Consider the following 71,203-nt stretch of genomic DNA (forward strand, 5'->3'; position numbering starts at 1 on the left):
GTCCGGGTACGCGCAAAACTCTGACGTGGCCACATGCCAAAACGCCAGCCTCCTCCTTGGTTATACCAAGAAACCAGGGGATGTGTATTAACAAGAGACAGTAAAAAAGGTTTACGCAGGGTCTTAATCTGAAAAGAATCCTTGGAACGGGTCCCTGCTGCATGTCTGCGCCTGTGTCTCCGTTGTGTCGTATCCTGGACGGGCGTAGCACGGTGTTCATATGTAAAAGAGAGGAACTTAGTTAAAGAAAGATCATGCCGAACATGAGTTATACTAAATAAACAAAGTATAAATTGAAATGGGTAAAATTGAGCTTTATTGTCTCTTGTTTTATATGCGCGGGGCCCCTAGTACAGGGGTATACGGCTATTAAGCCTTTATCAATTGTATGTTTATGCCGGACTCGTCTAGCCGTGTCCGTGGTCTTGACGACCTGTTTAGGTGCTTTGGCTGGTGAAGCCGCTTTATTGTGGGGTTGTCGAGGCAGTCGCACTGTCTTCCACACGGGAGGAACACTCAATGTTTTCCCTTTAATGAGATGATGCCTCGTGGACCGGGCATCTTAATCGTAAGAGATGCATAATGCGGTATTGCGTTAAAGCGGGCGAAAGCTTCGCGCCCCAGCAGTGCTTGATAGCTACTTGAGAATGGGGCGATGTGGAAAGTTAGCTGTTCGCGACGGAAGTTATCGGGGGAGCCGAACATAACCTCTAGCCGGAGAGAACCCATACAATGGGCATCCGGGCCTGGCGTTACCCCTTGAAAGGAGGTTTTGCTATGGCGAATTTTTGTTGGGTCTATCCCCATGTTGCGGATTGTGTCCTGGTATAACAGGTCTAGACCATTGCCGTCGTCCATCAGGACATTTGTAAAGTGGAGTCCGCCGATTATTGGATCTAATACCAAGGCAGTCCAGCCTGCGTTCCGGATACTTCTAGAGTAATCCTGATGGTCGAAGGTGATCGGTTTTAACAACCATTGGCGAGATTCCTTTGGGATAGGCCGTATGGCGCGTATCTCTGTTGGCGCCATTATGTTCGTCACGTGAAGTAAGTTTACTGTTTTGACTTCTTGTGGGAAATCCTTTTATTTCCTGGTGCTCTGCTTGTGGGGTTAGTCATCGTCCTCACTTGGTGTGTCGAGCCCCTTGTGTTCGGCGTTAAGTTTGCCGGACTGCTTGAAAACCCAACAGCCTCTGTGGGTATGGTTCGCAGGCTTCCCGGGAGTACTGTGTATTTGACATATCTTGTCCAAGATTTTGTTTAAGTTGGATAGCTCGTCTCTGTTATCCTTGGTGGGCGGCTTTTTCTGATTCTGCTGCGAGCTTTTGAATCCGGCGTTGACCGCCGTGCTCTTTGGGCTGTTTCTCTTATTTTGGCGCTGGTCCTTGCTGCGTCGGGGTTTTCCGTTTCCATCCCTAACTTCGGATGTACTTGGGTCACTGGTGCTACATCTTGCCAACCAGCTGTCCTCTCCTGCGCAAAAGCGGGTCATGAGGCTTGTTAATGCGGCCATTGTTCTTGGCTTTTCTTGACCGAGGTGTCTGGCGAGCCATTCGTCTCAAACGTTATGCTTAAAAGCTGCTAGGGCTTCAGCGTCCGGACAGTCGACTATCTGATTCTTTTTAGTAAGAAATCTGTTCCAGAATTTCCGGGCTGACTCTCCGGGCTGCTGAGTTATGTGACTGAGATCGTCTGCATCCGGAGGGCGGACATAGGTCCCTTGAAAATTTGCCCAGAAAGCATCCTCAAGCTCTTCCCAACTTCCAATGGTGTTTTCGGGAAGGCTTTTGAGCCAATGCCGGGCTGGCCCTTTAAACTTGAGGGGTAAGTATTTTATGGCGTGGAGGTCATCTCCTCTGGCCATGTGTATGTGGAGGATATAATCCTCGATCCAGACCCCAGGGTCTGTTGTTCCATCGTACGCCTCTATGTTTACGGGCTTGAACCCTGCTGGAAATTCATGGTCCAGCACCACATCGGTGAAACATAGGGGGTGTGCGGCACCCCTGTATTTGGGTGTGCCGTGATGTTCGGATATTTGTTGTGTTGCATTGCTTACTAGAGTTTGCTTTCTTGGCCCGTAGATAGATCTGGCTGGGCCATCTTTTTGATGCGGATCCTTTAGTGGATCGCGTGTCGGCTTGTGTGCGGCGCCGCTTGCCGCTCCATGCTGGCCATGCGGTCGTCTATCCGACTGGGTGGCTTTCCTACTTTTTGACTGCGGGGGCTCTAAGGCCTCCTTGCCAAATTCAGGCAGTAGCTTTCGCTTTGGATAGCTTTTTGTGCGGCGGCTGCCGCCATATTTGTCTGCGGTGTTGTGTATTTTGCTCCATCTGATTCTGAGTGCATCTTCTGCAGTTTTGAGCTTCCGCTTCTGCTTTTTCAGGCTACGCGCAGTGGCGACGAGCCTTTTATGGAGGTTCTTCTGCTCCATAAGATTATCTGGCGTAAGGTCGTCCGGACTGTCATTTTCGCCGGGGACGGGGTGTTCGGTTTGTTTATCCAAGTTGCCCTGTTCGGATGGTTGCTCGAAGGCATGTTCGTTGTCCGCCGGCTCGTCCCGCTCTATGGCTGGGGTTGTATGGCTGATGTCTCTGTCGAGGCGGGGCTTGGAGCGGTGCTTACGTTGCTGCTTTGATTGCTTTTCGGGTGAACGATCCCTCATTGCATCCCCGTGTTCCTCGTCGTCGCTTCCTTTGGGTGTGTCCACCATGTATACATCATGAGATGAGGTGGCTGTCCAGTGCCTTATAGGCGTTGGTTCATGTTCATCTCCTACATCGTCGTCCATACCGTCGATGTCTTCGGAGTTGAAGTCGAGCACGTCGTTTAAATTATCGACAGTGGCTACGAAGTGGGTGGTGGGTGGGCTTTGAATTTCTTCATCATCCGCATCCCAACCTTGCTGACCATAATCCGGCCAGGGCTCTCCTGATAAAGAGAGAGACTTTAGTGAATTCAGAATATCGCCGAAGGGCGAGTGCTGAAAGATGTCCGCGGCGGTGAACTCCATGATCTGCGCCCAATCGGGTTCGATCGGTAGGGGTGCGGAGGGCTCGGAGTTTGGAGAGGAGTCCGGCTCCTTGGAGTCACAGGCTTCGCAGAGAATAGGGCTGGTGTTCGGCTCGATCGCCGTAGAGATTGCAGCCCCCGAGGCGGTGTCCAATCACCCATCCTCGATTGGCGCAGTTGGCTTCGAATTAAGGGTCGGAGCTGGTGCGGGTGCAGCCTCCAGGGCACTGTTCGGCGGCAGAGCTAGATCATGCCCATCATGACAGTGCGGCGCGCTCGGCTGTGGCTCGAATCCGTCGAAGATCAAGTCTCTGCGGATGTCGGCCGTGTAGTTAAAACTTCCAAATCTGACCTGATGGCCAGGGGCGTAGCTTTCGATCTGCTCCAGATGACCAAGCGAATTGGCCCGCAGTGCACAGCCGCCGAATACGAAGATCTGTCCGGGGAGAAAAGTCTCACCCTGGATCGCATCGCTGTTGATGATCGGAGAAGCCATCGGGCCTAAAAGTGACGACACAGAGGAACTCTCAATGAAAGCACCAATGTCGGTGTCAAAACCGGCGGATCTCGGATAGGGGGTCCCGAACTATGCGTCTAGGCGGATGGTAACAGGAGGCAGGGGACACGATGTTTTACCCAGGTTCGGGCCCTCTTGATGGAGGTAAAACCCTACGTCCTGCTTGATTAATATTGATGATATGGGTAGTACAAGAGTAGATCTACCACGAGATCAGAGAGGCTAAACCCTAGAAGCTATCCTATGGTATGATTGTTGTTCGTCCTACGGACTAAAACCCTCCGGTTTATATAGACACCGGAGAGGGCTAGGGTTACACAGAGTCGGTTACAATGGTAGGAGATCTACATATCCGTATCACCAAGCTTGCCTTCCACGCCAAGGAAAGTCCCTTCTGGATACGGGACGAAGTCTTCAATCTTGTATCTTCATAGTCCAGGAGTCCGGCCGAAGGCATAGTCTGGCTATCCAGACACCCCCTAATCCAAGACTCCCTCACATCTACTCCAATGGGTTGTATGCAATCTATCCAATAGATGGTGAAAAAATAAATGTGGTTGCTCTCTACTTCACCTTGGAGCTTGTGCAAAGGTTGTTGGTTAATCTACATACAACTTTGCTCTCTTTTCATATTTAATACATGCCACATAATCACTATGTCTTATGTGGCAAATTTACCAACACCTATCTTACAACTGTTGGAGATGCCCTAATAGGTTGTATCTAGTTTGGCCAATAGAATATGAGATAATGAATAAGGTGCTCTCTCATTCTATATTGGAGCTTGTGCAAGGGGTGTTGATTCATGTACATACAACCTTCCTCTCTTTCCTCATTTATTATATGACACATCATCAAAAATCCAATGCGGCAAAGTCTACCAACAACTATCTTAGACTAGCCACAATGAGTAGTAACGTAGACTAGTAATATGCATATGTTACTAGTCTATATTACTACCTCTATAGTGGCGAGTAACATACTCCCTCCGTCCGGTAAAGAGTGTACATCTAGAAATTTTAGGACAAATTATGGAGTTGAGTAAAAAATGTATTGGAAAGGTGCAAGCCACCAGCTATCTCCTCTTTAATTACCCAACCCGCAGTGACCTAAGTGCATGCAGAAATTAAGAAGACCATGTATAGATTGCTATTGGTCTTGATTACCGTGTGACGAGAGAAAAGTATTTTTTTCTACTTTAAAGTGCATTGGGAAGATAGAAGTACACTCTTTCGTGGACAAATATTGAAGCTAGATGTACACTCTTCACCGGACGGAGGGAGTATGTGTGGTAACATGCAACACTTCATTTATTAGGTTATAGACTCATATTGCCTTGATACGTGCAATGTTACTCATACTATTAGTAACTAGCTATGTTATCACTTTCTTCTCTTTCTTCATTTATTGATTGCCACATCATCTATTTTATCTAGATATGCGTGATATTACTATCTATATTACTCCCATTATGGGTAGTCTTACAACCATTGGAGATGTCCTGCATGAGCACATCGTTCAAGGCATGCAACTCATTCATTCACCCATCCCATACATGCACCATCTATCTCAGTTTTTAGTATTTTAAAGCAACACACTTTCTGAAGCATCGCAACGCAGCTTTAGCGGCCGCGGGCTTTGACATTTTATTAGGACCCTACCGCCAAGCACCCTGGCGGTAGGGTATAATGGGCTACTGCCAAGAACTCTGATGGTAAGGTATTTTTCACGTTAGGTGTTCGTTACGGCGCAGTCAAAGCCTAACGTCAGAGATTCTGGTGGTAGACAGTTAAACCTTACCGTCAGAGACAATGACGATAGGAAAAGGGGTCAGATCTCGATTAGCTTTCAGAAAAAGGTCAAAACACGAAATTTGGACACCTAGCGACGACTATAAGCACTAGAGCGATCCGAATGTGCGTCGCCCTCATTACCCCTCCCTCACTGGATTTGCTCTTGCTTTTTTTTCAAAAAAAACTTCCGATCTATTCATCTTTCATCATCTGTCAAGGCAGTACAAAGAACACTAGAAATTAAAATTATATCCAGATCCATAGACCACCTAGCGACGACTACAAGCACTGGAGCGGGCCGAAGACGCGCCGCCGTTATTGCCCCTCCCTCACTGAAGCCGAGCAAATCTTGTTGCAGTATACAATCGGGAAGTCGTTGTGCTAAGGCTCAATAGAACCAGCGCACCAGAACAACAACCGTCGCAGATGAAGAGAAACGTTCCTTACTAGACATGCTTATGATTTAAATCTGATGTACGAGTGCGATGATGATCCACCTAGTTTTCTTCTTCCTCAAGTCTCTCATATCTTGAAGGATGTAACTATTTTGAATTGAACCAGCAATAAAAGTGCCAATTGGCTTTCCCTCAGAAAGAAAAAAGGCACTCGTTTGCTGAAGAAACTCTTCTCAAACGCCCGGGCAGCGGCCCGTGCTCTCCACGCGCGGTTGACCCCCACAGGCCACCAGTAAAGGAACTCCCCACCATCCTCCTCGCTGTTCGCCGCCGCCGCCGCCTCCCTCCGCTAAATCCCCACCATCCCTCCTCGCACCGCCTCGGCCCCCCTCCGCAGCTCCCCACTCCGCCCTCCCGGCGCGCCACCCACCGTCGACTCGCGCCCGGAACCCTAGGCAAGCAACGGCGATCGCCGGCCAGCAGGCCATGGACGGCGGCGCGGCGGAGCTGCGCGAGACACACCGCCTGACGGGCCACGCCGACCGCGCCTGGTCGCTCGCCTGGAACCCCAACCCGGGCCCCGGCGCGGGCCCCGTCCTCGCCTCCTGCGGCGGCGACAAGACCGTGCGCATCTGGAAGCGCGCCCCCGACGGCGTCTGGGACTGCTCGGTAAGACCAATCTACTACTTCAGTTCGCTCCAGAGGCCCACGTTGCATTGCGGTGGTTCGTTTCCTCACTTGCGTCCCGTCCGCCTCGCTTGTTCAGGACGTGCTCGACGGCGTGCACGAGCGCACGGTGAGGTCCTGCGCCTGGTCCCCCGACGGGAAGCTGCTGGCGACCGCGAGTTTCGATGGCACCACCGCGATTTGGGAGTACTCCGGCGGGGACTTCGAGTGCGTCGCCACATTGGAGGTGAAAACTTTTGCTGAATTTGGTTTTTGGGTTCAGTGTTGCCGCTTTTTGTTGTGGAGATTGCTGGTTGGTTACCTGTGGATGTTAACTCTGTGCTGTCGATGGGCAGGGGCATGATAATGAGGTGAAGAGCGTGTCGTGGAGCCAGTCCGGTTCGCTGCTCGCGACGTGCAGCCGGGACAAGGCAGTGTGGATATGGGAGGTGCAGCCAGGGAACGAGCACGAGTGTGTAGCCGTGCTGCAGGGGCACACTCAGGACGTGAAGATGGTCCAGTGGCACCCAGTCCTTAGTGTTCTGGTTTCTGTCAGCTATGACAATACCATCAGGGTACGGACTCTATCAATTTAATTTGTAATGCACTAGTTTGGCCTGCGTCACTTTGCTGCCTGGCGATTTTAGGCTGTGGATAGGCTGCTCTTGCTCTGTTAGGTTTGCAGAGTTTAAGTGACATTAATATTAAGATGGAAGCTTCGATGTAGGTCTGGGCTGATGACGGCGATGATGACTGGCATTGCGTACAGACATTAACTGAAGCCGATAACGGGTAATGAGGCTCTTTGGTCCAGCCCTTTTTGCCTTTCTATGGTTGATAAAACTTGTACTGCTTGTGGTGTAATATGTTTTGACTTTATTTACTCCCAGTAATGGGTACATTGTCTTATCACGCGAATGTCCAGCTTATGTTTCTGTAGAAGATCAATCCCAGCTTATTTGATGCTGATGATTGTGAAAAAGATGTGATGCATGAAAACCCATTTTATGACTCATTTGGCTGTTGATTTTATGACCATATCGTCTTTTCATATGCTTGGATCTTGCACATTTTACTTTCTATACTAGCAACCATGTACATGCATGCACGATTCTACCATTGTTCTTTTTGTTTTTGTATAAATATCCCTTAATTATTTAACTTGTATTTTTTCACAGTTCCCACTTTGCTAAAACATAATCTGGGATTACATGTCAATCATTGTAATGTGTTTGTGTTATGTTACTATTAACTATTAAGATTACCCTGACACTGTTCCATCTTGTTTGGATGATATGATACACTTTCTGCTATTCATCTTTAAAAATAATAGAGCATATATTTATCTCCTTTTGAAGTTTTGATTGTTCATTTCAATTGTTGATGGACACTGTTCTCTCATTAGTAGCACAAAGCTACTGTATTGATTATTCTTTCTGGTGTTAGAGCTTAACTGATTATTGCTTCTTGCCCTGCTATATAGTTGATCTCCTTTTTCTTGTTTACAGTGGTCATTCCTCAACAGTATGGTCAGTATCTTTTAACCAGAAAGGAGATAGGATGGTCACATGCAGGTTCGCTCTATCATGCTGGATTAATATCCCTCTTTATTTTGTAGGCTCTTTTTGCGGTATTTTCCCAGATTCTCTAGCACTGCTGAATTCCTGTGTTCCAGACAGGCCCTAGCAAAAGTTACTAATGTCATATGTTTCTTATCCAGTGATGACTGTACTTTGAAGATTTGGGATACGAGTGTTGATTTGTCGCAGCCAACAACCGGAGAAGGTCATGAATCTTGGTAAGAGTTTTCTTATCGATACCATTTTTTGACTTATATTTGTCGTACAAGGTTCGATAACACTGAAATAGCACAGCTGTTCCTAAAAGATATGGCTGCAGAAGTAGACAAGATGTGTGGTAGTTCACGTTTAGTCCCCACCCAAAAATTAGACCATGCCAGTGATGAAATCAAGCATGTTAGTGTTCTTGTGCTTTCTATTGCTATTAGTCTGGCATATCTCTATATTTTCATATTATCTGCCACTTTACTCCCTGGGACAGTTGCAAACTAATAATTGGCGATGTGCCTGACTGCCTGTTCACGGAGAAGTGGTTGTTTGGTATAGTATTACCAGTGTGTATTTTTCTTTGTACCAGAACTTGTATAAGTTAGATGTACTCATCATTGTTGGTATTAAGATCAAATATCAACGCTTACATTGAGTAAAATTTTGATTTGCTTTCACCGGAGTGCAAATCTAGTACAACCCAGCCCTTTCCAGGCAATGGTGGCTTTAGTGTATTGTTAAGAAGATTAGTTGAGACATACTTGTTAGTTCTGACCATTCCCTCACTTAAGGACTATGAGTCGACTTTAGTGTTTGTGTGTAACTGTTCTAGTTCTGCTGATATTGTTGTTATCACATCACTGCAGTGAATCTTTCCACCCACCCCTCTTTAACAGGATGATTATTGTTTAATTTCAGGCGACATCTTTCCACTTTATCTGGACATCATGGTCGAACTATTTTTTCAGCCCATTGGTCAAGGTTAGTTGAGCTCCAATGACTAACACATATTTACTGCTTCTGAATTTTATTCAGAGGGAGCAAACAAATTACTCTTTATCAGATAGAGCACAAGCTTTTTTATGAATTCAATCAACAATATAGATTTTATAAAACTACTTTCGGACTTCTGGTTGAGAGCATTATATGTCTGCAAAAAGGAGGCTCATTCTATTTACGCAAGTAAACTTTTAATTATGTACATCAATATTCCTGTTGGACCGATGGCCAGAATCCTGCAGAAAAAGCCGATCCAAGTCCTTAACTGTCGGTTCTACATGTTTACGGAAGATATATCACTGACCATTTATGTATATGTTTCCAAAATACAGATGTTGTATATTTATGTTGAACAAATGTTGATAATTGACCATTCTTATCTACCGAAGTCTTTACATAAGTCAATGTGGATTGACATGCTGGATTAAAATAGAATAGTCTTTCACTCTTTTGTACTATTCTTTGACATTTTTCATGCTCCTCTGTGCATGCAGCGAGGATGTTATTGCCAGTGGGGCAGGTGATGATGCTATCTGCTTATATGCCGAGGAGAAGAGTACTATGGTATCTTATCCTTCCGCTGAACATTCAAATTCTCACCACTCTTGGTTTATCTCTTATACGATCTGCTTAGCTGACTAGTTTGTCCAAGTTACATTTGCGGTAGATAGTGGAGTGCGATGTTTCAACATGGAGTGCATACTTCATTAGTGAACATACTTTTCTAGGGATAAATGCTTGAGGGTTGTTCATATATTTTTCTAAATGCAGTGACCACCATTTGATTTAAGTATTAACAGCTACCTTGGACGGTGCAGGTTGAGGGGCCTTTGTACAGATTAATATTGAAGAAAGAGAAAGCGCATGACATGGATGTAAATTGTGTCAGATGGTGTCCTCAGGTAATCTCAGAAAATTAGCAACAAAATAGTCTCAATGTGTTAAGCTGGTAAAGGATTTCAATTGTCTAGCAATTCAATCCAGTATGAGACCATCACAATCTATAATGGTTCAAGTATCTTTTACTTTGGTTATTAGAGGTGCCTAATTCTTTTCTAATAAACTCGTAGGACCCGAGGGTGTTGGCTTCCGCGAGCGATGATGGCACAGTGAAATTGTGGGAGCTGCGGGGCAATGTACTGGAGTGAATTGTACTCTATGATAATAGTTCTAGTTGTGTACCTTAAGATCACAGATCAGTGTAGGGATCGCCATTTGGTTTCTGTTTTCCAAAACAATGCTCCGTTAGGTTAGCTAATACTTTTTGGACCTGCAAGAGCTTGGATGGTGGTGATCTTGTAACAGATTTGCCATCCAAGCCACGAGTTCTGGCATCGATATGGAATTGTTGGCGTATACAATATGAAACAATAGACGTGCTATCTTTTTTTTAAACGAGCTTTGAAACATCAAATTAAGTTCCTGTACAGACAAGTGCTGCACACAGTTTTTTGCAATCTCGTATTCTCTTCGCCATTGGAAAGTGGAAACACCATATTGTTTGTCGCACTGATTTATCTGCCAAACGATTATGTTCACCGTTGCTGCGCGGAGTTCATAGTGGAAAACTTCGGGAGCAGAATATATTGGCTTGCCATGGAAACAGATGTTAAAATTTGAAGCAGACTAGATGTTTGGAATTCCTGATGACCATTTCGTTGGTCCTTACCTGAAGGTTAGTACTATCTACAGACCGAAGTGTCCTGGAAGGAAGGACAAGAGATGCTCTTCGGACAGCATTCACTAATTAGAACGCAGACAATGATAGGTTATGGTTCATGCTATGAAGTTATCCATCTTTGCTGCAAGGCGGAGATGACGGTGCGGCAAGGGGCAGACGGTGGTGCTGCATGCCAGGTCGTCGCTCGCTGCACGCGGTTGCTGCAAAGGAACTAGAGTACATGTGAATTATAGGGGAAAAGATAACCAAAAAAACACCGACACAAACCTGTAGGCACCCAAAGAAAACACACACACACACGCACATGCAACATCGAGGACACCCCAACCAAAGGTTGTGTCGTGGCGCACCGTCGCTTCACCTTTGATGGGAAATGCATAGCTCTATTGCCCTATAGTGGTTTTTGATGATCTATTCCAGCTTGATTAAAGGGACTAATGTTTACTCTATAAAGTGTTGACCAGCTTAGACCCCAAAAGATACAAGTTAGTCCCCTCTTTTCTTCAAAGACGAGTGTTATCAGGATCAACGACATTTTCATAGCCTTTAGTGATCCAAAATCACCGAGTCCTTAGGTATGCTGATGCTATCAAAAAGGATATTGGTTTTGTTAAGTGAAGTGTCTTTTGCAAAGTGTTTAGAGACCAAACTCCAAAAACCCTCAAAAGCCCCATTCTTCCTTTGCCCAATTTCCTACTTTTCAACTTGTTCGAACCCTCCAACAACTCCGGGGCCTCCGACTCTCTTCAGAGAGTTAGTAATTTGTCTGTGTGCCATTCGGACCCTCCGACTGCTCTTCCCTCGGATAATTTGTTTGTGTTTTCGTCCGACTTTCACACATCGCCACGGTCCAAACAACAAGCAACATGACCAAATTTACCAACCAATTGATCTTTTAGTGGTACTAGATGACTCGTTGCGCCAATGGCGCAAAGGCCGAGAGGGAGCCAAGTATTGTGAGAATATTTAGACACCCAAGTCGAAAACCAAATGTGGCCAACACTCCCCCATCCTCTGCTTGGAAGCCGCCTTTTCTCACCGGATCTAACATAGATACATGATTCTTCAAGACCAAATTTCAGAGAAAATATAAAGCATGCAAGGCTTTAAGTTGTACTATTGAGACCATACCACCATATCTTCATTTAGTTTTTTTGGAAATCTAAAGGTCTAAGAAGATGGTACATGTGAGAAGATGTGAATCCACAACAAAAAACTAAACTAACTTCCAAACAAAAATTTCAAGTTTGGAAGCCGCAAAGAAGCAGCCCAGATCTCTCGTTGTAGTGCAGGTACATGTCCTTAATCCTGCATCCACATCCCATAATTTTTCAACACCTAAATCCACGAAAACCAACCGAAGGAAATCATGGCAGAAACATGCGCCGTGGCTTACGTCTCCAAGAAGGACTTCTTGGCATTATTGTGCAGGTTGGACACAGCAATCCTCGCTGCGAGCTGCAGAAGAACCACACAGGCACCTTTCTTCACCTTGCCCTTGGGGAGGAGGGGGGCAACACTTGCAGCGCGGTGACAAGGCTTTGCGAACGCCGCCGGTGAGAGCGCGCAGTGGAGGGCGTCGAGAGTGGCAGCTGCCTCCGCCTCGGCGCGAGCGTAGTGGCCGCGTGACTCGAGGCAGCACACGAAGCGGTCATGCTGGAGCATTACACTATGCACAAATGTGTAGGAAAGTAACAAAGATTGGTCAAAGGGAAACAAATTATCCAAAAGAAGAACGGTTTTATATATTTTCAGCGTACCCAGCCATAAAATCAGATGCTTCTTGATTAACAAAATGAACACACAATTAAGCGGGCATAGGAGGTGTACAATCATGTACTGACAAAAATCAGAGGGGTTAGATTATGTTCAAATGAGATAAATCATCAAGGTTCCAATGATAGAAAATGTTGGGCCCGATGCACTGATTAATGTTATAGCACACAAGCAAGCTAGACATCTTCGTCTGGAGCGAATACTTTCTTCTTCCTATATTATCAAAGGTGTCTGAAAGTATGAAGACTGGAATCAAAAAATAACAGGAGACAAAACATAAGTAAGCACTCATTGCAATGTACCTGATCAATCAGTATTAGGTTGTGAAACAAGGGCAGGCAAAAAGAAATGAAAAATAATATGATAATTGATGTAGCCTTACTATACCGGCCATTGAAACGAATCACCAACCAAGATCTTTAATTTTTGATGAATGCTTGTTGGGTTCTAAAGAAGGGTGAAAGGAACCTTAGCAGAAGACGATGCCTATCCATTGGTTTTACAACTTCCGTCAAACTACATTAGCATGATATCTATGTGAGGTTCACGCATTCAAAAATATGGCCAGCTATAATTCTATGGTCTGTAATTCTACAGAACCAGATAAATGTTTTGGAATGGCTAAAGATAACAAGAAAAACAAAATTAGTAAATTTCGGCCAAGAAAGCAGAAGTCCGGGATTACTGATTTGGTGTCAGCCTATTTCTTAAATCACAAAGTAGCATGGCTAGACAACTTTTCTTTGAGCAAAGTGAGCATAACAGCCACCATTAAATGCAGTTATGAAGGAAAATTGGCAACCTAACTATAATTGCATAACAACTTATTTTCCAGCAGAAACTACATCATTTCATAGGCCAACCTGGAAGCAAGGATTCACCTTAAATGAAGAAGGAAGCCGAACACACCCACATTATAGCAGCAACAAGAGAACTTCCAAGAATTTATAGACTATAAAAACTCACAAAAACTCCACTATGTGGGACAAACTCACAATTGGTGAGGTCGGTGAGCAATTGCACAGGGACACGGTTAAGCAAGCAAACTCAAGAACTTGATTCTAAAAATTGGCAAGCATGAGATATTACAATTGGCGAGTGTGAAATATTAGATGCTAAGCAGGCAAATTCAAGAAGATGATTCTAACAACTACCTCTAGGAAAGTAGTCTAGAATTCATGTAAGATGTGGTGTTCTCTGAATAACTGAGAAAAACAGAGGAAACAATAGAAGACGATAAGAAATAATTTTATATTGCATAATAAGAATACTTAATGAAGCATTGGGGCATAAGAATACATAAATGACTCCATGGTCAACTCTTTAGCAAGATCTGCATTTCAATCCAAAAGTAAGAGATGCCTATTGCTGATCACTTGCTAAACGATGAAACATTCATACGGACATTATCACTCACTAACTGGTAAACTGGCACACAAAATACACATGCACGAGGTAATGGCTCTATGGGCGTCAAAAACATCACCAATCCATACCTGCACACGAATTGATGAACAAAGATGAGGACACACGCGGCTGGCAAGGCAGGAGGAAGCATTGGCAGCTAAGGAGGGAACTGCAACCAAGGGAACCATAGAGAACATCAGTGGCGGGCACAACAATGGAAGAAATTGAATAAGCTAATTCTTTTAGTGTTCATAAGTACTGTACAAAATAACCAAATGCCACCACTAATTCTTTAGCATGTACCATAATCAAGCGTCATTGGAAATTTCATTTAGCAGGGAATCTAAAAGGAGAGAGATAAATATACCAATTGACATGGAAGATCCTATTGTGCTTGTTTGCATTCTCAAATCACCGTGTTGATGCTAAATTTATTCCTGAAGATAGAACTAAGGCATCACAAAATATTTGAATGACTGGAGCGTAGAGGAATCTGGGAAGCTACATCAGTGTTCAGGTTCACCCATGAACGAAATGATATCACCCCCTATCAAATCCAGCAATCAGTTCAGTGCGGATGCACTAAACGCCAGAATCCGAACCTAGCCAAGCATAAATTTGCCATTCAACAAGAGAAAATTGAAATTATGGGCTGGAGAAAGTACGCACTGGGATGGTACTTCTCGACCAGCAGCATCACCATGCCATCCCCAGCTTATGCATTTTTTACAACGCCATCTTCAAACAGTAGCTAGCATGTGCAGTTTGGCAAGGAATGAATAGTCTGCATGTGGTGATCTGCACATATTATAAACATACATACTAAGGCTTTAGTTCAAATAAATTAGTCCTATTGAATTAGTAAGGTTGTGTTGATTATTAGTCCGACCATGCAAGTACAAGAAAATCAATACAGTAGTGCAAGGTCATACAAGAAAACTGGTCCTACAAAACTAATTCTTTTAGTGTTCAGAATTTATCACCTCAAATTTGTTAGAACCGTACAGGCCAAAAACATTTTTTGCAAATACAATATATGCAGAACTTGGTTCTATTTATAGTACACATGCCTACAAGCTTAGCTGCTTCAGTTCGCTGGGAATTACCTGGTCAGTCAGGCTCCTTTAGTTCTACAAAATTAACATATACTGAGATCTATTCAAGCTCCTTCTTAAAAAATAGCTATATTAGACGGTTCCCAAATTCAACAAAAGGTGGGTTCAGCCATGCGTACTATCAAAGACCTGACCACTTGAATTTAAAGCAAGATGACGGTTTTATGTACGACCAAACAAGGGCGCAGGTGACAAGATCTCTGCAAAAATCAAGCCATTCAAATGCATTTGAGATGAAAATACATCATGCAGGGACAAATGGTATTAGCTACGCTGTCGTTATTCTACTTTGTTTCTTGAGCAGTGACTCAATTAATATTCTCACTGATCCAGTTTACTCAAGAACTTCTGAACCAGTTCCAGGACTCCTATGGACTAAGGTACTCTAGCTGCTTGCATCTTTCAGAGGATCTAATTAGAACCAATTCTATGGGTGGTTTATCTTTTTAAAATTATTAGCATTCACTCAGTGGAGAAGTGCAAGCAGGAGCTGACTTCAGTTGGAATAAGTGTGCTAGAAAATGTGGCCAATAGATTGTACGTCGGCAAAGTACGAACTGAAACACTTGAGGAACCCAGTGTTAAAAATGGATGTTAAATTCAGACCTTATCAATGCAGGGTGTGAATCCCAAGCACTAAACACGATCTGCAAGCATAAAAAGAAACAAATAATCTTTAGATTCTCCCCAGCAGAATAGTAAAATAATAACATTTTGATTCCTGGACAACTCCTTCCTCCAAATCACATTCAGATGATCCTTCTCCACTCTCAAATCCTCCTTCTGGGGCCTAAGATTTGGAGGGCCGCATCTCAGATTCTCAAATAGATAATAGAGCAAGTAGAAACCAATCCAATCCAATCCTCCTGCAGTAGCAGAGAGGGAGCTGCACGAGCGCGAACACGAACAGAGGACAACAACCATCCGCTTGTGTGAGAAATCTGAATCAGAGGACCAAATCGAATAGAGATAGACGCATGAGGAGGTGAAGAGGGACGAGAGGGCACCTTGACGAGCTCCGTGGCGTCGACGTCCCGAGAAGAAGCACACGGACGGGGGACGGCCGGTGGGCGGAGCGATCGTTCACGGACGGGAAGCTCGGGCGTGGGCTCAGCGGCCTCGCGGCGCCGACGAGGGGAGGAAGTGGTAGCTGACGCCGGCCATCGTCGTGGCTCTCCCTATCGACTGCCGCTCGCTTCTCCCCACCGCTTCCCGCTGTCCACCCCGTCGTGGCTCTCCACCTCTCCCTGCCGGCTGCCGCTCGCTTCTCCCCACCGCTTCCAGCTATTCACCCCTCCAGATGGCAACGGGGACGAAACCAATCGGGTTTTGCCTTCCCAAACCCATCCCCACGAGAAAATCGTAAACCCGTCCCCGTCCCCATCACCGTGCGCGGGGCTAGTTTTCTGCCTGTCCCCTAAACCCATCGGGTTTCGGGGAACCCACGAGAAAATCAAAATATTTAAACAAACATAATGGCGACAAAGAATAACATTTCAGCAGCAAAACAAGCACATTTCAGCAGGATAACTTGAGCAAATTTCAACAAAAAAAACAATAGTAGATGGTTCAACAGCTATATAGAGTGTATTTCAGCAGATTTAAACAACATACATAGTCTTTAACTTCTTGCGGACGTTGAAGTTGGATGGAGGCTCGGGAATCGGATTTGAAAGCCGTCTGCCTCCTCTTCCACGAAGGCCACGACCTGCTGCCCTTCCACCACCACCGCGTGTAGTTGTAGTAGAGAGAGGAATGCGGCAAGTGGCTGCAGACTTCGCCGGCGGCACCGGCGGCGGCGCCCTTTCACCTGACTTGGGACGTGAAGAGGCTACCATGGGGTTCGTCACTGGTGGCGGCGCCCTTTCTCCAGATCAGACCGGCGGTGGTGGAGAAGACGTGGGGCTCGCCGGCACAGATCGTGGTCGGCGGATCTTGCGAGATGGGATCGAGCCAGGCGGCGGCTGGGGTCCTAGGTTTAGGGTTAGGTATTATGTGGGAGAGAGAGAGAGATGAGGGCTCGAGCGAGGGGGAAAGGAGCGAGCGATACTGGCCACCCAGCTAGGGGTTGGTTTGGCCTTCGACGCGGGGGGGGGGGGGCTCGGTCGCTCAGGCTCGGTAGTTTTGGGTTGGGCCGCGCCGGAGCTGTGCTTGGTACAAAAAATGTATTTTGCCGGGTTTGCCGGGTTTCGGGTTCGGGGACTACGGAAACGGGTGCAAACCCACGAAACGTGTCGGGTTGTATAATGTGCCCAACAACAGCCCCGCGGGGATGAAAAGACGCCCATCCCTGTCCCCTAATAGGGTAAAAACCCGCGGGGACGCGGGTTTCGGGGCCCCGTTGCCATCTTGATTCACCCCTCCTCTCAATGGAGACGACCTGAGCCCGATCTGGACCAGGCGACGACCTGAGCCCGATCTGGACCAGGCGCCGTCGAAGGAGGAGGGAGGTGGAGGGGCTACGCCGAGGGAGAGGAAGAGGAAGAGAAGGAGGCGGCGGGAGGAAGCGAGCGCTCGGGAATAAAAGGAGACGTGGCCACGGCCGCTAGTTGGGCGCACTGGCTCATCCTTTATATGTTCAATTTATCTGCTCAAAAGGACACATAGAACTAAAATTCGCATAAAGATTATATGGATTTGCCTGAAAATATTGCATCAATTCTTGTTGAAGAAATTAAACTGCTCGTAACCTGCAGTTCATACATTAATAATCAAAGTAGTGCGGTATTTGTTTCGGTCAATCTATCCTAGAGGAATAAGTAGGGCGTTAATCTTTAGACCCTGTTCGGTATCGCTCCGCTTCACAACTCTGCCCCGGAGTTGCAGTTGAAAATGACGGAGCTGCAGTTTCCCCGCTCCGAAGATTCCATGAGTTTGTCGATTACTGAACAGGGTCTTAATCAATCACAATTCACGATTGTTTCCATCGCCGACGACCCACGAGGTGGTCTCCTTAGCTCCGGATGCACCTCCGGGTGCCTGAGGTCTCGTCGACAGAACTGGCACAGCTCGTCGTCGTCGGCAGCCGCCCCTCGGCAGCAGTCACCGTCGTCGTCCAACGAAATCATGCAGGCGAGGGCATGGTTCGGCGGGCGAACCTCGGCGAAGAAGGTCCGATCCCGCCCGCCGCCGGCGGCGACAGGCCTGGCGGTGAAGACGACGTGGCCGAGGATCTCGGCGCAGTCGAGCAGGATGCTGTTGCTACTGGCGCTGCCCTCGACCAGCTCGTACTTGACGCCGTTGCCGGGGTCGGCGTTGTAGCCCCGCAGCGCGTGCACGGCGTACCTCTTGCTCTGGAACTCGTGGCTCCGGCGCACGCACTCGGGGTCGTCGGGGTCTTTGAGGCAGAAGTACAGATCCGGGTCTTCCTCCTCCGGGCGCCGCGCGGGCGGTTCTTCCGGCGGCGGTGGCGGCGGCTCGTCGTGGGTGGCGGGGAGGTGGCGCTCGAACGCCGTCCGGCGGGACAGCCAGGAGGGGGAGGGGGAGGGGTTGGGGAACACCAGCGGCGGCACGTCGTCGCCGACCTGGCTCGGGGACTGCGGCGAGTCTGGGTCGTGGACGGGGTCCTCCTCCCGCTTTATCTCCCAGACGTCCCGCACGTAGTACCGCACCGGCAGCAGCCTAGCCGGAGCGGCGGCGCGGTCGCTCGGCGACGGCGAGATCCCCATGGAAGGAGGTTCGATTAGGTCGAGCCCGTACCGGAGATGTGACCTATAATACCTGGCCATCCGTCGGGCCGGGCCGGGCTTCAGGCTGCGCCTACCCAAAGCCCGACGCACAAAACCTAGGCCCGAGCACAGCCCGGCCAACGGGCTTAAATCTAGGCCCAGGATTTACGGAGATTAGTCCGTAGCGAGATTATTCACGGATTCATCAAATTTCCATCGTGTCTAAAGAAAAAATCAATTTTTTTATCAAAGGGGTTTCCCCCCGCCCCATTAAAACCATTAAGCTACGCGTGAAGGGCGGCCAACCAGCTATGCCATGTGGCGTAAGCTGGTTGGCCGCGGTGGGAAATCTTTTGCAAATTTTTTTAGATGAAGCTGTGGATTATTTTTAAATATATTCTTTTTTAGATGGAGATGGAGACCTCTGCTATTTTTTAAATGCAGGGTTATGCAAAGTGGCACTTGCTGATAGGCTGGTTTGGTAAATTTTTATTTTTTACTTCTTTTTTAGACGAAGGTGGGAATTTTTTTAGACGGAGGCGAGGACTCTATGTATTTTTTAATGGAAACATGCACACAGCTTTCTCTCAAGCGGCGCCACAGGATGACGCCCCAAGCACTAGTTTTTATTGAAAACGGAGCAAAACGCAAGTCAACAAAGACTATTACAAGCAATCGAGCCTACCCGAGGTGGCAAACCAGAGCAAAAAGAAAGCAGGAGAACCTACGGCCTAAGAGAGTTGTAAGTTTGCAGAGGCAACTAAAAGCAAAAACAGCCGAAATGGAAAAGCGTCTACTGTCCAACAGACAGACTCTAGTCCTCGCGCTGAGCCATGAACAGAGGCAACAAAGATACATAGTGAAACGTTTTGTGTGTTGTACAGCATTTTTCCCTTCACTCTGAATGAGTCTTCAGCGCCTCGCCTCGGGACCTCTTCACGCATGCTCTCAGACCCAGACCCACACAATCCTGAGTAGCTCGCCTCTTCGCCGATCCAGTAGTTGAAGGCATTTTCTCAGCAGCACCGATTGGTCGCCCACACAGAGGATCTTCCATTGATGTAGCGATGCGCTGATCTTTGACAAGATTGCACGGGTGCTTGTCCATGGTACGCCCTGAAAACACATGTCATTACGCATAGTCCAAATGCCCCAAATGGTAGCAACACAAGCAATATTAACAACACATCTCTTGTTATTTAAATTATATAAGGAAGATAATTCAGTCATATTATTAGGTATATTAAACTCAAAGGAGTCAGTCGCATCACTCCAAATCTGTTTGGCAACTACACATTCAAAGAATAGATGATAAACTGTCTCATCTTCATCACAATACAAACATTTTAAGTTTTCTACCACCCTCCTTTTATTTAGGTTATCTCTGATAAGAATTTTATTCTTGAAGGCTAACCACAGAAAAACTAGATATATGTGAGGCACAACAATCTTCCAAAAAAATTCCACACGGGGGTACAAACCCCACCCCAATTAATCATGTTGTAGAAGGACTTGACCGAATACACCCCTGATGATTCTAACACCCAAATAGGTTGGTCCTCCTCATTAGTTATGGTTATGTTAGATATGACCCAGATCAAATTATGCCATCTCTCCATAAACTCAGCCTCCACGCATCTGTTGAAGGTGAGTTTTAAACTAACACCATCCCACACCTCTGAAACTGCACAATGTTGTTGTTGACAGATTTCATAGACATCCCAAATTTGGGTTTTTAGGGAAGAATCCCCTACCCATACGTCATCCCAGAAGCTAATCTTCTCTCCATTTCCCAACTTCCATTTGTAGAAAGGTCTTATCCCTTCAAAAGCCCAGGTAACTCCCTTCCAAAATGGAGAGCCCACACCCTGTCTGGACCACAACACATTGGGTTTGCCAGTTCTACACTTATGATCTACCAGCCTCACCCAGTTTTTATCATTGTCCATGAAATACCTTTTTGCCCAAGAGGCTAGTAGAGCCATGTTAAATTCCCTTAAATTAGGTACCCCCAATCCACCAAATTCCTTTTTCTGAGAGATTAACCCCTAGTTAGCAAGATGGTATTTATGCTCATCTCCTAGGTTACCCCAGAAGAAATGAGCCATCTGTGAAGTGATGGCTTTGATTGCCCACTTGGAAAATTTGATAACAGACATTAGATACATAGGAATACTAGCAATGCAGGCTTTAAGGAGGACTAACTTTGCCTCATAGCTAAGTAATATCCCTTTCCAGCCACAAATTCTCCTAATAATCTTGTCTGTGATATACTGAATGTCTTCTCTTCTCAGTTTGAGGTAGTGTAATGGGACTCCAAGATATTTCAGAGGGAAATCCCCCAACTTACAACAGAAAATTTGGGATAACAACTTAGCATCATCTTCATTCATATTTATTGGCACTACCTCACATTTATCATGGTTAATCTTCAACCCAGAAAGGTTTTCAAAACATGCCAGGAGCCATTTTAGATTCTTAACATATTCAGGTTTGGGATTAAGGAATAGGATTGTGTCATCAGCATATTGCAAACATATCAGCCCCTGTGGGATGATATGGGGAACAATCCCAGAAATAATGTTGCTGTTAACAGCTTTAGCAAGCATGCGAGAGAACACATCAGCTACCAGGTTGAAAAGCATGGGGGAGCTTGGGTCTTCCTGTTTGAGCCCTCCCCCCCCCCCCACACACACAAAGTAAGGCCCTAGGACATCATTAATTTTGACAGAGAAGGAGCTTTGTTGCAAAATGGAGAGGTTCCACCTAATCCATTTAGCTCCAAAACCCCTAGAAGTTAGCATCTCTACTAGGAAATCCCAGTTCAGCGGATCATAGGCTTTTTCATAATCTAACTTGAGGACAACCCCAGGTTCATTTGATTTATGAACTTCATGGATGGCCTCATGGGCAGTGACAACACTTTCTAGAATAAATCTGTCCCTAACAAAAGCAGATTGGCATGGTGATAGGAGCCTATGACCTACAGGGGCAACCCTGTTTGTCATGGCTTTGCTAAAGATCTTTACAGAGTGGTTACTCAAACAGATGGGTTTGAATTTCCTCATATTTTTTGCATCAGGCTCTTTAGGGATAAGAGTAACAATAGAATAATTTAATCTCTGGATATCCAGGGTCCCATTTTTAAAATCCCTCACCAGGGCCATAAAATCATTTTTGATAACCTCCCAAAAGTGTTGATAAAACAAGAATGGGAGGCCATCAGGGCCAGGGGCCCCATTAGCATATGAGCTCATGATAGCTTCTTTGATTTCCTCTTTTGAAAAAGGTTTTTCCAGTGAGGCATTCTCTGCTTCTGTCACAAGCTCTTCCTCAGACCAAAACTGGTCATCTAAATGGATATTGGGTCTGGGCTCATAACAAAAGAGGTCTTTATAAAAGTCAGTAGCAACATCTAGCATGTCTTTAGTGGAGTACACAGGTCCATCTGGACCCTCCAAGATAGACAACTGATTTTTCCTCCTACGCTGGTTAGCCACAACATGAAAATATGATGTGTTTCTATCTCCCTCTTTGATCTTCCTATCTCTAGATCTCTGCCACATGGCAGTTTCCTCTTTTCTCCAAATTTCTTCAAGCTCACTCCTGATTTGTTTCATTTTGAGGACATCCCCAACATTAGTTCTGTTTTGTTCAGCAAAGACATCCAAGATATCAAATTCCTGAAGCAGGTCCTTTTTTCTTTTCTTCATGGCTGCTTCTAGGTTTATACTCCATCCTTTAACACTTCTCCTAAATAACTGGGTTTTAAATTGCCAGGTCCCAATAGTAGTTGTGCAAGGGGAAGGTGTGGCCCAGATTTTTTCTACCAGGGCTTGAAAATCTGGTTGTTCCAGCCACCACTTCTCAAATTTAAAGGGTCTGGATGGGTTGCATGTACCTATCCCAGAGTCAAGGAGAATTGGGGCATGATCACTCCCCACCCTAGGCGGTGCACACAAGGTGGTGAGGGGGGAGTGACTATCCCAGCTAGTGGCAGAGAAAACTATGTCAATAGTGGCAAAGATGGGGTTATTTTGATTGTTACTCCAAGTATAGACCATGTTTGACAGTTTATATTCCATAAGGCCCCATTTGTTAATCTAGTCACTGAACATAAATGTCCAAGAAGTATTAATATTGCCCGAGGATTTCTCCTTAGCCTCCCTAATCAGATTGAAATCACCTCCAAACAGAACAGGATAGCACAAGCCATCCATACTTTCATGAAATTCAGCAATAAAGTCAATTTTGTCTACAGCATAAGCTGTTCCATAAACCACAATTAAGTGCCGGCAAAAGCCATCAATTTTATTTTTTAAAGATACAATAATACAATACTTCTTATTACTCACACTAAGAACCTCAAAAAGATTAGACTTAGTACCCACAAGGATACCCCCAGCAGAACCTACTGCAGGTAAAATATGCCACTCATAAGCAATAGAGCCAGCTAGGGCATTGAGGAAAGAGTCAGATAAACTTTCTCTCTTAATCTCCTGAAAGTCCAAAAAATAAGGCTTATACTTGTTAACTAAGTCAGACAGGCACTGTAGTTTCCTTTTTGACCCAGACCTCTAATATTCCAAAAGATATCAATCATGGGATTTTGAAAGGATGTGTCAGACTAAAAAGTCCACCTCTCACAGCATTCCCAGAGCCACCTTCCACACCAGCAGTGCCCCCTGGTGTGTGGGTGTTGGGAATGTCTCTTATTGGAGTATAAACTCCAGCGTCAGTATTAAATCCAGTGTCTAAATTGTCAGGCAGAGATATTTCAGGATTCTGAGAAACAAATAAAAGGCATTTTTCAGTTTCATCTATAATAATGTCATTAATAATCTGGTTTTTCTCTATCTCATCATCACCAATTTTGATGTTAACTACAGAAGCATAAGCCTCTAAACTAGATGCAGAATCAGTAGTAAAAGACTTACTTTTAAAGGTAGGGGGGATTTCCAGGTTTTGCTTCATTTTGTAGGCTGCAGCTTTCTCCATGATGTTTTGCTTGCTGTGTACCCTGGAGCTCAGCCTTGGAGCAACAACTGGTCCCCACTTGTTTTTGGGTGTCGACCTTTCCTTAATTTTCTCCATAAGTCACATTATCTTCAAACCACTGGCTATAGGAGCTTCAACAATATCCATTTCCTCATCTGATTTAGCAGTTTCACTAGCAGTATCAGAAGCAGAGTCCTCCAGTTCTTCCAGCAGGCCAGAGCAGTATATTTTTTGAGCAGACATTGGGGAAGTGACAGCAGCTTTACCACTTGATGATGCAGCAAGCATACTGGCCTCATTTGTCTTGTTGTGGGTAGAACTAAGGATTTTGATAGCCTCAGAGAAGGGTATCGAAGAGCACATGCTCTGGGCCTTAGTTTCTTCTTCATTCTTCTTATTAACTCCCGCAGGAGTAATACATGCCTCTAACAGAGCAAGGGGATGGAATGTAGCACCATCATCAGTTGTTTTCTTCCCAGCTGGAGTTTTTGTGGGGGCCCTATTGGCAAGGTCCAGGTCATCAATGGGTTCCTCTCCATCATCTAGGATGTCCTTATCCAGCTCCTCATCGTCAATTGCCTTGTTGTCATCGTCCAAAGTTATGTCAGTAGGTCCATCGTCATCATTAGGATCATCAGCCCCTACTTGGTCAAAAGCTTCCACTGTAAAGGATAAGATATAGAGTTTTTTCCTCATCTCCATGATCCATTCGAAGGGGATCTTAGTTGGGTCCCTGCAAGCAATTTTGACTCTCACTTTCCCATAAAAACTCTTCATCAGGCCATTCCAATATACATCCACAAGGATTCCAAAGCAGGAAGCAATCTGAGACAGGACCTTCCATGTGCACCATTTAGACGACAGCCCCTCAACGACAAACCAGGCTTCAGTAAGCTCGCTGAATGGGTCAATTGCACCGGTCCACTTTTCAACAGACACAGAGACTCCATCGATGGGCAAATCAAAGGCAGGAAATTCAATTAGTTCTTCAAATCTTTCCAGGGTGGGAATCTGACCAGGAACTACTTCTCTAACAGTGATCTGATCTGCCATGTCCATTGCTTGTTTTTGCAGAATATACCAGACATATTCTTAACCAGATCCGACTTGTTGATTTCACCTTTCATGACCCACACTTCTCCACAGTTTCTGAAGTTCAGCCAATTTGCTTCTCGACCCACAAGAGCGTCTATGTGATAGAATCCCAGCCCAAAAGCAGAACTCCCGAAGAATGTGGCCACTTGGTGAGGTTGCGCCCAGGCTGCGCAATTGTTGACATTGTGCCCCTCCAATCCACAGATGAAGCATGTTTTCTTCTGAATGCAATTACCAACGTAGTGGCCAGGGCCTCCACAGGTAAAGCAAACCATATCCTTGTATCGCTCATCGAAGACTTGCACCTGTGGGGGAGGAGGGACCGGCGACGGGGGCGCAGCCACTGAAGCTTGTGCAGGAGGGGCAGCACCTTTGCTGGGAACGGTAGCAGTTCGCGCGCTCCCCGCGGCTTGGCGATGCCCTGAGATCTTCTGCTAGGCCGGGGCGCGTTGCTTCAGTCCCCCCGGCGGTGCATTCTTGTCCGCCATGACAGCCTGAGCAAAGGATTTGGATCCCTCCCCAATCCCCTCCCTGATGGTCTTGAGCTGTGTCGGAGGAGGGTCAAACGGCCGGAGATGTTTGACTGGGAAGAGATCAGAGGGAGAAAAACACCCAGAACGAGCTAGATCTTTCCGGAGCCATCCCAGCGTGGTGGTGGTTTTACTTGGCGAAAGAGGGCGAGGCTGGCGACGGCGGGGGAGGGAATGGACCAGAGTTGTCCGAAAACCCTAGAAATAGTTTCCTCCGCGCCGTCTCGAGGAGGAAGCGTAATTGCCAAAGGCGTTTTCACTCTCTCGCATCTAATTGGTGGGAGGGATGTGGCAACGGGGCCCACGTTATCCCGCCCAAATGTGCTCCCACACATCTCAAGGGAAAAATCCCCCAACTCCGGCGGTTTGGACCTCGCCGCCGACGATGATTCCCGATTCTCCAAGCACAAGCTCTGCCCAACCTCTAATGGTTCCAACACTATCATCGGTTGCGAAATCGTATGACTAACCTGTCCCCTTGGGATACAAATCCCTTTGTTATATCTCGAACGGGCGCCCGGCGGAACCTCACCGCGGTCTCCAAACCACAACGGCTCCAGCGTGTCGCGGCGAGGCAGTGGGTCCACCCCACCCGCAACAGTCCTCAAGCGCTCGGCGGAATGACGCCAAGGATGCACTCCCAGCGGAGGGCTCGCCGTGGCTCTTCCGATTTTGCTTCCGCCCTCGCCCAGACCACGAATTCGGCCGGCGGGGAGGACGGAAACGGGGGCATCCTTGCCCTCTCCTCCAACGTGGCCTCCTCGAAGATTCGCCGTGGTAGCTTCCTTTGTTCCACATCCGCCCTCCTTCATTGGATTTCGGCAACCTTCATGGCCGCAGATCTCAATTCCGGTGTGGTCGCCTCCACAACCGCCCGATCCGCCGCCTTCCAATCCTGCACGCACCGGATCCACTCGAAGGTAGCGTCCCGGATCTTGGTCGCGCGCTCCGTCCACCCCCTGGCTCTGGTCGCCGTGAGTACCGCCTGCGGAACCGGAGAAATCAGCCGCAGGATCTCTGGGATTCTCTCGCGGATGGGTGGCGCAAGTTGTTGGGGTGAGGGAAGCATGGGCGCAGCTAGCGCGAGCACCCCTCGCCGGCGTGGAGGCATGTCGCTGGGCTAGATCTGTGGTGGTCTAAAAACAACAAATTCCCATCGAATTCTAGGCGTGAGTGGCCTCCTCTTACTAGCACAAATCTCTCTCAAATACCGTATAAAAGAAAAGAAAACAGTGAAGCCGAAATACGTCTCACACAATGCCCACTCTGCTCTGGTCATCACAGGTCTGAAGAGAGTGCCGAAATCCTTATTCACAGCAAATCTACTGAACTGGCAACACCAACCAATACACGGCAAAACAAATGCGACGACACCGCCAAGAACTACCACCAGAGCTGCAGCTCATCTACCATGGGATATATAAGCCGAAAGAAGATCATGTCTATCATCATGCCGAATCGCCGGTTTCTTATGCCAGGGCAGACCACAGGACCAGGAACAGGCTCATCAGCCCCGCGAAGCCGGCCGACATGGTGCGGTGCCCGGCGCTCTTGCCACCACCTGACGGAGAACTTGGACTTGAACCTGCAATCGACACCAAGATGTTTGTGAGGTCATGCATTTTTTTTTTGGTTTGCTGTTCGAAACAAAAACGTGGTCAGACAAAGGTGATTTCCTGCTTGGAGATCAGGTTTTTGTTGGGTTTTCAGCTAATCTCTTAAACTCATTTTATGACCAAAATAAGGGAACCCCTTTATGAAGATCGAATAAGTATGTCAACTATGGTAAGTTGGTAACAGCTCAAGGAAACCTTCACGTTAATGATTTTATATGAGAAATAAAGAAGCAACCATGTTGGCCCTTGATATGAAGCTTCGATTTCAATTTTCAGACACAGTGAGTGGAACAAGGCGTACTACCAGTAAGTTGCATCCAAGTCCTAAACGATCCTAAATTTGTACAGATTGCGATTGTTTGGTGAGCCTTCAAGGCAGATCTACGTCAAATAAATTCCAGCGGGAAAATACTACAATTCCTACTTTGTAATGCAATGCATTTATTGCGTTGCCATGAACATGTTTCCAAATGGATGAATAGATACAATGACCCCATCTGCAAATGGATGTGCTACACTGTCGTCCACATCAATCCTTGGGACTCTGTCTACTACCCTTACATGCCTGACGGAAAAGGAAAATTCAAGCCCGTCTGGTGCACATTTGTGTATCTCTCGCCATGAATTGACTCCAAAGTCTGAATATGTCTTAACTCTTCTCACATGCAGTGTTTAGTTTCCCAAAAATGTTTCATAGGCCATAGCACATGCCCAAGTCCTATGCTCATATATATGACAAAATGCAAATAGAGTGATTTGGTTCTACAGTACAATATATTTTCCCCATATATAATTGCAAGCAGCCACAATCATCCGATAACCGACCAACACGAGTTGTTTCTATCTATAACTAGGTGCGTTTGGTTGCAAGGGTGGTCATGAATGGGTTGGGATCGTTCAAAAAATAGACATGTTTGGTTATAAAGCACATGAATGGTTCAAGTCAAAAAAAGAGAATATGCCTTGAAGGTGCTGAACCGTTCCACCCAACCAAATCGGTCGAATCAAATGGCCACCCTTTGCATGCATGACTATGTGAGCATGACTGGTGGTCCCGTCCTAAATAATTAGCTCATCTCTTATATTCAGCCAAACGCATGAATTGAATGGTTCAATCCCAAAAAAATTGGACGGTCCCAACCCATTCATATGACACCTTCAACCAAACGCATCCTAAACTAACTAACGTGGCTTGCATCAATTTGCCGCCGCGGTATCAGAAATCATTCTTTAATCAGGCAAGTTTCAGCTGGCAAAGTGTCACGATTCAGATAACAGGGCAAGTGGCTAGTTTAGTCAGTATACTAGTAGTAGTACTCTTTAGAAAGCATGAGAGACATATATTACCTGGAGGAGACTTGGTCGGAGAGGCGCCTGCGAATTGAAAATACAATGAGATCAGCAAATGACAGTACGATAAATACTGAAATGATCAGAACAAAATGCCAGCTACTGGCATGGTCAAAGAATAGATTATGGCAGTTGGACAAGTACAGGTCAAACTATATAATTTTCAGAACCGGTTTAACCACCGCAAAGTAAAATGGATAAAACAATGCATCCAAGACTGGGCTTAGACTAATGTCCCCATAGCATAATCTGACAAACTGACACCCTAAAGTCGCTGGATTTAACTAAGATTAGCACCACATCTGGAGTGGGGAAGATGAAGGCATCTAGGAACTCTTGATGCCTTCAACATCCTTTTTTTCCCCTCTTCATTGCAAGCCATCTGGTCCAAGATTTCACATCTAGATTTTGCCTCTTCCTGCTATACAGCCATTTGATGGCGACAGTCAGCAGAATTGCTAAAGACCAACTTCGAAACGACACCCGCAACGAAGTAACAAACGCGTAAACGTAAGTGCCGGGTTTTCTCCAAAACAGGATCAACCCATTTCCCATTACTTGGATAACAGAAACTAAAAGTTCAATCAAGGATATTTTTTATCCCTCTGCTCATCTTGATCTGCCATGTGTTGCTTAGTTGCTTAGACAGATTGATCCCGCAATTCAACAGTAATTTCCACCATCGTCGGATCAAACATGCATTGCTTGAGCATTTACAATTACTCTGCAATTAAATTCCTAAAACGTGGAAGCAGGTGGAGCAAATCGCATCTGAAATGAAGCAGACAAACATTCCGCGCGGTAAAAAAAATCCTAAAATAGGAGGGGGAGGGAGGGGGGGCGGGTGAATTACTGGGGCAGCTGCTGACGTCCTCGGAGACACCGCAGCGCTTGGAGAGGCGGAGCGCGTCGGTGACGTTGATGTTGAAGGCCTTGAAGATCTCGGGCGAGGCGTAGAGCGCGCAGAGGCAGGGCTTCTCGTTCTTGACGGCGTCCCGGAGCGGGCCGCAGCAGGTCTCCGGCGGCTTCTGCGCGTCCGTGCCGTTCATGTAGCCGGCGCAGCCCGTCAGCTTGGACGCGCACGCCGGCGTGCCCGCCGACTGCGCCGCCGCGCCCGCCGCCAGCACGCTCGCCACCGCCAGAAGCAGCACCGCCGCCGGCGCCCGCATCGCCATCTGTCTCTCCCTGCTGTGCAGTGGTGTCACGAGGGGGAGGAGAAGAGCGAAGAAAGGCGGTGTCTTTTTCTTCCGGAGCGTGGACTCTGGCTCTGGCACCGTCTACAGATACAGAGGGTTGGGTTGCTGCCGCTTTTATGAGAGGAGCGCGCCGCGTGTTCCGAGAGAGGACAGCATCCAGCGACGAACGGTATTCGCTCGCGGTTTCCGATTTAGACTTTTCGGGTTCCGAGAAATGTCCATCGACACTTGGCAGCCTACCCCGTCTGATTTTTGTTTCTACTACTTTTATTTTGCGGGGGTGCTCTGTGCGATTCAAATTCAAAGGCTGCAGAATCTTTGTTTATAAATAAATGCAGCAACTCGTGTCTCTCGGATTCTATAAAAAAAATGGTGTAAAATCAATTGTTATCGGTAATGTTTTTGTGTCAAATCATGTTGTTATCATGCCAAATCGAATGTTTTTCATTGATTTGCCATGATAGATAGAAAGTATGACGTTCAATTTGTAGCGAATCCAATGTTGTTACTCACTCTCTGCTTCAAATTAATTCAAATTCTAGAATCAAACCTCTCTATATTTTAACCAAGTATACACAGAAATATATACCGCTCCATTTATTTATATAGTTCAAAAATACAATCCATGGTGTTCTATATTTCTTTTTCCATTGTCTCCCTTCGTCCCCTCTCGTCGACAATCTAGGTGATTAGGGTTTCCTTGAAGATGGAACAAGTCCCTCGTAGAAACCGTCTACCTAAGGTTGCCCCGGCGATGCGTCCGACGTTGTCGGAGGGCATAAGGGGTGTGTCTCCGGCAGATATCATGGGACTCAGTCGGTGTTGGCCTTCAGCGGATCACCGTTGATGCTGGATGTTGTCTTTACTCGTGAGTTTACAGCTTGAATCCTTCCGACGTAAGCTTCTCTTCACCGGCGGCGGTTCTTCTTCTGATGCGTCGGTCATGCGAGGTCTTAGCAGGACGAGTTGTTGGTTGTCTGCTTAAACAAGCTTTGCCCCGCTCTGGTGAGTGAGGGGCGATAGCGGCGGCGGCGCATCTCTGGCTCGCTCCAGTGCTTGTAGTTGTTGTTGCGTTCTCTATGGATTTAGATGTAATTTTTGCCGTTGCAAGACAGATGATGAACAGACCAGAAGTTTTTAGTTGAAATTCTAAATCAAACCTCTCTATATGTTGACCAAGCATACAGGAAATAAAAATACTACTCTATTTATTTATTTATGTAGCCCACAAAGATTATGCGATTGCTGCATCACGGTCGTGAATAGAAGAAGACACGAGCTTTAGCCTGTCCGTGTCACGCCTTTTCTTCCTCCGGAAACGAACAATACGTGTGTGCGACTCGGGGTCAGTTGGGTTCGGTTGAAACTTGCGGCCGAGCCTCGCCGGACGAATTCGTCGTGGGCCGCCTTGACTGGCGGTGAGGTCTGACCTGACAGCGCAGCGCGGCAGAGCAGCCGTGGCAGACGTCTCGTCTCGATCGCCGGCCGCGCAGAGACCACGACACGGGGCTGCTCTGCATGTGAAAAAGTCTCCGCCTGAATCTGTGCGCGCTCCTCTCACGGACGACGGGAACGCGCCGCGGAGGAACGTGCCTGCCCACCGTGACAGCCAATCGATTCCACGTGAAGAAACCAAACCACGCGCAGAGGCTTTTCTTCATGCCATTTTTCCATGCCAACATATGAACCGGGCACATTTGACATTTGACTAGAGTATTTATTTTTACTGAACAGTCGTACATGCTGAATCTTGAATGTTACTCCCTCCGCCCGGGTTTATTAGGCCTCTCAGCATCACAAGCATGTCCCCTTTTATAAGGACCCGCGTTGGAAAGGTGCATGCATGCAACCATTTCATTGGTTGTATTGAAAGCTATTGTTGTTGGTGTCATGGCTGAAAAGTTAGGGGGTGTTTGTATCTAGGGATTTTTTTGTATAGGGACTAGAAAAAGTCACTTTTAGAGACTTTTTTACCAAACGGGAGGGACTTTTTAGGGACTAAACTAGGCATTTGGGACTAAATGAAGAAGACTCTCAAGGAGAGTCTTTTTTGGGACTTTTCCAACAATGCCTCTCCATGCATCCAGTGGCCCGCCACCCCATGATGTTGTTTGATTGTTATTTTTCTATATACTAGGGGCAACATGGTCATTTAATAACCTCTAGAAAGGGACTAGAGACTTTTTAGTCTCTGGAAACAAACAGGAGGGACTTTTTAGGGACTAGGAACTTTTTAGTTGGGACTGGAAAAAGTCCTAGGACTTATGAACCAAACAGGGCCTTAATACACTTCATGTGTGCTTTTTCATTGGCTGCATGCATGTGAGAGAGTGCATTGGGAGTGGAATGAAAGAATTAATGTGAGCAAATTACTATGTGTCTTGATCTAAGAGAAGTTGTCTTTAGGCCTAAGACTGGTTGTAATGGGGAGTATCATATATTAGTATCATGCATATGATATTAGTCTATGATACTACATCTCTAATGCATAGTATCATATGTTAGTATCATAGAGAAATATATTTATTGTCATGCATGACACAAAGTAGCACATCATTTAATATGATACGGTATCATGATATGATACTCAAGCCTCTCTTTCTTCATTTAATTCTATGCCACTTCATCAAAATTGCTTAGTTGGCATGCATGATACTACCTATGATACTCCCATTACGAACAACCTAATAAACCCGGACGGAGGGAGTAGTATGTAGTGGCGCTGGCCGTGGTCGACCTGTGACCCAGTCAGTGATGGATCCTTCAGTCGAGAGTACTACCTCCGTCTCGGTGAATAAGTCATTCGCGTAGTTCTAGATCGACGATTTAACTATCTAAGTACTACCTCCGTTTCAGTTTACAAGTCCTACGCGTATATCTAGATTGCCAATTTTATCACCTTAATATAAACTATATAACACAAAAATTATACAGTTTGAAAATAGAACATCTGAAGTTTATATTGATATATTTTTTATAATATATGACTTGTATTAGGTTGGTCAAATTGATGACCTAGGGACACGCGCACGCCCTGTAAACTAAGAGAGAGGTAGTATGTATTATATGTGACAAAAAATATATATTTAGAAAATACTTTCGTATAGAAATCTAGTGATATACTTTTCATGACATATAACACATATTTAATTTCTCAAATCGATGACCTAGAACTGCACGAATGACTTATTCACCTAGACGGAGGTAGTAGCGTTTTGGCACATGGGAGCGCGCGCTCCTGATTTTTAAAATCTGTTTTAAACATATTTTGAAATGTCAAATAATTCTAAACAGAAATATGGTACATACATCTTGATATTGTATATGCTCACAAAGTTGTTTCGCGAATAACCGACAACTTATGTGTTGTGTGTGAAAAAAGACAAAATTCGATGTTAAAAATTGTTTTTTCACAAGACATCCTTTTGTCTTTGTTACAAAAGCCACAAAAATCGTCAGTTTTCTCTGAAACTTGACGTAACATGCACATATATTTTTTTCTTGTATAAGAGCGCGCGCTCCCGGAAGCACCAGCGGATTTCCGCCTTCAATAGGGCTAGTGTTGGTAGAAATGTTCTGAACTACATGGTTTTCTTTAATAAAAATCCTACATGGTTTTCTTTAATGAAAATCGGACGTGGCGGTAGACTAGAGATGAAAGTCCTACAACAAAGCCTTTAGTATCAAACAAGTTGGGGTAGATTAGAGATGAAAGTCATAAGATCTCGCGACCAACTCATGGCTTTGACACATGAATAGCAAACTTTCACGCATCCGTGTTCATAGCTAGTTCTTTGATGATACTCCAATCCTATAACACAAGAGTCAAAGTACTGAACAATCACATCACTCAACAGAGCACCTTCAGTTGTCACGCACTATAGCAAAACAGTGCCGGTGCAACAAAATCTGCCACAGCAAAAGAGGCATCAAGATTTAAAAAAGGGAAAGTGAAAACGCGTGAACTAGTAGCAGCAGCAACGGAGTCAGAATTTGTTTATTCAAGGATATAATAATAAGTTCTAAATGGCAACAAGACAAAATGGTGCGCGTGATTTCTGCTCAGCTCCTCTTGTGCTCTCGGACCTCTTTGATGATGCCTTCGGCCAGGGTGTCTTCGTCATAGTTCTTGCCGAAGAATTTGACAAACTCCATTTTCGGGTTCATCAAGTACCTGTACAAGTAGATGGCCATACGGTCAGCATTTATTTAACATGTACCACTAACGCGAAATGACGGCATAAACGAACATCAGGTCGGTACCTAGTCTACATCCCGCGAAAAAAAGGGTACCTAGTCTTTACATAAACGAACATCCAACAACCAACTTGTTAATTGCTAATTCTCGGTAAACATACTCCCTTCGTTCCGAAATATTTGTCTTTCTAGTCATTTCAAATGGATTACCACATACGGATGAATATAGACATATTTTAGAGTATAGATTCGCTTATTTTGCTCCGTATGTAGTCACTTGTTGAAAATATCTAGAAAGACAAATATTTAGGAACGGAGGGAGTAGTCAGCAGTCCCTACTCTTTGCATCATGATATTTCAGCTTCGTGATAGATAGGCTGAAAATACCTCTTTGGTGGTACACACTTACTAGACATGATTAATGATCTCCCGACTGAACAACTTAAAATGAAGTACGGTCAACACCATAATCAACTCTCATTATAGTAGATGGATACAAAAGTTAGTGAAAATGAAGAACAACTCACTAATGGAGACAGCGACAGATTCCACGGTGTACCTGGACAGCCTATAATCATCACTCATCACAACAAAGTACGAGTATGATCTATAATGGGTGCCACATGGGTTTGCACCCAACAAATATTGCTTGCTTGAATGGTTCAGTTTGGGAGACACATTAATTAGTTGCAGCTGGACTTATTACAAAGGACAACAGCATGTTGTATGCCAGGTCAAGTCCCCGTTTGAACAGGGCAAGTTGGCCCATCAGACGTTTTGGTTCGAGAACTGGCAAAGGCAAGAATGACCTAATTGTTTTCCCTCTAATGGAGGTCTTCTACTTTTGGTTTCGTTACTGTATACAGTAAAATTGCTATCCTATTGATTAGTGCATATCTACTGCAGATCACATATAACATCAAAAATCAAAGGAGAGTGATAAAATAATAGAAAATGTTAAGAACTTTTTTACATACATGACGATTGAATGATCAACAAGGTAGTCAGAACCCTCCTCCTCTGTCTTCATATAGTAGACTCGATAAGCACGAGCAACCTTCCTCACCTCATCAGAGGTACCAGTTAGTCCTATGAGATCTTGATGGAACTCTGCAACACAGACAAGTGACAGTAGTTTGACATCACAGCTGAAAGCAATACAAATGAGCAACCCACCACTGCTAGAAATTGCGTACCTTTAACATAGTCATGGACTTGCTCAACAGTGTCTCTTTCAGGATCAACTGAGATGAATACTGGCACAATTTCTAGTTTTGCCTTTTCCTCTGAAGAAAATGAAAGCAAAACTTTATGATGATATCCATGGAAACCATCCAAAAATTGAACAAACAAAAAAAAAGATCTATGTCTGCTAGTGCTGTTTTGTTTCATTTTTTGTCCTTTTTGGAATCTTTAACTACGGCCTATGTTTTTAAGGCGACGCCTTACCGCCTTAGGGAGGGGGGGCGCTTTGGCGCCTAGGCGACGCCTAGGCGGGCGCTTTGGACGCCTAGGCGCCCAAAGCGGTCGATTTTCCAAAGCGGAGGGGGAGCGCTTCGACGCCTAGGCATCGCCTTAGGGACGCTTTAAAAACATAGACTACGACAAATCAAACTATATCCTGAAACTCCACTGTGGCACAATATGTGTTATACAGGAGATGAGTACAGATGTACATGTAGCTGAAAGTCTAAAGCAGACAAAACAATCACATCCTAATGTTCGTTGGGGCTCTAAAGTTATATTTCCACAATACAGGGTAGCTGGGTAACATCCGACCTAACATAGTTGAGGTGTTCTGTGTAATCAAATTTATTGGGGTTGGCTTCAGCAAGGGGAAAAACAACCAATTCATTTATGTACTATAGCGATCACCAGTATTATCTACTCCCTCTGTTCCTTTATATAAGGTGTATTTATTTTTCATAAAAATCTAACAATGTAAGGTGTATTTCTCTCCTCAGTTTCCATTTGTGAAACTCCACCATCCAGTATGTGCCTTCCATAAAAAGAAGTATGAGATCGCAAATTGGAAGGTAGTAAAAAAAGAATCTCTCTCCTTGATTGCATGCACTCACATTTCTCTCTCTTCCATCCCAGCGAATTGATTTTATTCCAATGCAGCAGGATTTAGCTGCGTGTCATTAGGTCGCTGCTTATTAGTTGCCGCTAATTAAGCTGCTAACCACCTAAATAGTTAAGATTATATTCGTCCAAAATTCTTCTCAATTGTGTGTCTTGGTGACCGCACCCAAAAAAATACACCTTACATAAAGGAACGGAGGGAGTATTATGTAAAAGATATGAGCGGTACACAAATTCCTTCTGCCATGCCCATGCGCCAACAGAGATTTGCAAATATACATATGTGCAGCATCATATAATTTTCATATAAAAACATTGTTTGCAGGTTAACAGTGAGACAGTGATGAACTGACAATTAAACTGATTCATTGCCCAATAAAAAAATTAGCTTGACCAAAAGAAGATAAGTGTGCTTTATGATTAACTCGGCACACAACAGTTCTAGTCAAAGCAAGATCCAATTGACTTACTGATTTTATTAATAGCAGCAGCCATCTTCTGCAGTTCATCTGGACAGATGTCAGGGCAGTGTGTGAACCCAAAATATAGCAGCGTCCATTTACCCAAGAAATCCTTTTCAGTGACGGCTTTCCCATCATGATTTAGAAGACTGAATGGACCACCAATAGCAGCAGTTCCTACTGTTTGTGCTGGCTTTACTGAGTTCGTATTGTTCTTCAGCTCTGAGAAACAAGGGACAAGAGATTAGTCACGCTAGATTAAACAATATAGAAGTTTAAGGAGTAAATTGTTTGCACATGGATGGCACTTCCACAAAACGTTAGTAAAGACATGGTAGCATTGGCCTCCCCCATATTCGAAATATATTTTTTCTCATTCAAGTGAAGGAACATGTCAAAATGCACAGATAAAATAGCAGAACATACTAACATCCAGCATATCGGACCTAAATGGACTTATGACTGGTATGAGTAACTATCTGCGTGATCACATGATAGAGTTGGATGGAGCTAGAATTATTGTTCCGCAGGCAAAAGAGTATTGATAATCAGACATTATAATTAATTAATCAGCAGATGTAGCATTAAAAATAGTTAGTTGATTCACGCTTTAGTAAATAAAAGAAGCAAAATAAGATACTCTTCTGCATATTCACATGATAGGGTAGCAGCTAGAAATACCCGATTCTCGGGTGAAAGAGTATTACAGTCAGAAACATCAGAACTGATTAATCTGCAGATATGGCATCGAAAATAGATTGTTCTGTCAGTTCGTCCAATCGTGCTTTACTACAAGAATCAAAAGAGGAAATTATTAAATTGCTATCAATGTAAAATTCATCTCAGACTGTCCCCCCCTTAAGCCTTACGCTGCCTGGGATTATATATATCTTTTCCAAAGATATGGAACCGCTATACATTCCAACTTTCTATCTGAAATGGCATCGCAATAAAGTTTCTCTTGGCAGTACTAATATCCCAGTACTGCGAGTTGAAACATGATTACAAACCCCATATATGGTAGATCCACACAAAATAAAACTACACTAACTCACCATAGTAATCTACCTTCAATGTGACGCTTCTTTTCCTTGTCGTAGTAGACTATGATTCCTCCTCCGGTCACAAGAAGCAGAAGAAAACTCAACCACGAGACGGGCTGCAAGCAAGCAACATAACCACTGAGAATTACTCCTCGACTAGCACTTTCAATAACATAAGGCAGAAATGGCCCAATTCTGGTGCCTCGTATTCAAAGGATCACTAGTCCTAAATCTCTTGGTTCCACATTTCGGCAACCCACAAGTTTCAGTAGTTCTGATTCAGAACCCGCATCACACAGCAAAGCGCATATGCAGCTAGCACTTCCAATGACAGAAGACAGAAATGACCCATTTCTGGCGCCTCGTTTTCAGAAGTTGTCCTAAATCTCTCAGTTCCACGATGTGGTAACACAGAGGTTTCAGTAATTCCGACTCAGAACCCGCATCACACAGCAAAGCACATATGTAAAAAAAAATGGAGGGCGTCTGAAACACAGCTTACCCCTCCTCGGACGGACTTCCCGGAGTCCCCTTGCTGCGACTTCCCCCCCCCCCCCCCCCCCCCCCCCCCCCCCTCAGAGCCCGACGCCACCGCCGCGGGCTTCGAAGCGGCCTGCGCCGCGCCAGAAGACGCAGCCGCAGCCGCAGCGGACTTCGACCCGCCCTGCGCCGCTTCGGCAGTAGCAGATGCAGACGCGCCTGCAGCGGCTTCGGTCCAGAAGAAACCCGTCGACGCTCTCAGCGCGGCGACCTGCCGCGCGAAGAAGACACGCACAGACAAACCCATGCGCTGCTTTAGCGACAGAAGAGGAACGGCGGAACGGCAGATTTGGGACGGGCGGGGCTCGTGCTCACCTGATGGGGATGGCGCGGAGGATGGGGACGGGGAGCGGAGGCGCGCACCGCGCGCGCGACGAGCTGGAGCGCGTGCCTCCTCATCGCGGTTGCCGTCGTCGTCGTCTTGTGCTGCCTCTCTCGCTCCCGTGAGACGCGGCGGCGGAGGTGCGGGAGGAGGAGACGGCGCCGCCGGGGGGTTTGGAGCAAAGTTTCTTACTTGTTTAGCAAGTGAGGGCTGAGGGCTTCCGGGCCTTTACTTTATGGCCAGGCCTGTTAAACAGACAGATACTACATGAAGGCCCAAAGAGATTATGCTGGGCCTGACATTTCAGATACAGCAAAGCCTCAAAACACTTCGCTCAAAAATAAAACAAAGCCTCAAAACACTCTCAGCTGAGAGGATGGTGATTCTTGAAGAAAAAAAAAGCTGAGAGGTTGGTTTTCCTTTTGATTGAGAGGGGAAAATTGAGATGGTGTTTTTTAACACAAAACAGAGATGGTGTTGATATGTATCGCTTTATGCGCGGTAGCTATATCCCTCTTAAACCGAGATATATGCTCCCCTCGTCTGAGGCTTTCCACCACATGTAATTGTTGTAACGGCCCATTTTCTTCCGTTTTTCGCAGTTTGTGATCAAGTCATTTGCTCGTGGTGGTCGACGTGCACGTATCTTCCTTGTTTTCATTTTCTTTTGGTTTTCTCTGTTTCTTTATCGGTTTTGTTTAGTTTCTTTGTTTTTCACTGGTTTTTTTCATTCTTTCCATGGTTTTCATTGGTTTTTCGTTTCTTCATTTTTCTTTGTTTACACTATTTTTTTTCCTTTTCTTTCTTTTTTCGTAGTTTTGTTTCTTTCTTGCTTTCTACCAATTTTCAACATTTTTCTTTATTTTTTCTCAGTACTCATTGTTTTCCATTCTTGTGCATGGGATTTCTTCGGGTTTTTTCTGTCATTTCCTTTGTTTCTTTTTGGGGTTTCTTCGTGATTTTTTGTTTTCATCAGACTTTTCTTTCTCTTTTCGTATAGAAGAGGAAAAAAATGTATACACAATTAACATTTATTCGAATACACGAAATATTTTTGTGTGCATGTTAAATTATTTTCAAATAAATTATTAACATTTTTACATACATATATTTTTTATGTTATCTTTTTATCATACACAGTCTATATTTTTCGTGTGCATCAGGAATATTTTCCTCACAAATTTAACATATTTAAAATACATTATTAACTTATTATAATACATAAAATTTACGTCTACATTTTGCATACACATTGTACATTTTTGGTATACACCTCAAACATTTTTATATACACGTTTAACATTTTTATTTAAAACAATCTGTTATAACTACCTTTTATTTATATACAATGTATTTTCTAAATTAATAAAAAGATTAACGTTTTTAATACATGATTAGTATTTTCGTCTGTATGTTTTGATGTCTACTTTTTCCATATAGATTTTATATTTTGTATATATTATAAACATTTTTATATACACAGGTAACATTTTTCAAATGCATGATTATCATTTCTAATTCTGTATGTAAAGTAATTCTTATAATAGGTATATTTAAAAGTTTTCAAAAAATACAAAGCATAATGTGGAAAGAAAATGAAAGAAAAAAACACGTTCAAGGCCTGTGGTCCCCGCTTGGCGGCCTATTATGGGCGTTGCTTCATGCGAGGCTGAACATAATAGCGGAATATCCTAACAGACGCTCATTGCGGCAGAATGTCGAGCTAACGCACAGAGGCTGGCGACCTAGCGATCAAGATGGGCGGCCCAACTATGAGATAGTACACGCGCTACAGTATTCAGTTTTGGATACTTTCTGGAAGGTTCCTGACCGGTTTTGGGCACACAAACACGTCACCATGTACCTCCAACGCCGAGGGTGATGCACCGCAGCTCACATCGAAGGAGACCCGTCCGGAAGCGCGGTACGCAAGCAATTCGGCGGGTGCTTTTGAGGACCCGAAACCCCACATGCCCGGGAGGGACCCCGTCTGGAAGCACGGCGGCTATGGGCTGCCCTAGGTCGACCTGATCGCCCCTAGGGCCTCGTGGATCGTCGCCCTGCAACTAGAAGAACAAACGAAGAACGAGGAAGAAGAAGAACGAGGGAGAGAGATAAAGGTAAAGGTAAAAAGTGGTATATGATTTGTTCGATTGTGTGTTGTTCAATCGGCCTTCACCCCTTACATATATATGAGGCGGATGGACTTCCCGTACAAGAAAAGGACTCAAATCACGTCCAAATCATCAAAAGTTACCCTAACTCGGACTACGAGGGCCGGAACTTCCGATCTGGCCCGAAACTTCCGGACTGAAATTGTATCAAGTAGCCCTCTTGCACTGAATCTGCAGGCCGCATACTACTTCGGATGACGATGGTCCCAAAAGCAAAATTGTAGGTCTTGCAATGGAGAAAAACTCTTCAGTTGATTACTTTTTCATCCGAGGTCATCTTGATGTCGAAATCGGCCTCGCAAATCTGCAAATAATGTTAAAATTCCAGTTTCCGGGACGCACCGCGTGCAAACTTTCGGTTTAGCCCGGAACCTCCCTGAAAGTTTTGTCCGGAACTTCCGGGGCAAACTTATGCAGCACACTGTTTTGGCTCTAACTTTTGCATACGAACTCCGATTTAGAAGTTTTTTATATCGAAATCGATCGCCTCGACGAGACGAAGACAATTCGTGTAGAAACATTACTCATATGAGTCCATCTTGGGGGCATACTCAGCCGAATAGTTTTCTGAATGCAAAATCTCAGTACTTCAAACACAACTTCGGCCTTAGAGATTAGATCGGATGGCTACGGCCCAAATATCAAAGTTTTTCCTTTTGACGATACGGAACTTTCTCAATTTGAGCACTTTTCTATTTAAAGCCTTCTTAATCATCTTTTTAATGCCAAAATCCGGTGTCAACAGTTCTTGAACCGGTTTTCACTAGTTTTTTCCTTTTCTCTTTCTTTTTCTCTTTCTCTTTATTTCTTCTTTCTTTGTTTTTATGTTTCTTTATTTCATTTTTCAATTCCTTTTTCTTCTCTTTCTATTTCCTTTGTGCTCTTCAGATTTTCAAATTCTTTTCTGTTTCTTTTATCTTTTCTTCTTTTTTTGTTTTTTCTGTTTGTTTTCTTTCTTTGGTTTCTTATTTCCTTTCCTTTTCCTTTTCTATTTTTTTTCAAAATATTCAAATTTTGTTTGCCTTTCCATAAAATGTTCAGTTTTTTTAAAAATATTCTGAAAATTCAAAAAAATCTCGTTACACAAAAAAGTTCAAAACTTGCGAAATTAATGTAATGTGCTAGACTTTCATTTTTTAGTTCATGTTTCCAAAAAGTGTTCGCGCTTCCAAATTTGTTCTCCATTTCAAAATTTGTTCTAAATATTCAAAAAATGTTCGTGCTTTAAGAAATTGTTTGTGCTTCCAAATTTGTTCTATGTTTCATAATTTTTTCTCAAGATCAAAAAATGTTCATCCTTTAAAAAAAATTCTGCGCTTCCAAATTTGTTCTGCGTTTCAAATTTTTTTCTCAAGAATAAAATAATGCCCGTGCTTTAAAAAATGTTCATGTTCAAATTTTGTTCTCTATTTTAAAATTTTGTTCTCTAAATTCAAAAAATGTTCGGGATTTTAAAAAGTGTTCACTTTATCAAGAATTTGTTGAAGCTTTTTATTTTTTCTTCTAAAATTTGGAAAGTGTTCGCTTTTAAAAAAGAAACTTTTTCAAAATAATTTTCGCGTTAGGAATTTGAGAAAATGTTCGGATCTACATTACCTTTAGCATTGGCTAGGCTCGTGCGTACAAAGATGGAGGTCCATGTTTCGATCCCTCCCTCGAGCCGAGTTTTTTTGGGGATTTTTTCACTTGGGTTGCGCAAATGGGCCGACCCAGCTGGAGACGCGCCTATGCGTCCGCTCGACAATTTGCCGCAACGAGCGGCGCATAGGACCTCTCCATAATAGCGCCCCGCTTTATGCGAGCATTATTCTTGCATCGCTCATATCGATTGACTCGAGTCATTGGGCCATAAGAAGCCCATATGGAGCTTGTAGATTCTCGATATATATAGCTTGTCTTGCGCACACGTTGGTTCTTTTTTTTAGGCAAACATGCAAACTTTATTACTCAGGTGTCACCGTGACCGGGACGAAGGCAAGGTTTCCGGGATGACCTAACCACACATGACGGCCAACCCCTAAAGCTAGAGCATATTTTGCAGGACTATGGACCTCCACATTCAAGGTCCTAAACTCATGACGAAAATTGTAAGAAATTAAAACTGAAGAACATACCGACATTCATGTATGACTGCACCATAAGAAGATGCACACCCCCTCTCGATCGTGTCAATCACCACCTTGCAATCCGAGGCCACTATTATTCTCTGACCATAGAGATCGTTTGCCAAGGAAAGTGCCTCTCTCACTGTGAAAGTCTCCAACGTAGCTGGGTCAATTATATTCCTAAATACCACCACCGATGCACCCAGGAAGGATCTGCGCTGGTCACGACATATGGTACCAACTGCTCCGAAACCTCCCGCCCTTGACGTTGCTGCAATGACGTTAATGTTAGCATCCCCTTGACTCCTTCGATTAATCTAGAGCTTTGGCTTCTTGAAAATAAGAACTAACAAACCAATGAGTAGCATATGGACTTCAGAAAATTTCCTCACGCATTGCTTTGCGTCGAGATCCCGATATGGCCCATAGTTTACAATCATTGTTGTGAATTCAGAGGCTTGCAGAGACTCATGCGTGGTGAACAACCAATTCTTGGCACTGGGATCCTGGTTTACACACAAGTGTGCCACCATCGTCTCGTTTGGCAATGCCCAAATGCTTCGGGACATACCAGAGTCCAACAAGGAATGTCTCCAACTATCACGCGTGCCACACAGAGCACAGACATCCTTGATTGTCATATTTCTGTGATGGTACACGTCACCGATTGGTATCGAGTTTTGCGCTAATCTCTAGGCAAAGACATGTACTTTAGAGGGAACTTTAGTTTGCCAAATAGCCGACCAACTTGAACTCTCATGGGTGCCCAACGAACTGCCTCCTTGATGCTCTATCCAGTCCTCCCTAGCTCTCTTCATGTTCATGATGATGTGATAAAATGACCGGACAGAAAACAACCCCCTCTCATCAGGATGCCACGCCCAAAAATCATCAACGTGTCTGGTGCAATTTGGTATTTTCAAGATAGCTTCTACGTCAAAATAGGGACGAACACCAGTTGAACAAGATCTTCCCGCCAAGATGCAGTAGTGGCATCAATTAGCGCCGCAACATTAGCGCCGGGGAGGGGGGTGTTGACTTTTTTAACACAACATAAATGCAAGTGCTCATATATACGTGCATACACTCACCCATTTAAACGCACACACGCACACCCTACCCAATGAACACCTCCAAGAGATTGAGCCGGCATATCATCTTGAGATTTTACGATGTCACCATAGGCGCCTCGTAGTCGACCAGAACGTCGCCTCCCACTGAACACGTATCGCCAAAATTTCTGAAATAAATTTAAGATAAATGTGAGCACCGGGACATGAACCCTGGTAGGTTGGGAATACAACTTTCCTCCAAACCATCCAACCACTATGTATCGCTTTATGCGCGGGAGCTATATCTCGTTTAAACCAAGATATATGCTCCCCTTGCTTGCAGCTTTCCACCACGTGTAGCTATTGTGCTGCCCAATTTTCTTCTGTTTTGCACTGTTTGAGATCAAGTAGCTCGCACCAGTGGTCGACGTATTGGTTTCTTTCCTTTTCTATTTTCTTTTATTTTTTTGGTTTTCCCTGTTTCTTCACTGATTTTCTTCAATTTCCATTTTTTTTGTTTTTTACCTGTTTTATTCATTCCTCTCATGATTTTCATTCATTTTTCTTGGTTTTCGTTGGGGTTTTTTAGCTTTTCTTTGTTTTTTCATTTTTTTCTATCTTGTTTCCATCTGTTTTCATTGTGTTTCTTTCTTTACTTCTATGTTTTCTTCTTTTGCCATTCTTTTGCATTGATTTCTTCGGGTTTTGTTCCCTTTGTTTCCTTTTGGCCTCTTTATTTTTTTGTTTCCATCAATTTTTTTCTTTCTCGGCATAGAACATGAACAATTATTATACGCGATTAACATTTATTCAAATACATACATTTTTGTGTCCATGCTAAAATTTTGAAATACATGATTAACATTTTTAGACATATTATTTTCTTGTGTCAATTTTTTTCATACATACTCTACAATGTCTTTATGCATCAGGAACATTTTCATAGATGGATATAAAATAGTCAAATACATAATAAACCTTTTCTGATCCATATTTTTATGTCTGTTTTTGCATACACATTGTACATTTTTTGTATACATCATGGACATTTTTATACACATGTTTAATACATATTAAATAAATGATTGACATTCTCTTACAAAAAATATCTGTTGTGTCTACATTTTTTCAGAAACAATTGTTCATTTTTTAGATGTTAGGAAACAAATTATAAATATTTAACATTTTTCATGCATGAGTACTTTTTTTCTTATATATGTTTGGATGTATTCTTTTTTCCATACATATTGTATATTTTTTATACATTAGAAACATTTTTCTATAAACATTTTTTTCATATACTCGTTACACCCGCAAAAAGAAAACATAATTTTTTTGATATGAGCGATTAGCATTTTTCAATTATGTATGTGAATATGATTTTTATAATAGATATATTTAGAATATTTTGATAAATAAATAAAGATAAAACAAAGCAAAATCTGGAAAAGAAAGAAAGATAAAACGCTCAAGGCCTGTGGTATGCGCTGGGCTGGCACACTTCAAGCGAGGCTGAACATAGTCGCGCCTATTTCTCGCGTTATGCGAGACGAGAGGTTTCTCTCACATAAGAGTGCACGAGCTGGGCAGGCCAACAAAAAACACGCATAAAAATAAAATTTGAAAAGAGTTGAACAAGTACTTCAAAAGTGTTGAACAAGTATTTAAGAAAATGGTGATCATTTGTATAAAAATGTTGATCATTATCCATAAAATTTTTGAGCAACTATTTGAAAATTTTGAACAAGTATTTTAAATTTTCTAAAGAAATATTTAAGAAAAATTTTAATCATGTATATAAGAATGTTGAACAGGTATTTGAAAAACGTTTAACATGTATATGAAAATATTGAAGTATTTAAAAAATATTGATCATGTATATAAACATGTTGAACAAGTATTTAAAAAATGTTGAACAAGTATTTAAAAAATGTTGATCATATATATAAAAAATGTTGAACAAGTATTTAAAAAATGTTTAACAAGTATTTGAGAAAAATGTTGATCATGTATATAAGAATGTAGAATGAAACAAAAATAAACAAAGAGAAAATAATAAAAAAGATATTAAAAATCAGAGATGCAAAAAGAAATAAAAGTAAAGATAACGGAAAAACAAAGAAAAAAGGGAGAAAACCCGATCCGGTCGCCTCTAGTAGGCCGTGATCCTAATAGTAACTAGTAGCTGGAAGCTAGCGGAGTGGGTAGCTGTGCCGGCGTTCCCCGTGGAGACTAGTGTTCTATTCTTGGGCGATGTTCTTTTCTTCCCTATTTTTCAATTTGCGTGCGTGAAAATGGGTTTTTTCGACCCGCTTAATACGAGAAATAGGTTTTTTTGGGGGAACACGAGAAATAGGTGCCGCGTATATTCACGCCCCGCTTTATGCAAGCATTATGCTTGCGTCGCTCATATCGATTGACTGGAGTCATTGGCCCATAAGAAGGCCATCACATATGGAGCTTGTCTTGCGCCGGCCTAACGAGCGATACCATGAGTATCTGAGCGTCCCCTAAAAAAATGAGCATCCCAGCGAGCGAGTGAACGCCTTTTTTCTTTTCTTAATTCGTCTTGATTTCGGTCTGTTTTATATCAATTAAAAATCTATGAATTTGAAAAAAGTTATCAATTTGGAAAATGCTCATGAGTTTCAAAAGCGTCCATTTTTTAATAATCATGTTCTCAAAATACTCATGAATTTGGAAAAATGTTACGTAATGAACTTTGAGTATACTCATAAATTTAGAATATGTTTGTAAAATAGCAAAACAATAATGAAATTTAAAAAACGGTCTTTAATATAATAAATGTTCACAAATCCATAAATGTTCCCTGGATTAGGGAATTAACGGTGGGAGTTGGAGATAGGGCTTAGGTTAGTTTCCCTTGTCTAGTCCATCTTCAGTTTGTAGAAACCAAACAAACGAATACAGTTTCTCCTCAAATGTTACATGTAATCCTGTTATGCGCCAAACAAAAGATTGATAATAAAACGACTTATCTCGTATCTAATCACAATACACCTCGCCACTCTAAAGTCGCATTCCCCTTTCCAAATATTGCCAAACGCGCTCTGGGCTTACGGCCCTTCCAGCTTTGGGTCCTTTCCCTAAAAAAAGGTGAAGGAAAGAGCCTTTGTGTTGAGATCAGGGCGTTAGCCATTGCTGTGTTACAAGCGGCATGGTCAGTGATCCGGCTGCCCAGTCTGGCCACTGGTCCCGATCGAGAGATCATGCAGCAAGTAGATTAGGCTAGTCATAGTGGGAGTAACTTAATTTTTTGCTTATGTGGCAAGTAGTTAATGAGAAGTAGTAACATAATATTCCCTCCGTTCCTAAATACTTGTCTTTCTAGGCATTTCAACAAGTGACTACATACGGAGCAAAATGAGTGAATCTACACTCTAAAATATGTCTACATACATCCGTATGTAGTAGTCATTTGAAATGTCTAGAAAGACAAATATTTAGGAACGGAGGGAGTATGTTACTGTAACATAGCACTTTCCAAAACAACATGAGCCTACAAGTTATTAAATGAGGCCATATATGACATTAGTACTATATTACTTTGCACTATAAAAATAGTAATTTAGACTAGTGTCATGCCACTATGACCAGCCTTATTCCTTCCGGGATCCCGGCCATGGCGACCGATCCCACGCAGGCGGGAGCAGCGGAGCACAAGACTCGGCGGTTTCTTCTCGCGCGCGTCCCCGGGGATCGGGTCCTAGTAGAAAAACAATGCACACGCTCGTGCGTGCGTGCAGCGACAAGAACGGCGTCCCACCCCGCGCCGCGCGCCGTGCGTCTTGGATCTGCGGAAGCCGGATTAGTTTTGGGCCGGTCGCCTCGCCGCACGGAAAGATAGGCCGGCACCGGATTAGTTTCGAGTTAAGTAACGGAGGGTGGATTGGTTGATTCTTTCATGGGCTGGGCGACCGTGGTTTCGATCAACGTATTGACCGGCCATTACGTCGCGGGTTTGCTTAATCCATTGCCATTGATCCGTTGTCCGAGCTGCTCTGCTAAGCAAGTGCAGGAGAGAGCTTCTTGTATTGTATGGACACGATGCCACGAATTCATGAACGTGTCCACTCATTCTTAGTTCTCCCACTGCTGGCACAAGTACCCCATCCCCATACGTTGTTGTTTATTGGGTTTGCACGCTTGCTTTGCCTGGACCTCGTTCCACGCCACCGGTTCCAACTACGACGCCGATGTGAAATGCTACTGCTTCCTCCCTCCGTACCACGTGCTTGGCCGATCAACACGGACGCTGGAGTACAGCAACAGAAAATGTTCTCTACTCCATATTTCAAGGTATGTGATTGCTAACCTGGCCTATCGCCTGGTGAAAATGTTCTCTACTGGCGCTATTAGGGATGGATGGATGGGGGCGTGACGGGATGGGCAGCCGTGAGCTGCACCTGCACGTACATACTTGACCGGACGAACCAGTAGTATAGTGATGGGAGTCGCGCCAGCGATCGGGGTCCGGCGCCGGACCGTGACATCCGGATCGAGTGCTTTTTTTTCTTTTTTTTTTCTTTTGCGGGCAATCCGGATCGAGTTCGAGTGCACAGCATATGCGTGCGAGCGCGTACACGTGCGGCGTGTCACGCCAGCTAGACGAGCTTCTTTCCTTCCTTCTCCGCGTCCATCTGTTGGAATGGAGCTGTGTTGCCTTGCGTTTTTTCTTTTTTTCTTTTTTACTACTTCTATCTAGTTGATGAAGGGATGCTGACAGTCTGGGTCTAATACCAAACAAACCTCGTAGTCAAACCTAACATTTATGACCTAAGGTTCTAACTAAAACGCCTGCCAGGTATGGGCACCCACCAGTCCGACGCACTCCTCAACCAAGACACCTGCCGGGTATAAGACCGCCACAGCCACCTGCTACCAATCCATCTTCAATGCCGCCACCACCCCACACGTATCCATCCACATGCGTCCATCGCCAAAGCTCCGCAGTGCCATGCTGCCTCGTCAGCCTTGCGGTAGATGAAACACCGCTCCTCCTCGTCCCCTCCAGCCAGCTCCTGTTTCAAAACGATGCACTCCGGCCTCCGGAGGGAGCATGACAACGAAGGCACTTTTGGCGATCCCTACATCCCCACACCTAAGATAGATAATGAGATAGTTCTTCCCCAATGAGGTTGGAAAGAAGGAAGAAGAAAAAAGTGATTGATGCAGCATAAAATTTCAGGCGCCTGAAAAACAGCAAAAACGTATTAATTGACCATGCTCTATCTTTGCCGACTTAAAAAGATCAAACTTACTTTCTTTTCGAGCAAATAATATCTGGACCAACTGCAGGACATACCTTAAAAAAGAACAGAAAAACTACGGAGTAGCATGCATGAGGAGTCAATTATTATATACTCCAGGACACACTAGGCAGCATAAATTGGAGCGTGACAGCGCCACCCCGTTTTAACTTTGTCCTGTCTTTTGCACGGAGGAGAACAGCAGGTACCTATGTGACCGCCAAGCGAGATCACTGTGCGCACAGCCGCGACGAAAGCAACGAGACAAAAGCTTTGCTCCCGACACGACATCTACTCGGCTCATCTCGATCCAGCCCCACGCGACAGCGACGGCATACAGCTTCCCATGCCGACACACCTTCTCTTTCTTTCTTCGGTCGTCGTGGCCTTTCGCCGTCCTCCGCCGCTGGCGATGGGCCTGAGCTTGACCCGTGAACAGTGCGCGCATCACGGGCGAGGCGAGCCACCCCATCCGGGAGGACCTCGCTACGGATGTACTCCCTCCCTTTCGAATTACTTATGATGTATCTAGACTCATTTTAATGCTAGATACTTCCGTGTCTAGACAAATCTAAAACAAGTAATTCAGAACGGAGAAAGTACAGTACTTAGCCGGGACATGGCGCGCTTTGCATGCACGAAGAGGAGCACGGCGCCGGCGATCACGTGATCCGAACTGGGCGTTCCAACTTCCAACAGTGCAGCCGGCGGGACGACAGAAAAAGTGGCGCTGGCGCTGCTATCCCTCCCTCATACTCCTGTAGCGTACACCCGGTACGCACCTCTCCGCAGTACTCCTACTACCTTTTCGAAGAGAAATGCGACTCTGTACAGGGTGAGGACACTCTCCTGTTCTCCCCGGGGTAGCAAGTCGCCAATGCCAAGGAAGAGACGGGACAAAACGGCTGAACCGCCAACTGCAATCGGCGCATGCACGCACCCGTCCGCGCGTAGCCAGGGATACGTCCGAGCGAGCAGCTAGCCAGCTAGCGGGTTGAGGCAGCAAGCAACCAGCCAGAGATCGTACACACTCCCTCTGTAAAGTAATATAAAATTGTTTAAATCACCAGTACAACAATTACAGTGATCTAAACGATCTTATATTAATTTACAACTGGAGTACCTACTAGGCAGTAGGCGCACGCACCTCCGTTGTTTGTCGATTGGTTATTCGGCCTCCTCCACCGGCCCGGGCGGCCAGACCAATGTGAACAACTATTCCACAAAAAAGTGAATACAAACGAAAAGAAAATTTAGGTTGCTCTATAACCTTAAACTCCGCTGCTACTTTGCCACAACACATGTTCCACGAGAAGCACAAATGTAGATGTACAAACGAATGAAAGAACGAAGCACATCGTCACCATGAGGGCGTTGCAGAAAAAACTTTATAACAAAATGCTACGAAAGGTGAGACCATGAATGCAGCTGGAGAAGTAACGACGGGGCCATTGTCCTTAGCTTATTGTGGTTCAGACACAACGTCGCTAGACAAGAAGGCCAAGAAGAATGTCAACCACTTTGGTGGTTAGCACCAAACCTGACGCCTCATTCGAGATGAGCACCCACAAGCCCCTATCTGAAGCTACCCAAGTTATCGATGAGACAGACAGAGGATCGAGGCCGGCGAGATCGTATTCGGGCCCCGTCTCACAATCGAAGGAGGAAACATTGGATTCAGGGAGCGGATGCATATTGTCGAGAGCACACAACCACCGTTGGAGCTAAAGCGGTGAATGAGCCGCGAAGCTAAAAGGCCAAGAGGGGATGGTTGGCAAAAGAACGGTAGAACAGGGCTAATGCTTAGATCTTGAGGAGAGGAGATGTTGAAATATATTGTCCGCCTTTCTCCATCAGTTCGGACTTTTGAATGAGTTGGCTGGTGCATGAATTCAATATGGTATCCAAGCCAAGAGGTCTTGAGTTCAAAACCCTGTCAACGCAATATTAAAAAAATGATTCTGCGCCCTACATCGATCCCACGTCTAAGGACTAAAATAGCCTAGGCGTGAGGGGGAGTGTTGAAATATATTGTCCGTTTTTCTCCATCAGTTCGGACTTTTAGATGAGTTGGCTGGTGCATGAATTCAATAGAAAATGAAAAGTAGTACAAATTATAGTGCGAGAAACCCCCCGCCCCATGGTGGAAACTGGGAAAGGTAACTATAGAGTGGTTACGTGAAGACATCAAAGTGTATACTGCACATGTGAAATGTCATTATCTAGTATAAGCCAAGGGTTTCATCCATATTTTTAGCTTCATGGCTATATATGGGGATAGAAAGGGGGCGAGGAATCGGGGAGAGTGGTCGGGAAAAAACGGGAGGAAGGAACTGTTTGGATGTCGGTAACTTGAAAATGCTCATCGACGGTCGGACAGGTAGTACCGGGCTACCGGCACCCCCCGGCCTTGGATGGTTGGTCTAATCGACACGGCAAGGGTGGGAAAGGGTTGCGGTGGATGGAGATGTGTCAGAGAACAAAAGAGCAAAGAAGATCGACACCACACTGATCAAAAGAGAGATGAACGGATGAGGCGGCGACTCGAGAGGGGTGAAAATTGAGGGGTTTCACACTTCACGCCCTAGCCCTTTTCAAGATAAAAATGACTTTGGACAGCAACCAAGGAACAAGATATGACAATGCCCGGCACAGGCCCAGGCCCCGCAGGTCAGCGGCTCCCCGAACCTTGGCCTACACACATGTTCTGTTAGGAAAGCGCGGTCGCAATGAAAAGGGACCGATGCTGGTAGCAGCACAGCAGTAGCAACAAACGTCGCGATCCATCGACCACAGGCCCCTTTGTTCGCTTGCATGCTTTGCCATCCCCCCAGATCGCCACGACACAGACAGACACGGACGGGGACACTACGCTCTCACATCACGCTCAGCCCGTGGCCAGCACCCATCTCCCCTCGTCCCATGGCTGTGGCAAGTCCTCATCTCCCACCACCAGTCCGCCACCACTCCCTCGCCGTGGATCCAGCTCAACATATAGAACAACAGCATATATGTCTATGTCTTTGTGTTTGGTTCCGACACTGACGAACCACACGCATGTTTTGGCAGAAGAAAAAAAGATTCAGACATTCATTCTTCCCATGATTTGCAGCGAGGAATCGCCATGGATTCATATCATTCATGAGTGGTAGCCAAAACAACGGAAAAAAAAAAGAAATCTGTTCACATGGATTACAAAAACAATCAGTCTCATTCTGGGAGCTGTCCAATCGGAGTAAAACGTCGCGATTCGCCTTTGGAGTTTGAACTGAGCTCCTATTCTAGTATCTATGCTCATGGATTACACAAACAATCGTTCGACTCCATGCTATCTATGCTCTCTGATAATCGCCACCCTGCTGCGCTGCGCTCCTTCCAGCCATACGTACAAGTGGCAAAAGGGCTTCCTTCCTCCTAGCTCAGTAGCCTATCGCCGCTCGTGTCCGTTAGTATGGTCAGCCTACACGCAGTCTTCGTGAAGTCACTGCAAAATTCACTAGCAAATTTGCTGAATATGTTAGTATCTATAGTCTGGACAAGAAATGGAGAAATGAGAAAGAAACATGCACTAGCAGAAGATGTTTTCTCCCATCACAAAAATAAAAATAAAAAAAGAAGGATGATGAGGTTTCCTTTACAGCATGGACACGCTGGTTGTCTCTGGTGGGCATTCCTGAAGACTGAAGTCAAAGTACCAAAGGGGGATGCTTCCATGGCAAGAACATCTAGATTTTCGGTGGTTGAAGATAGGTCAATTTGGATGTATTAGAAGAAAATCCGCACCTACTGATACAAATGTGGCCATTTCCGAGGTCTCGCAATACATGGGGAGTTTAAATGGGTGATATCGAGGTCGGCAGATGCATATTGTTAGGTGGAATAAACAGGTAAACTGGAAGTGCTTTGCCAACAATGCTAGGGAAAAAATCACGAAACTGGCACTTATATTTGAAGAGTGGATGTGACCAGATACCTAACTGATTCTAAAATGACTAGCAAGCTTTTTTTTAGTTAAAAAAACAAGTTTTTTTTGCAAGTTGATTAGCAAGCTTTTTTCGGTAGACGAAATGAAACGAGTAACCTTATGCTTGAACAGAAACATACAAACCTGAAAGACTCATCTCCAGTGTGTCTTAGTGCCCCAGCTGCATGCCTGCATCACGGTAGAAAACATGGCTCGTCAACTCTGCTTTCTAGTGGTAGTAGCTTAATGCGATTTTATTTTTTTGGTCCGCATAGAATTGTCATAGTGATGCCGCTCTCAACAAATAAAGATGATCATGCTAAGGATCTGTCCACATACGGACATATGGTTCAGGAGATCAAAACACTACTTCAAACTCTCGATGAGTTTTTTTGCGAGAAATTTCCAATCCATTCTTCTTCAATCATGACAGTACAAAGAACAACAGAGGTAATAAAAATTACAACCATGTTCCTGGACCACCTAGCGATGACTACAAGCACTGGAGCGAGCCGAAGACGCACCGCCGTCATCGTCCCTCCCTTACCGGAGCCGGGCAAACCTTGTTGTAGTAGACAGTCGGGAAGTCGTCGTGCTAAGACCCCATAGGACCAACGCAACAGAGTAGCAACCAACAACGATGAAAAAAGTCATAAATCAGAAGGATCAAACCAGTAAACACCCAAACGACGACTGGATCCAAACAGATCAATCAAAGACCAGCAACAACCGAATCCCGTGAGATCCGACGGAGACAAATTTCCACACGCCTTCCGATGATGCTAGACACATCATCGGGACGGGGATAAAACGTGGGATACATTATTCCTACTAAGGGACATCGCGGACGCAACATAGCCCCAACCAAGACGCCAAATCTAACAAGAACGAGAATGGCCCCCCTCCCGCCGGCGGGGGGCCGAGATCCTCCGCACCTCCATGGCCTAGAGGCCATCAAAGATGGGGTGGACCGGCGGCGGCGCCGACGTGAGGAGAAGAGCTTTTCTCGATGAGTTTAAGATAAGTTGGGTGTGTTGCTGCGAATAGTGCGGTGTATGTAATGGCTAGGGAAGATTGCACCAAGAAACTTTGTAAAACTTTGCTCCATATTCCACCAGAGTGTCTCGACTCTGTGGTAGCTTGGGAGATTCCTGGGATTTGAATAAGAGTGAAGTGCATCCTAGGTCCTCGAACTATTTTGAGGGTGTCATGTAGGTTCTCAAACTAAGAAAAGTGTCATCTAGGTCCTCAAAAATTCTTGAAGTGTAATGAGTGTGTATATATATGACACCTCTAAAATAGTTTAAGGACCTATGTGACATCTTTGAAATAGTTTGAGGACCAGGATGGCACATATATTGCACTATGAGGATTTGGATGCGATTTTCATAGTTTGAGGACATATGTGACACCTCTGAAATAGTTTGAGAACCTATGATGCACTTCACTCCCTGAATAAAATGCAATAATTCCAACTAATTTTTTTTGAAGAGCTTTCAAATATTTGCCGGGCTCTCCAGACTTGCTGCCCTCAACAAATAATGTTTCGTGTATGTGTTTTTCTTGGGTGCAACAATGTCCTCGTACTGCAACGCAACTGGCCATCAATAATTCTCTTCCTATATAGCTCCGCCACAGCGCACATGGTGCAACCGTGCACTTCGATTTGTCGCCTTCTGCGTCGGGAACTCGTGGGTGCGTACGCCCACATATACTGCCTGCACAACATTGCATGTACACATATATAGCTACACGTAATGGTTCTGCCGTGCGAGTCGCATGATTACATAATCATATATAGCTACACATAATGGTTCTGCCGTGCGAGTTGCATAACTACTGTCACAGGCCGAGATAGCCGTAGTAGCACGGTGTACAGTGCCTAGCTAAGTGGTGCAGTAATAATATCACGAGCGAGCTCATCACGTACTACTCCCTCCATCCGAAAATACTTGTCCTTCAAATGGTTGTATCTGGACTTATTTTAGTTATAGATACATTTATTTTATCCATTTCAAGAACAAGTATTCCCGGACGGTGGGAGTACTACCTAGCTATAAGTGGTGACGTGCATGTATGAGCAGTTGGTTCACGGACACATCATTCATGCATGCATGCAAAAAGCTAGCTAGGGTTGGCGACGGCACGATCCCATGCATCGAGATAGGTTTAAAATTGCATGATGTGATTATGTATGTGTATGCCTGTGTGCACACGTACTTTGCTTGTGCGTGTCGAGTTCAACTGTCGTTGTGTGGCCACGCCAGCGTCTCGACCGCTCACAACGGACCACACGATGCAAAGTTGACAAGCCGTCCCATATATACAAACCGTAACAGACGTCTTTGGGATGGAGCCAAGAACGTCGCGGGGACAGACGTAGACGTTGCTCTCGACGTGTAGCAAAATGACAAAAGCATACCATATGTACAAATATGGACGGTATCTTTATCCGGGAGAAACTACTATCCAAAACCAAGTGGTCGATGGCCGCACGAAAAAGTTGGTAAAATACGTATATGTCTTTGCACGTATGTATGGGCTAATTCTTTTCTCTGTCGCCTTTTTTTTGTCTTTCCTTGGTCAAAAGCGACCAAGTATATTTCGCAAAAAAAAGCGACCAAGTATGGAGGCTCCACGCATGTATATGGTGTTGGGATGCACGCGCGCTTGAAATCGAACATGGGAGCAGAACAACTTTGCACTAGGCATCGATGGCACATGTTGCCGCCCTACTCCAGCCGCTTTGGCCTTTCGCTGGAATTTCGTATCCATGCTGCCATGCATGAGAGAGTGTTGTGTCGGTTGCAGAATAATAAGTGGCTCCTCCTCCAGTTATCCACTGATGCAACTAAAATGAATTAATCATGAAACCAAGGCCTATCGCTGCACTGATAAATTTGTATACTGGTTCGTTACTAACACTATTGTCACATCTGCTAGGCTGTTACTCCCTCCTTTGTTTATAGGGCTTATCTTAAAATTTTAGTTTTTCATTTCATAAGGCTCAATTTGGTTGTTTTTCATCACATGTTCAGATTTCAAGGTGCATTAAATCATTGCATGCAAGTACTAAGAGAAAATTGATCAATGCATGTAATTTATGCATGCATGTATTGCAATTAATGCATTGGTAAACATACTTTTTTAAGGAAAACAAGAGCATTAATTGGGTGCTTTTGCAAACTACAAAAAGTATTCCACCATTTACCATCTACCTTGGTTGGTGAGAATTTTAAATTAAGCCTTATAAACCGGAAAGGAGGGAGTACCTCACCCAGCCCCAAAAAAATGACCATGGCGCATCTAGTGAACATAGACAAGAGAGTGCTCGGATCCCGATGATCCCAAATCCAAAGTACACGCAAAACAAAATAGTAGAAAACCCCCAAAGATGCAAGAGTGCATGTGATCCCAAACATGCATCTAACCATGGTTTCATGCATACCTTCGTGGAGTGCTACCTTTAAGGTCCACACTTCTCACCCACCTGAAAGGCTGAAACACGTACCTGATGAACTGACGGCATGGTTTGCGTGCTTACCGACAGAAAATTTTCACTTTGTCACCTTGATCCGCTTGCTTATGTTGGTCAATCTCAGGGAGTAAACGCATGCACATATTTATGGTTCGTTTAATATGGCCCGTTCGATTTGTCGCTGGAGCAGTGAGCATGAGGACCAGCTAATTAAATTAAACAAATAATGGGGCCAAGCTAATTTGCCGCCACAAATGTTGCTGGATTTCATCAGCTCCAAATGACACTGCACCACTACCACTCAAGAGTTGGCCGGCTTCGAGCCGAGTTGGGTGGCTGCTGAGCTTTGGTAGTCGGTCTCATCCGGCGTGTTTAAGGGGTTGCCGGGCCTCATTTGTCTTCCTGAAGTCGAAGCTGTAGAGGAGGTGCTTCCGCGGAGACGATGATACGGGACGGGTGGTCGGTCTCGATGCCGGCTCGGCGCAGGCCCATCGCTTTTCCTCTGCAATGCTCGTCGGCAGAGTCGGAGCTGTCTGGTCGTTGGCGCGTGTGGTGGACTGTTTGGCATCGACCGACGCAGGCCTCGGCGCTTGTTTGCGGCGCGGGCTACATCAGTGGTCATTGATGGTGGACTCGGAGTCGCTCTCGCGGAAGTGTGATGACGATGACACTGGATTGCAACCTTGATGGCGATTTTCTCCTCGGCGGCATGTGTGTTCTTGTGTGAGTTGTCAGATCGCCCTGTGTGCCTTGTTTTTGCGGGCGTGTTGTGACGGTTTTCGTTAATTAACTGGGCAACTCTCTTCGACCTTTTTCAATGAATCAGGCAACCGCGTTTCAAAAATAAATAAATAAACTACCACTCAAGAGTCAACAGTCGATATAATAGCGTCGTGAGATTATGCTTAATTACTCCAGGCTGCACTGAACACTGAATCCCAATCAAATCTTCTTTGCATAGTAGTGTGCATTTAGATATGGAAAGCGTGGATGACCCGGCAACTGTTTAGTCGAGTCTTTGATTTGACGTAGCCCCATGGTCGAGAAAAAATAAGGTTTATGTAAGTAGTTTTGTGAGGATCCCCAGGTGAGTCGCCCCCCTGCTAGCTATTCAGTGGAAGGCAGCGGTCGGTGCTGGCACAAGGTGGCCGGCCGCGGCGGCGGTGGCTGCGCGCGTGGTCGTCACGTAACGTCACCTTTCACGTGCACACGGATGCTGATATGCATGCACATGCGCGTGGCCGGAATCTCTGTTGATCAGACGACAGTTGTTGGGCTGGCCACATCAACCATATTACAGGATTCCAGATCCAAGCGCCCTCATCTCCGTCCATGGTTTTCTCCATTGGGAGACGAGCACAATCTGCCGGCAAATGTGAAAAAAGTTGCATAATTTGCTAGTGCTAAAATTGTTGCACCAGACTCTACTGAGTCGTGTGGAATTTGAGGTATTTATTAGGGTAGATTGTAATCTGATAAAGAAAAACTATACTTTTTTTCGGGGTAAAGAAAAACTATACTAGATGAATTAAAAAAAATTGAGCATCATTGGAGGGGAAAAGAGACGTAATTTGGGATGATCGAGTTCTACCAAACTTCCAAGCTATTTATAGATAGCAAAATGAGAACGAATGAAGCGCCATGTCTAGATTTGCGTTACTGCTAAATGCAGCTCGTTGTTATTCTCATCTTAAAAATCGTTCGACCACGATTGTAAGAGAAAAACCAACTAAAAGTGGAGTCTTCTTTTTGCAGGGATAGAAGTGTACATAACATATTTGAATATGTGGTTGTTGGTTGTAAGCCCTTACTACATGAGCAATGGAGTTTTTGCACTTCCCGTAAAATGTACTCCCTCTGGTCCTTTTTAATTTTGCATATAAGTTTTGTTCAAAGTCAAAGTATCTCCACTTTGACCAAACATATAGAAAAAAGTGTCAACATTCACAATTCCAAATCAATATTGTTAGATTCATTATGAAATATAGTTTCATAGTATGTATATATATATATATATATATATATATATATATATATATATGGTATTGTAGATGTTGATGTTTTTTAATATAAATTTGCTCAAAGTTTGCAATGTAAATCTAATACGCGGAGTAAAAATAACCGGACGGAGTATGATTTTTTTTAAAGAAAATATACTTATGCAATTTGAGGCTGCTACAATGAAGTGTGGTTTTTAGGTTGACTACGGTGCAATTTGAGATGATCGAGCTTTACCGAAATTTCAATCTATACTTCTCCTTCCCGATGAGAATATAAGTCAAGCATGGATCTTGGTTTGATTAGTGGAAAATGAGGTGTATGTCATAAAAAATATTTTTAGATCATCCTAGAATGAAGTTTATAAACATATATTTTTCATGACATACTATATAACGTTTTGCTAGGTAAATTCTTGTGGCAGACCAAACATTCCCATCCGGAGGGAGTACTAGGCATAGTGGAACTAGGACATAATTGGTTTTTCTCATCTCACAATGAAGTCGACTTCATTGAATGAAGTAGAATATGCATTAGCATTTTTTAACATATCATTAATATATATGAACTCTTTGTGCAAAATGTATGTGTGTAATTTTGATCATTAACATATATGAGGATGCAGTTTCATGTTTTTTTTTGCCGGGAGGATGCAGTTTCATGTTAACGTAAAAAGAATTGTTGGATACTTGGATGCAGATCCAACTTCCTGCAGAATCAACTACTGTACTAGTCGGTCCCTTGTGTACTATCCCGTAAACAAGTTGAACCATATCAGAAGGAATTAACTACACTGTCCTCGTGGTATAATGTCATCCAGTAATTGCCATGATGAACGATCTACACATTAGGCTCGTGCACATGTACTTTTGAAACAAAGAGCCAGCAGCACGTACTTGGAAGTTAATTGCGGCGGGACAGATCACACGTACGCTTGAGAACTTTGTACAGGATTAGTTAATTGATTGCTTCACTTGAGAAGTTTAGCCCTCGTGAGCTCATTTCAAGGGACAAAACGTGCACGCAAGTAGTGTGCACCAGTGACTGCACATGTTCTCAGTTCCTTCTATGTACTGCATGAATGTAGGATGATCTTGTTAGGATGATCTCCACCGTGTGGGCCCAACGACCCACCGGGCCCTTAGATCTGCGTCCTGATCGGGGGCGCTCAACCCACTATGGTTGACGGGCCCCTGTCACCTGCACTATATAAAGATCTCCATCGTGTGAGCCCAACGGCCCACCGGGCCCTTAGATCGGCGTCCTGATCGGGGGCGTTCAACCCACTATGGTTGACGGGCCCCTGTCACCTGCACTATATAAAGAGGTGGGGGCCGACGGCTCGCATCACGAGGTTCATCACGAGCCGTACACCCCCACCTACACCCCCTACCGATCTAGGGTTAGTGTAGTGCTGACGGGAAGCATCGCCGCCACCTCGCCATATCACTACAATCACGCCGCCACAACAACACCATGGCTGCTGGTTCTGCTCGTCGAGCAGAAGGAGAAGGTAAATTACCGATTGATCTAGCCTACCGGTCACAGAGGATCTATCAATGGTATCAGGCCATGCTAGGCTATGATTTTCGGTGCAAAGTATAAACAGAGAAAGAAAAAAGATCCCTCCCCAAAAGAACCCTAGAAGGGCAAAGAATGAATCCTCAATGGAAAAAGTAGCGCCGCCACTCCGGCCGCGCCTGTTCCTCTTGATCCCCGCACGCATCGGCAAGCCGAGGTGCAGGGACGAAGAACCAACCCCTGAACGGGGCAAAGTGTACCGCGGCCGATCCGTTCGACGGCGGCGTGCTCACCACAGAGGGGAACGCGCAGCCGGCGAAGGGAATGGCAACGGCGAAACCACCGGCTGCTCCGACGCCGACGACCACAAAAAAAACAGGGGGTGAGAGGGGGCGCAGCCGCCTGTCTCTCTCGTGTTGGAGCTGTAGGTGGAAGGAGAAAGAAAAGAAGGGGAAGGGGAAGGGGAAAGGGTGCTCGCGCGGCACGGCGGTGCACCCTCGCCGCCGGCGGCCGGCGGAGCCCCAACCCCGCTGCATCACAGAGAGAAACAGAGGCGGGCTTGAAGGTGAGAAGAGGAGGGCACAAGTCCGACCCTGTCTCTCTGTTGCAGGAAAGGAAGGAAGGCGAAGCGCGGCGCGGTGGCTTTTCGCTGCCGTCGCCGGCGACCGGCGCGGCGCGGTGACCGACCGGCCGGCGTCGAGCGCCACGGCTCAGAGCGAGAGAAGAGCGGCGCACGGGGGGAGAATGGATTAGGTTTTCCTCCGCAGGCGCTGGGCACCGTTTTGCTCGGGCTACAGGCGCGCTGGACCGTCGGATCTCATCCGACGGCCAGGAGAGAGTAGGGCGGGCGGCAGCGGGCCTTTTGGGCCAAAAGAGGAGGTTGCGCTGGGCCAAGGCCAGCGACCGAGGCCGAGGCCAGGCTCGGCTCGCGCGAGCACGCGGGGGCGCAGGCCGTGGGCCGCTGCGGGCCTCCCGCGCCAGGCCGAGGCCGGCTGGAGCTGACGTTTTATTTCGTTTTAATAGTTTTAGTCCAGTTTAGAACCGAAAAGTAAACAGAAAAGTTTCTGTAAAGAATGAAGAGTTCATGGATTTTTATTCATGTTTTTCCGCTGCGTAAATAATTAATAGTGCTATTTACAAAGAAAATAAAAGTTTAGATAGAATTATATTTAAAGATCATATTAAAGTAATTATTGAAATGAAATGATTATGTTATTTTTATGACCAACGTTGCTAATAACATGATCATGTTTTATTATTGAAAATAAAAGTGCTCTTTTAAAAGTGAATAGAACTAAAGTAAAAGATTAAATTGTTGCTTCTCTAATGCATTTTGAACCAACCGGTTAAAATTGCTTAGAGAGAGTAAAAGAGTACGGAATTGTTTCTGAATAGAATATTATAAAGTTTTCGCTGCAAAGTAAAAGTTTTATCCTCCAGTTAAATTGGAACCAACGGGAAAATTTAATTGGAAGAATTGTTCTTAGCAATGTTTTTCCCCTTGTGGGTGAAATAAGATGCAGATAGTTTCCCTATGATAAAAGAAAGATATTTGTTTTGAAGTTAAAATATGGTATTGTTATTTTCTAACCAACGTTGATGATAACAGTACTATAATTCTATGAGTCTTATGTTCAAATCTTAAATCTCTGATAATTTTTGTATCAAAGTAATCAATTTTCAGAGAACAGATAAAGATCAAGAAATGCTCTTAAGCTAGAGAAATGTATATTTTTCTTGTTCCCGTTGCAATAAAGTTGATGATGATGATTATTTCTTAGCAAAGTTGTTTAATAGAAATACTATCATCACATTGTTTATGAGTTATATGCATTATTTTCATTTCCGCCCAACGGTGATATGGAATTAATGTAGAAGGATGGTGTTTTATTCTAATTCTGCCACAACGGTGATTTAGAATATAAAAAGAAAGTTTTAAAAAGTTTAATGTGCATATTTTTTTAACCAGACCAACATAGGGTTATTTTTATGCTCATTATTGTTGATTATTGGCTAAGTTTTCTCAGACTAAAAGTTTTTCATGCTTTCATTCGTGAAAGCGAATGTCTGGGTACTTGTGACCCGAAAGATGACCAAGAAAGGTCATAACATGAGAGAATATGTTCTCTCCAAAGAATGGCTTCAAAAGAAAAGAGATAAATCATTGAGAGTCTTGGTTGACGAATGGCTTTCATGTATTCTATATGAAGAAGTTTTTTCAGTCAACATGATTTGAGATGAGACAAGCAACATGCATGTTTAACCAACGTCGGATTAAGCATGTGTGTCAAAGAGCGTTCGAATTTATTTCTGAATTTGATGATTGCGTATGCAGTCAAAAGAGCCAATTCTAGCAATTATGTTCCTTACAGGGAATTACCCGCATAGCGGGAAAAGAGGATTATGATAAAACCCGCATGGCAGGAAAAGTCTGGGAAAATACCTGCGTAACTGGGTAAAGTTGACATAGTATTATGTCAAAAATCCTGTATGGCAGGAGAAATGTAGGCAAAGGACTTATCCTGAAAGATATGATGACTCATGTGCGTTTAATGTGTCCCACTCTGGGAGAAAAGTATGGAGTAGCTATTATGCTTTCCTAGTATCGATTGTACACCTTATGTGTAACGGTCATTAAGCACTCAATAAATCCAAAGAGAATAAAAGTTACAGACGAACCTAAAGATAAAAACGATATGCAAGTGTGACTTGCAAAAGTACTAATGATAAAGAATTCTTTTGAGTTTCCGAAATGGAATGAGGAATAAGGAAAAAGTACTCCCATACCAGTTAACAGATAACTTCATTACATATGAAGTAATCAGGTAAATGAAGTAGATACTCAAAGTTTCCTCAATTCACAAGAGTTGTGAATGGTTTTTCGAAATTGTGGCAGAAAAGTTCTTGCCACATTTCAAGGGGGAGAAAGAAATATGAGATATCCATTAATGAAGAATGTGATCGTCTAGGGGAGTACGACGGTCATATTAATACCCCTAAAGAAAAGAAATAGTTGTATTCCTGGATCTTTTACAGTTCCGAAAACAGACTAAGGAATACTACGACGGTGCTTAAAGTGCCATAAGGAAGAAAGTTTTAATAGAATAAACCAAAATAACAAAGTTTAAAGATACGCCATTTTTAGTGAAGATGGAGTAATCTGGGGGAGCATGTTGTATGACCTATACAACACCTGTTGTTAGCCCTATAAAGGAGGAATGAGTAAACATGGATCTTGTGACAAAGGTCCCTATAAAACCCATTATCTCTTGGAAATGAAAGACTATACAATTAATTTGCCTCTTGGCAATGACAGAACAACAACAACCCCATATGAAAGAAGTGCCAGTACCTGAGACACAGATGGTCTCAAGGAATGAGAAAAATCAGATACTTCTGATTACTATAAAGTCTATGTTAATGAAATTCAAATGGAGGTTAATCCCACCTCATTTAAAGTGCTCATTCGAGCTTTGAGAAGTGTCTGCTTATCTAAATGATAAGAGACTATGTGAGATGAAATAAAATTGGTGAATCCCAACGATGTTTGGGACTCATAAGTAAATTCCAATGGAGCATAAACAGTAGGCTGTAAAGGGTCTAAAAGGTCAATGTGACTCCAAAGGAAATATGTAAAGGTGTAAAACACGACTTAAATCAAAAGATTTTTGCGTGTTTTGCACTGAATAGATTACAATGAGTGTTGGTAGCACATCATGATCTGAGTTACATCAGATGAAAGATATTATGATCCGAGTTACACAGATGAAAGTAAAGAACACAAGGGATACTGCCTGAAGAAGTCTTTTATGGACTAAAGCAATCAAATGTTGTTTTGGGTTAAAGAAAAACGAGAGGACAATTGTATTCATGCAAAGTTATGGAATGAGAAATTCATTTCCTAATCCTATGCATGTGGATGGCGTCCTACTTGCTAGTGGTCATGTCAATCTACTGCAGGAGGAGAAAAGAAGTTCTTGTCCTCAAAGTTCAAAAGAATGTTCTCGGTAGAGTGTCTCTCGTTATAATTATCGAGATTCACCAAGAAAATAATAAAAGGGGGTATTAGGGATGTCGAATGGACATGCTAAGAAAGGTCTCTAAAGTATGCATGCGAGAAAACCTACCCCTGTTCTTATAGTCAAGGGTAATAGAACTGGAAACTATGGTGTTCCAAAAGTTGATGAGAAAAGATTGAAAACGGATATGGTACCATATGCTTCAGTTGTTGGAAGCTCAATACATTACCCTGACACAGTTCACATATCCGGATTGTTTTGGCAATGTCTAGTCCATATATAGATAACTAGAATGGAGTCAAAGATATCGGCCTCAAGCTGAAAGAAATAAGTGCTCTCAAAAGATTGCGAGTACAAAGACATGACTTGTGAAATGGATAGCGAAATCCACAATTGTCGCTAACTTTCATACTTGGAGGTTTTTGTGTGGAAAAACTCCAAAGAATGAAACGATTATCATCAATGTGATGCAAAGATATGTTATAGCTTGATATGAGGCTGAGGGACAGGCAAAATGGTTATGAAGACATGTACCCGAAGTTGATAATGGTTGACAACAGCAATAACTATTTTAAGTCTTCCGCTCCTATGACAACGAGTCAAGTGTTGATGCAAAACACACTGACACAGAGTTATCCGTTGTAAAGGAAAAAGTCCGGAATTATGTAGGAATGCTTGAAGCATAAAAGCAACAGACAAGTGTTTGCAGATCTGCTTATTAAAGGCTTACTGCCCAGTGTGTTCGGATAACACACAGTCGACATGGGTTTTATGGTATAGTCTAAAATTTCAGGACAATAAAAGGGCCCAAGGTTAAAGAATTTGTTTCAAAACAGAGAGGTACGTTGTGGCTGTCTGATTCTATCGGCAATTGAGCTGTGACGATGAAACATGTTCTATGTATTGATCTGTTATGAAACGAGTAAAGTAAAAGTATAAGGTCAAAAGTAAAAGTTGAGATTAAGGAGGAGAATGTTACGATGATCTCCACCGTGTGGGCCCAACGGCCCACCGGGTCCTAAGATCCGCGCCCTGATCGGGGGCGCTGAACCCACTATGGTTGACGGGCCCCTGTCACCTGCACTATATAAAGAAGTGGGGGCCGGCGGCTCGCATCACGAGGTTCGTCACGACGCCGTACACCCCCACCTATACCCCCTATCGATCTAGGGTTAGTGCAGTGCTGACGGGAAGCACCGCCACCACCTCGCCATATCACTGCAATCACGCCGCCACAACAACACCATGGCTGCTGGTTCTGCTCATCGAGCAGAAGGAGAAGGTAAATTATCGATTGATCTAGCCTACCCGATCACAGAGGATCTATCAGATCTGTACCTCTGTACGTGGCCAGGGATCTTGACGTGAGACGGCGAGAGTACGTAGAAGAGATCCTCCAGCCTTCTCTTGATCAAACCATTACTGTTACTACGGGTGCTGCAAGTCCCTTGAGGAAAATCGGAAAAGAAGTGCTGATACAAGCACATCATAGCAGTACATCAGTAGTACAAACTCCGCTCGGGTTTATTACCCCTCCCCCCCTTGAATTTTAAGCCAGATTGTGATCATCTATACGGCTAATGTAGTATAACATATATTACCCTAAAAAATAGTATAACGTATATATTATAAAAAATATATACCGTTAGATTTCTATTCCATGACGTTTCCGACGTATAACTTTTGTGGCATGTAGGTATTCAATTTATAGGTCAAATTTTAACCTAAAATAGGAGGGACATAATAAACCCGGATGGAGGGAGTATTGGTAAAATATTCTATTGTCCTAGCTAGCTACCATAGGGATCTGAAACAACGAATGCAAATTAAGTTATACTCTTTGCATTGCAGCTAGCAGCAGCAAGATCTTCTTCGGATCTGAGAGAGCATACATGCACATGCCTAGCTTTGCTAGGGGGTTGCCTAATTCTCGTTTCTCATCACGTAGTAGTACTACGAACTTACTATACTGAAATACCAAAGTAAGTGCTCAAAAGGGTACACTCGTGATGAAGTGATAATAGTATGATCATAGATATATTTTCACACGCCTCTCTAAAGGGAGCCGAGTTCCACTATATTTCATAGGGAACAACAATTCGAAATGCAAACTAAGTTCAATATACACTACCATGAGTAACTTGCATCGTTAGTATATTATTAAGTTGGCTTGAAGATCGGAAAGGTCCAATTCATACATTGAAGAAGAAATGAGACGGCATATGTCCTGAGATTTCTACAAGCAAAAAAGTTTTTGTAATTGGGTCGATGAATCCTTTAGATTCCTTTTGTTTAATCTCGAAAACCATCGTCGATGTAGCTATATCTTAAATTAATAAAGATAGCTGTGATATGTTACGGCAACTTGCATCGTCGCCTACCCGTACACACACATGCATGTATCAAATTCTGGGAAGCCGCGTTAGCTACTACTCTGTCCTGACTTAGAGCAAGTATAATAAAATGTTGTAGACAGACTATAAGAAATGTCACATTAAATTTGTGTCTAGCTGGAGGAGAGAGAAGAATAGAGAGAAGAGAAGCAGACTAGAAACTTACATACGGCTTGTAACACCCCGGATATGTTTTACCTAATATGTAATCCAATTCTTGCCGTTTCCGGCGTTAAGTTACTTTATTTTCTCGGGTTCGGGTTTTTGTCTCCGTGTGTTGTTATCATTATCATGCATCTCATATCATGTCATCACGTGCATCGCATTTGTATACGTGTTCGTATCATGCATCCGAGCATTTTCCCCGTTGTCCGTTTTGCATTCCGGCACTCCGTTCTCGTCCGGTGGTCATTTCTACCTTTCTTTCGTGTGTGGGGGTTAAACATTTCCGAATTGGACCGAGACTTGCCAAGCGGCCTTGGTTTACTACCGGTATACCGCCTGTCAAGTTTCGTACCATTTCAACTTCGTTTAATGCTCCAACGTTTAACCGAGGACTCGAAAAGGCCTCGTGTGTGTTGCAGTCCAACACCCTTCCAATTTGGCCCAAAACCCACCAAAACTCTCTCCATCATCTAGAGCATTCGATCACGATCGCGTGGCCGAAAACCGCACCTCATTTGGACACTCCTAGCTCCCTCTATGCCTATAAATACACCACCCTTCCGAAATTCGCGGTTCCCCTCGTCTGAAACCCTAAAAGATCATCTCCGCCGCCACCGGACACGTCCGGACGGCGCCGGACGCGTCCGCCGCCGCCTCCGCGCCAACCCGCGCGCGCCACGTGGCCCCAGCCACCGCCTCCCGCCGCCGGCCCGCCAAGCCCGTGCGGGGCCCCAGCGGCCCAGCCGCCTCCTCCCGCCGTTCGCCGCCCGCGCGCCTGGGAGCGCCGCCGCCCGAGGCCTCTTCCTCCTCCGCGCGGACGCCCGCGCCGGCCGGAGCTCATCACCGTCGAGACCATCGCCGGCCATCGCCTCCTCCACTCCGGCCGCGCCGTTTCCGCCGGGGGACGCCGCCCCTCGACGCCGGCGAGCGCCCCGGTGCCGGCCGACCTCGCCTTCGCCTCCCACTCCCACGGATCCGGCCGCCCCCGACGACTCCGGCCATCTCCGGCGACCTCCAGCTACAGTACTCCGGCGGCCTCGTTTTCCGTGCGATCTGGATCTCAGATCTAAAACTATCCCTCGGTTGACTTTTGCCTGAAACCCTAATTTTATTGCTATGTTCATCGTGTCGTAACTTCGCATTCGTAGATCCGTTTTGGGTATATTGTATATCAAAATGTTCGTCTCAGAGAGCACATCATTTCATCTCATTGTATAATTTTCATTTGAGTTCATCTTGATGCCCGAAATGCTGTTGGAAGAGTGCTATTTGAGTTAATTGTCAGATCTGCTGCTCCAAATAGCTATTTGTCATTTTTGCCATGATTATTGTGTGCGTGATATGCCCCTGAGCTCTACATATGTTTTGTTATATGCTTTGTCATCTTTCCAGAGGTGCCATCCATGTATTTTTGTGATGTGTGTGGTGACTAGCACAAGCTTGCAAAGTGGTGCATTCGTTAATGCTGATTTCAGGGACTTAGCAATTCCACAAAGTCCTTGGACTGTTTTTATCAATATGCCATATGTTCATGTTGTTTCCTAGTGATCCGTGCCTCTTTTGAGGATGATTTGTTAATCTTGTAGTGCTCCATCTATCCATGTCTTTGTTTGCAATTATGGAGCACCCTAACTTGAGTCAATCGAGCTCTACTTTTGCCATTTTATTGAATCTGGGCAGATTGTCAACTTGTTAGCGATTTTGCCGAGGATGTTGTAGTTGATCCGTGCATGCTATGTTATTGTTCTTGCCATGTCTAACTCGTATAATGTGTATTCTTGATGGGTGTATGCTTACATTTTCATGACATGCTCTGTAGTGAGTGCATCGAGCTCGTAAACATGCCTACTTGATATCTGATTTGCATGTTCCAGTTTTTCACTAAGTCTGTAATCTGATTATGTTTTTGCCATGTTCACATGCTTGCAATTGTATTTTATGATACCTTTTGGCTCAAGGTCACTAAGGGACTTCTGTTAAGCTATTTGAGTAGCTCCATGCCATGCTTTGCTTTGCCATGTTCAGTTCCTATAGCATCTAGTTTTCATGCTCCAAAGTGCGCTACCTGATCTGAAATTCCAGACAAGTGTTAATTTCACTAAGTCTGAAATCTGTTTACCAATTGCACTTTTGCCATGCTTGTTTGAACCTGTTAATGGATGAATTGGGCGTAGCTCAGTGTTCATCTTTTGTTAAGCATCATGAATGGATCCCTGCCATGTATTTTGTTGTCATGTTTGGGTGCTGTAGCATGTTCATCTTGTTGCATTTAGATGGCTACTTGCTGTTTATCGCAGACCGTTGCCATATTTGTATTGCTTGCCATTTTCAAACCGTGTCTCCGATTCCGGTGTTCTTTATATCGTTTTCAAGCGAAATCATCTCACCTTTCCAGTGGCACACATGGATTTCCAAGTTGAGGCCAGGTTCTTTCATTCCTTGTCAAATCTTGCATATGCATCACATATCGCATCCCGCATAGCATCCCATGTTTGCATCATGTTGTTTGAGTTGTGCACGTGGTTGATTGCGTTCCTTTTGCTTGTTTGTCTTGCTTGGGTAGAGCCGGGAGACGAGTTCGCTAACGAGGAGCCCGTTGAGTTTGCTTTTGAGGATCCAGTCAACTCTGACAACTTTGCAGGCAAGATGATCATACCCTCGAAATCACTTCTATCTTTGCTTTGCTAGATGCTCGCTCTTTTGCGATGCCTATGCTACGATGCCTACCACTTGCTTATCATGCCTCCCAAATTGCCATGTCAAACCTCTAACCACCATGTCCTAGCAAACCGTTGATTGGCTATGTTACCGCTTTGCTCAGCCCCTCTTATAGCGTTGCTAGTTGCAGGTGAAGATTGGAGACCGTTCCTTGTTAGAACATTATTTACTTGTTGAGATATCATTATATTATCTTGTTATCTTAATGCATCTATATACTTGGTAAAGGGTGGAAGGCTCGGCCTTTTAGCCTAGTGTTTTGTTCCACTCTTGCCGCCCTAGTTTCTGTCATATCGGTGTTATATTCCCGGATTTTGCGTTCCTTACGCGGTTGGGTGATAATGGGAACCCCTTGATAGTTCGCCTTGAATAAAGCTCTTCCAGCAATGCCCAACCTTGGTTTTACCATTTGCCACCTAGACTCTTTTTCCCTTGGGTTTCCGGAGCCCGAGGGTCATCTTATTTAAACCCCCCTGGGCCAGTGTTCCTCTGAGTGTTGGTCCGATTGAGCTGCCTGCGGGGCCATCTCGGGGCAACTTGAGGTTTGGTTTTACTCGTAGCTAGTCTCATCTGAGTGTGCCCTGAGAACGAGATATGTGCAGCTCCTATCGGGATTTGTCGGCACATTCGGGCGGTGTTGCTGGATTTGTTTTAACTTGTCGAAGTGTCTTGTAGAACCGGGATACCGAGTCTGATCGGAACGTCTCGGGAGAAGGTATATCCTTCATTGACCGTGAGAGCTTGTCATGGGCTAAGTTGGGACTCCCCTGTAGGGATTTGAACTTTCGAAAGCCGTGCCCGCGGTTATGGGCAGATGGGAATTTGTTAATGTCCGGTTGTAGATAACTTGAAGATTAACTTAATTAAAATGAATCAACTGTGTGAGTTACCGTGATGGTCTCTTCTCGGCAGGGTCCGGGAAGTGAGCACGGTGTTGGAGTACTGCTTGCCGCAGGTTGTTCTCTAGTTATCCGTTCGCGCTTTGCCTTCTCTTCTCGCTCTCTTTTGCGAACAGGTTAACCACCATTTATGCTAGTCGCTTGCTCCAGCTCCACATATTACCTTGCCTTACCTATAAGCTTAAATAGTCTTGATCACGAGGGTGCGAGATTGCTGAGTCCCTGTGGCTCACAGATTATTTCCAAACCAGATGCAGGGCCTGCCGACTCCGTTCCAAATGACGCGCTCGAGATCAAGTGGGAGTTCGACGAGGACTCACGCCGATACTACATGTCTTTCCCTGATGATCAGTAGTGGTGCCCAGTTGGGGCGATCGAGATCGTGTCGCATGTTGGATTGGTCTTTTATTTTGGCACCGTAGTCGGGCCATGAGTGATTGGATGATGTAATGCTATTTATGTACTTTGTTTGACGTGGCGAGTGTAAGCCAACTATGTTCCTTCCCCTTTTTTTATTTATATTACATGGGATGTTGTGAAGATTGCCTAACTTGCGACATTGCTTTCAGTGTGGTTATGCCTCTAAGTCGTGCTTCGACACGTAGGAGATATAGCCGCATCGAGGGTGTTATAAGTTGGTAATCAGAGCCTTCCCCGACCTTAGGAGCCCCCACTGCTTGATCATTTTTAGCAGCCATTGTTGAGTATAGAAAAATGTTTTGAGTCATTTAGGAATTATATATCGGAGAGCTTAGGAATTCTTTTTACTCCCCAGTCCCTTCATCGCTCTGGTAAGGCATCCTGACGTAGAGTTTTGACTCTTCTCTTCTCAAATTTCACTAAAACTTTTTTAGGATCACGCGGGTATCTTGGAATCGTTCCGATGGATTTGTGACGAGAACATTGTTCTTGGTGCCTCCTGTCATTTAGGGGTTGTGGCAGTGTCCCGGAGAGTTGAGCTCCGAGGTGTTGTCGTCACAATTTTATCGTTGCAGTTCTGGAATACCTGAGTTTAGTTCGCCGACATCGAAAATCTCTTTTATGCAGTTGTTGGTGAGATAACCTCGACGCCACCCAGTACTGGGGCGGGAGTTCGGGAGTATTGCCATAACTTGTATAACGGATGCTTTTCAAAGGTTGAGGTAGATGGTCTCCGAAGTTTTTCTCGGTTATGTGTTGAAGGATGGGTACAGCTGGATGTAGGATTTGCTAGATTTGGGTGAGATATTATGCTTCCCCTGTATCCCCAACACCTGATTGCATAACCAGAAAGGTTCGGGAGTTTCATAGGTGGGAATTCTTGTAGCTCTAGCTCTTCTTCCACGGATATTTGGTTTGAGATTGGGATTTCTTACCGAGTATTCGTTCTTATTCCGTACCTTGTTGATTTATTCCTCTACCTAAATTCTAAGTGG

General features: G+C 44.5%; 4 protein-coding genes and 1 long non-coding RNA gene across 5 annotated transcripts; 1 reads left to right on the forward strand and 4 right to left on the reverse strand.

The window, feature by feature from the left end:
* Window positions 1-5,935: 5,935 nt before the first annotated feature.
* On the forward strand, window positions 5,936-10,370 carry LOC125521591 (protein CIA1-like). Its single transcript, XM_048686648.1, has 10 exons — window positions 5,936-6,388; window positions 6,486-6,632; window positions 6,742-6,960; window positions 7,113-7,177; window positions 7,894-7,959; window positions 8,106-8,183; window positions 8,872-8,934; window positions 9,447-9,516; window positions 9,771-9,854; window positions 10,023-10,370. The coding sequence occupies exons 1-10, from the start codon at window positions 6,206-6,208 to the stop codon at window positions 10,098-10,100; spliced, it is 1,053 nt and encodes a 350-aa protein (XP_048542605.1). The 5' UTR covers window positions 5,936-6,205; the 3' UTR covers window positions 10,101-10,370.
* Window positions 10,371-11,697: 1,327 nt separating this feature from the next.
* Window positions 11,698-12,809, reverse strand: LOC125521755. Its single transcript, XM_048686818.1, has 2 exons — window positions 12,030-12,809; window positions 11,698-11,941 (listed from the first exon to the last, which is right to left on the reverse strand). The coding sequence occupies exons 1-2, from the start codon at window positions 12,467-12,469 to the stop codon at window positions 11,875-11,877; spliced, it is 507 nt and encodes a 168-aa protein (XP_048542775.1). The 5' UTR covers window positions 12,470-12,809; the 3' UTR covers window positions 11,698-11,874.
* A 1,182-nt stretch (window positions 12,810-13,991) lies between these two features.
* Window positions 13,992-16,223, reverse strand: LOC125521756. The gene is made up of 3 exons (XR_007289408.1): window positions 15,939-16,223; window positions 14,486-14,614; window positions 13,992-14,253 (listed from the first exon to the last, which is right to left on the reverse strand). It is a non-coding gene; the product is annotated as an uncharacterized LOC125521756 (long non-coding RNA).
* Window positions 16,224-26,466: 10,243 nt separating this feature from the next.
* On the reverse strand, window positions 26,467-29,485 carry LOC125521735 (non-specific lipid transfer protein GPI-anchored 9-like). The gene is made up of 3 exons (XM_048686800.1): window positions 29,042-29,485; window positions 28,186-28,212; window positions 26,467-26,807 (listed from the first exon to the last, which is right to left on the reverse strand). The coding sequence occupies exons 1-3, from the start codon at window positions 29,361-29,363 to the stop codon at window positions 26,692-26,694; spliced, it is 465 nt and encodes a 154-aa protein (XP_048542757.1). The 5' UTR covers window positions 29,364-29,485; the 3' UTR covers window positions 26,467-26,691.
* A 3,642-nt stretch (window positions 29,486-33,127) lies between these two features.
* On the reverse strand, window positions 33,128-38,241 carry LOC125523706 (protein SCO1 homolog 1, mitochondrial). Its single transcript, XM_048688773.1, has 7 exons — window positions 38,026-38,241; window positions 37,673-37,921; window positions 37,196-37,286; window positions 36,137-36,349; window positions 34,778-34,867; window positions 34,559-34,691; window positions 33,128-33,558 (listed from the first exon to the last, which is right to left on the reverse strand). The coding sequence occupies exons 1-7, from the start codon at window positions 38,107-38,109 to the stop codon at window positions 33,447-33,449; spliced, it is 972 nt and encodes a 323-aa protein (XP_048544730.1). The 5' UTR covers window positions 38,110-38,241; the 3' UTR covers window positions 33,128-33,446.
* Window positions 38,242-71,203: the final 32,962 nt, after the last annotated feature.

Source organism: Triticum urartu, chromosome 7, assembly GCF_003073215.2.
Source record: "Triticum urartu cultivar G1812 chromosome 7, Tu2.1, whole genome shotgun sequence".
Taxonomy (NCBI): domain Eukaryota; kingdom Viridiplantae; phylum Streptophyta; class Magnoliopsida; order Poales; family Poaceae; genus Triticum; species Triticum urartu.

Excerpts from the sequence above, each read along its gene's own strand:
- LOC125521591 (XM_048686648.1), top strand. The coding sequence starts at position 6,206 with ATGGACGGCGGCGCGGCGGAGCTGCGCGAGACACACCGCCTGACGGGC. Across the intron at positions 6,633-6,741 it reads AGTGCGTCGCCACATTGGAG|GGGCATGATAATGAGGTGAA; the intron begins GTGAAAACTTTT and ends GTCGATGGGCAG. Across the intron at positions 9,517-9,770 it reads CCGAGGAGAAGAGTACTATG|GTTGAGGGGCCTTTGTACAG; the intron begins GTATCTTATCCT and ends TGGACGGTGCAG.
- LOC125521755 (XM_048686818.1), bottom strand. The coding sequence starts at position 12,469 with ATGATTGTACACCTCCTATGCCCGCTTAATTGTGTGTTCATTTTGTTA. Across the intron at positions 11,942-12,029 it reads AAGAAGTCCTTCTTGGAGAC|GATTAAGGACATGTACCTGC; the intron begins GTAAGCCACGGC and ends ATGTGGATGCAG.
- LOC125521735 (XM_048686800.1), bottom strand. The coding sequence starts at position 29,363 with ATGGCGATGCGGGCGCCGGCGGCGGTGCTGCTTCTGGCGGTGGCGAGC. Across the intron at positions 28,213-29,041 it reads GGACGTCAGCAGCTGCCCCA|GCGCCTCTCCGACCAAGTCT; the intron begins GTAATTCACCCG and ends TTCAATTCGCAG. Across the intron at positions 26,808-28,185 it reads TCCGACCAAGTCTCCTCCAG|GTTCAAGTCCAAGTTCTCCG; the intron begins GTAATATATGTC and ends TGTCGATTGCAG.
- LOC125523706 (XM_048688773.1), bottom strand. The coding sequence starts at position 38,109 with ATGAGGAGGCACGCGCTCCAGCTCGTCGCGCGCGCGGTGCGCGCCTCC. Across the intron at positions 36,350-37,195 it reads AAAGAAGCGTCACATTGAAG|AGCTGAAGAACAATACGAAC; the intron begins GTAGATTACTAT and ends CTTGTTTCTCAG. Across the intron at positions 34,692-34,777 it reads AGTCCATGACTATGTTAAAG|AGTTCCATCAAGATCTCATA; the intron begins GTACGCAATTTC and ends TCTGTGTTGCAG.